Source organism: Xiphophorus maculatus, unplaced genomic scaffold, assembly GCF_002775205.1.
Source record: "Xiphophorus maculatus strain JP 163 A unplaced genomic scaffold, X_maculatus-5.0-male Unplaced_Scaffold_82, whole genome shotgun sequence".
Taxonomy (NCBI): Eukaryota; Metazoa; Chordata; class Actinopteri; order Cyprinodontiformes; family Poeciliidae; genus Xiphophorus; species Xiphophorus maculatus.
In genome coordinates this window covers 35500-107588 of record NW_019369752.1, presented here as the reverse complement: position 1 = coordinate 107588, position 72089 = coordinate 35500, and the positions used below count along the sequence as shown (strand labels likewise).

The 72089-nt window shown below is 38.5% G+C and overlaps 3 protein-coding genes and 1 pseudogene across 3 annotated transcripts; 2 read left to right on the top strand and 2 right to left on the bottom strand.

Moving 5' to 3' along the window:
- Positions 1-4096: 4096 nt before the first annotated feature.
- On the bottom strand, positions 4097-7049 carry LOC111605772 (melanocortin receptor 4-like). The gene has a single exon (XM_023330025.1). It carries the CDS (start codon positions 6502-6504, stop codon positions 5545-5547), a length of 960 nt encoding a protein of 319 aa, XP_023185793.1. The 5' UTR covers positions 6505-7049; the 3' UTR covers positions 4097-5544.
- Positions 7050-38425: 31376 nt separating this feature from the next.
- Positions 38426-40169, top strand: LOC111607820 (butyrophilin subfamily 1 member A1-like). Its single transcript, XM_023330024.1, has 4 exons — positions 38426-38753; positions 38864-39127; positions 39469-39756; positions 39859-40169. The coding sequence occupies exons 1-4, from the start codon at positions 38426-38428 to the stop codon at positions 39981-39983; spliced, it is 1005 nt and encodes a 334-aa protein (XP_023185792.1). The 3' UTR covers positions 39984-40169.
- An 853-nt stretch (positions 40170-41022) lies between these two features.
- On the top strand, positions 41023-57382 carry LOC111607819 (annotated as a pseudogene).
- Positions 57383-59825: 2443 nt separating this feature from the next.
- LOC111607822 (acetylcholine receptor subunit delta-like) lies at positions 59826-70938 on the bottom strand. Its single transcript, XM_023330027.1, has 12 exons — positions 69868-70938; positions 67751-67896; positions 66598-66642; positions 66417-66526; positions 65803-65958; positions 65627-65736; positions 64511-64711; positions 63455-63566; positions 62396-62510; positions 61257-61467; positions 61046-61164; positions 59826-60729 (listed from the first exon to the last, which is right to left on the bottom strand). Exons 1-12 carry the CDS (start codon positions 69923-69925, stop codon positions 60544-60546), a joined length of 1569 nt encoding a protein of 522 aa, XP_023185795.1. The 5' UTR covers positions 69926-70938; the 3' UTR covers positions 59826-60543.
- Positions 70939-72089: the final 1151 nt, after the last annotated feature.

Below are 72089 nucleotides of genomic sequence, written 5' to 3'. Positions count from 1 at the left end.
TGTTCCAAGGGCCACAAATGGCCCCCAGGCCACACTTTGGACACCCCTGTTCTAGACAAATGAACTAGAGTTTGATTAAAGTGAAATAAAAGGACCGGTGTGAAAGACTCACTTATGTAATACAAAGATTTAATCTAATTTAACCAAAAATGGTTAAGATTAAGCCTAATGATTATTACTATTTACGTCTTTAAATATGACACAAAATCATTTTCGGTTGCAGTCTGACAGGTTTGTATCAGGGAATTATCACTTTCTAACAAAGGACACTGCTTGTGCTTTCTTTCAGCAATCCAAATGAAAGCACTAATTGACCTTAACTGAGGCCCTGACTTGGAAATAAATTCCAGCATTATTTGCCGTGGCTGGGGATGCCAGGCGCAGAGTCAACACGGACTAATTTAATGCAAGCAGCTTCGAGTACAAATCCCCAGAAGCGCCGTCTGATAAGAGCCGGAGGCAGCAGAGCACAAAACGATGAAATATCCTAAAAATAATACATTTTTCAGCCTTAAATCAAGCGTAAAGAATAACGCGGAGCCACAACGCGGTGGCGATCGGTGGTCCGATCTGCTGGTTCATTGGCTGTTTGGAAGGCAGTGAGGCGAGGCTCTGACTGATAACGCTGGTTGTGGCGTTTCTCTCCAGCACATCAGGATTCAGCAGGACTCCTGGCTTAAAGATGCTGTTTGATAAGTGACACCCTGAAGAGCCAGAGATGAAGCAGCTCACTGCTTCTGCACAGCTGTGAGAATCTGACCGTTTTTTAGACGGTCTGGTTTGTTTCTCACATCAATTTCATCATTTGCTCAACAGCTAGAGCGTTTCTCATAACAGTTATTTTTTTATTTCTTTATTATTGTTTTTAACAAATCAGTAAAAGCACATAAAAAGCAAAGCTTTACACATAAGAATCAGTCATTTTAGCTACCGTACCTGTCCAAAAAGGAGTGAGGTTACTTTTTTAATTTCAACTCTTTATTACTATTCATTAATATACCTTTGTATCAAAATGTACGAGTATTTTGACACTATCATACATAGAAAACATAATTTATAGACTCATATATTTTATACTATATTTAACTGATTCATCTAAGAATATTCTGTTTTATTTTATTGTTTCTAGAACAACTATGTAGATAAACTGGGGTGTTTTATGCTCAGAATAGAAGATCAGTTCCTCAAAGAAATTGATTGATGTCAACAAAAGTGTCATTTTTAGCCAATTGTAAAATTCTGACACCATATCAATGAACAAGATCCAAACATTTTGTCACATGGGTCAAAAAATATCATCTTTAAAAGCTAAAAGCATCAAAAATGTTTCTTTTTTTTACCTACTCAACAATAAACTAGCATGACAAGCAACCAATTTGCTCATTATTTAGAGTTTGACTGAAAATAAGAACAGGATATTTGTTACTCTTCATTTGAAAACACTTTCAGTATTTAGTCAAGTTTTAATATAATTAAAAGCAGATTTGGATGCACGTAGGTGGACTTTAGAGTACAAGTCCATGTGTAAGTGTGGTCCTAGTAACCATGACAACCACAAAGCTTAGAAAAGATGATCAATTGTACATTTTTGTCACAATCTTGTAAGAAGATTTTACTTTAAAAGTAGTTAGTTTTGTCCTAGATTTTTCAAATTTATTCTAGAATTGTGGTCATGGATGGGGCCAAACAAAATCAGTCCAGGGGCCACAAATGGCCCTCCGTCCCTACTTTGAACACCCTTAATCAAATGGCTTACACACCTTTTTATTACGGCATTTCTCTCTGTTTACTGACCCAAAAAAATGTCTGATCTTGGTAAAAACAGATGGAAAATAAATCTGCACACCTATCGAATAGAAATTACTTGTAAATGTTTTCTTATCACTTACAAAATATTTATTATTTCATCACATATTATTTTGTATTTGTGTAAACTGAAAAAAATACAATTACTAGGCTCCTATAGGATTTTTTTTCTCTCCAACTTTACAGTTAAATGGCACAAATATTTTGACTACATCTATTTTTTATTCAATCTATTTTAAGTAGGAATATAAATGGAGGTGTTGTAATTTAGTCCTAAATTTATTTTAAAAAATCTTTACAGGTACTTTTGTAGTTTAAATTATGCATATTACTTGAACATTTTAGCACACTGTCCAAATGTAGTAAAGAATGAACTCAACTTTAAACAAATTTCCATCTCTTGGTTCCAATAAGTCATAATTTTACCAAATTTTAGCCAAAGTTTTCAGATTTGTGCTCTGAAGAAGTGTTTATTTGTCGTGCTTTAACTTTGATAGTCTTTTGTTGTTCGTGATAGAGGGAACAAGTGAGTAAAGTTAGTAATAGATAAAAAGAATAAAGATGTTTTTCTTTCACCTGATAAAAACAAACATTCAAATCTTCATCCTCACCATAAACCCCGTTGCAGTGGAGGCTTAGGGTTTTGTTTATCCCCCCTGAGGGGCTTCTATGCTTCTGCCCTCCAAGAAATGTTTTTCAGCCTAAATGAGCAAAGTTTTGTATTTTCTTTCAGCTAAGTCTTCCTGATGGATTTGTTTCGTTCTGGGTGACCCAGCAGAGACCCTCAAATGCAAACAGCTTAGCTAACAAAGAAAAGAGAAAACACCTCTCACAAGTAAAAGCTTTCAGACGACTTATCCAGCTATTAAAATATATTAATGTGGATAAAAGCTCTCCTGCTCCAAATCCCCCATATTGTAGATTACTGTGGGGATTTAAACTTAAAATCAAAATGAAGGAGGAATTTACAGGATGTAGAAAATATTTTGATAAATGTAACACTCTTTTAACAAAAGATTTTCAACATAAAATACATCAAAATAGATAATTCAGATGAATCTCACACAAAATAAACTTTATAGTTGTAGTCAAACAATCAGAATAAAATAATATTTTTAACATATTTCTTAAAACTGTCACTATGTTGTGACAGTTTGTTATGAGACAGTTAATCTGTGAAAAGATCGATGTCCTCCACCTCTTCCCTGAGGTATTATTGTCGTCTGGAGAAATGCAACAAAAGCAACCAATCAGAGCCAGGAGGCGGGTCTTAGTGCTTCCAATCAACCTCACATACTCACTCTTAAATGTGATTGTGTCAGAGAAACGACTTAAACTGTTTATTTGCGGTCATTGGTCTACATACTAATAGGACCTAGCATTTATGATAGGTTATGCTGGCAGCTAGAGCAATGACAGACATCCTGGCCCTGATTGGTTGTTTCTAACCAAGCAGTGCTTTTCTGCAGATGGCAGTAGGACCACAGGGATGAGGAAGAGGAGCTAAAGCTGTCATTTGCAGCTTCACCTGCAATAGCACCTTACAAAAGCCTTAAATTCAAGTATCTAAAATTAAGGCCTTAAAATGCCTTAAATCCAGGTAAAAAAATGTAGTTTGGCCTTAAATACAATAATCACAGGTATTAAATTTTTGCCAGAATTGTCTAATCATGCGTAATCTATGGTTTTTCCCTGACATGCCTTTTCTGTCAGGCATAAGTTTGAGTCGTACGCAGACATCTGTATTATGTACTGCTGACTAGCTGAAACATTACCCTCGCTAGCTAGTTAGCATCTATATTATTGCTGAAAAAGAAATATAACAAAGTCAGTTTTCCCGACTTTGTTCTATTAACCTTTTCCAGTTCTGGGTGATTTTTACAATCTCTTTTTCTTGATCTACTAAGATGTTGCATCTGTTGCATTTTTAATTTCCTATCAACCAAAACTAATTTGAAATTGTCTTGACATTGGAAATAATTCAATTTCTTGCTTCTGCCAGAAATCCCTGTAGGTGATGAATAATCACTTCGTCTTCAGGAGGATTTTATATATTGCAGCTATTCAATCTGATAAAGCCAATTATTTGGCTCTCAGTAAAGCCTACTTGTCTTTCTTTACAGCATTGAATGGCACCTGAAAAACCTTCAGTGATGCGTTTAAAGCAGTGGAAGCCATAATTTAATGGTTTGCGATCTGAAGGTTGGATTTCCTCCCAAACTGAAGGAAACGTTGAGTTTTATCTCAGTTTTGTGCAAAATCAGAGTAAAGTTACATACAGATCTGCGGCTCAGGTTGCATTATGATTTATTCAAGTCACAGCAGCAGTGATTCACAGTACGCACTGATGGGAAAAAAAATACAAAACATGTTTTTCAGTTGCATGAGTCACATGTCAGGCGGAGCTGATAAGACACCCTGTTTACATCTGTTCTCTTGTGCGTTTTGTGAGCGATTGAATGCAATTCAAGTTTACAGAGGTGCACATTAAAAAGGCAACACTTAAAACATCAAAACTGTACATAATCTTTTTTTTCTGAGACACTTTCATACAGAATACGGTTTCTTTTTATATCACAGTGCAACACCATTAAGGCAAAGATTTAAAAAAGCAGCAGGTCAGACACACAGAGAAAACCTACATTAATTATACTCCTCCCTTTCATACAAACACACTGAAAAATAGACTTACTTATAACCACATGCTTAAAAGTGCCAGTGTGAATAACTCAAATGTGCAAATTTACACAAATACTTACACAAACTTACAAGAGCGTAGATCAGAAACAAGCAGATTTTTTTTACCCTGTTTGAACCTGTGAATGGTGCCATCAAATATTTCAGATTATTTTTTTAGCTCAACATTGTGCAATGTTGAACTTTCTTTGACAACTTTTAACTTAATGACATTACTTTTTTGCCTGAGGGTTTGAAGTAAACAATTCTTATTTGGTACTGAAAGTCTGCTATAAAAGAAAATAGTTTAATAATAAAGTTTAGCTGATTTGTGCTGGAAAGAGACCAATACTGTTCTTGAAATTTGTGCTGTGATGAAATCAAAGCGGTGGGTATACTTCCGCTAACCTGCTAATGTGCTAATTAGCGCATTACAATTAGCACAATCACATTGCCTCAGAAATCAATGGTATGATTACCTTTTAAGGCATTATTTTTATCCTTGATTACATCATAAGGCAAAGTTATGGTTGCCTCAGAAATCAATGGTGTGATTAATTTAAAGAGAAAAACTCGCCTTATAAGACAGAGTTGTGATTGCAGGATTACCTTATAAGGGTAAGTTATAATTATAATGTAATGATTGCTTTATAATGCAATACTGTGGTTGCCTTATAAGGTATGATCACCTTATAAGTCAATATTATGATTACAGTTAAGAGTAATGTCATTATCACCTTATGTGGCGATGCTATAAAGTCCTACCCCAATGGTTCCATGTTCAAAAACCAATGGAGACATAAAGTAATCACAGTTGTAACAAAGTTAGTCTCTTATCTCATTCTTAGCTGTCTAATGTGCTTTAAAAACATCATATGCTGAAGCATTTTCAATCTGTGCTGCTGCAAAACTGACATTTCAGGCTCTTCATCCTTTTAGATTCACAACATTGTGGACTGCAGACAAATCCTCTGTTAGCCAACCGTCTAATCAACCCCACTTATCCTGCAGACCTGGAGATTTGCACTGCACACAGATTACAGATGAACTACCTGGAGCGTCTCACAGAAAGCTAATACACCAGCAGAAGATCTCCTTAAAGGTCTTCCTCATCTCCTGCCTGCGGAAAGCGTAGATGATGGGGTCGATGATGGAGTTGCACATGATGAGGATGAGGTACATGTTGAAGTGCGACATGAAGCAGGTGCAGTAGGGGTTCCTGGGGCAGGTGATCATCAGGATGAGGTGCAGAAAGAAGGGCGCCCAGCACACCACAAACACCCCCAGCAGGATGGTGAGGGTGATGGCGCCCTTCATGTTGACGCGCTGCTGGATGGGCGCGTTGCCCGGCAGGGCACCGATGCGCTTCATGTGCTGGCACGCCAGCAGGAACATGTGAACGTAGAGCGACACCATGAGGACCAGAATGGTGAAGAACATGGTGATGAGGCAGATGAGCACCATGGTGCTCTCCGAGTAGATGATGAACAGGATGCCAGAGACGGTGCAGCACGTCCAGATGCTGGCGATGACCAGCAACGCCCGCCGGGTGGTGACGATGTTGTGGTACCGCAGGGCGTAGAAGATGGTGATGTAGCGGTCGATGGCGATGGCGAGCAAGCTGCAGATGGAGGCGAGCAGAGAGCTGCAGATCATGGAGTCGAACACGTAGTCCATGCTTTTGATGAACGTGACGGGGATGGTGAAGCTGCCGCCGTTGATCGTCTCCGAGGCGTTGGAGACGCTGACCAGCATGTCAGCGACCGCCAGGCTACAGATGAAGAAGTACATCGGGGAATGGAGGTTCTTGTTCTTGATGATGGCGGCGATCACCAGGATGTTCTCCAGCAGGCTGATGATGCCCAAAGTGAGGATGACCTCGGTGGAAATCAGCAGCTGCTCATAGCAGCCAGCAGAGGAATCCTTCTTCTCTCCGGAAACGTCTTTCTCTGGCAGAGTTCCCAGGCGCAGGCTCCGGTTCAGGTAGCATGGGATCAAGCCTTGCTGAGCCGTGGAGTTCATCTTCACTTCTTCTCTTTGTTACAGCAAGTCCTGAATGGGTTAAGATTTGGATAAGTGTCACCTTTATTTATAACTGATTCTATGATTCTGTTTGGTAAATTTCTGTTGTCCATGTTCTTAGTCCATGATGTATCCTGGCAGCTTCATGCGCATGAAAACTCTGTCCATGAAGAAGCTGAGGAGGAAACTGACGAAGCCGATGAAAAGCAGCAGGAAACGATTCAGTTTGGGAATGTTTGGAGCGGTCCAGGATTATCTCAGCTGTTTCTTTTTCCCATTTTCATCTTTCAGCTCCTCCTCAAGCAGCAAAAACAATCCTGTTGCTCTGGTTTCAGTGAAACGACGTGAGGAAGAAAAGTGGAGGAGAAACGATGAAAAATATTCAGAGCAGCAGAGCGCAGCGGCTGGCTGTGTGACCGATCATCACTTCTCAGCCACTGTGGTCTTATCCTGGTCTCACTTTCTCTCCCTCTGCTTATGTACTACCGCACACACACACACACACACACACACACCCTCAGCCCATCCCACCCTCACAGATAAAGTGGGAGATGTAGGAGGAGCAAAGTTTAGGCTGACGCATTACTCAAGGTTTTGTCATTGAAACGAATTTGTTGCAATGTTTGAAACTTTTCAGGACTGAAGAGAGTAAAACTATTATTTTATTTTATTTGGTTTATGAATGAATAAATAATAATCATTCAGCTGCTGGATGATTATTATAGAAGAAGCTTGTTCGTATTTTCAATTAGTGATGTGCAGAAACCAACACTGCTTTTAATTACTATATCACTTATTATACTTATTATAAAATCGGTTCTAACAGGAGGAATAAACTTGGGTTATGTTCTCTGAATACATCTGAATTATTAATTTAATCTTAGCAAAAAATAGACACTAACATGCATTACTGTATGGCCAATGCAAATTACTTAGCACTCTTGAAATACTAACTTACAAGCAGTGATGGCATAGTTACTTTGAAGAAGTAACTTTAATCAGATTACTGATTACTCCTTGAAAAAGTAACTTAGTTAGATTACTGACTACTAGATTTGGAAAGTAACTAAGTTACATTAAAATGAACTTTTTTAGTTACTTTCAGCAGCTGCTAACAACAACGCTCTGCCTCCTGTGAAAATTACACTGATCTTTGCCAAAACTTAATTGTAAGCTATTTTATAATGGTAACATCAACAATGTGTCTCCACTTATAAGGTTGAACTGAAGAGGAGATTTTTTTAATGGTTACAACAGTAAAAACAAAAAAAAGTAATTTGTGTGGTCCACTGTTGTCTGGAAGAAGGATTTTAAAGCCCCCTTATTTCCCCCCAGCCTCCAGGTTCTGCGTTACGGCCCTGCGTTTGGTGTCAAAGCGCAGCGAACAGAGCTCCTCCTGCAGCTGCACAACTCACATGGCTGCACAGATTTGTGACACTTATCTTAATATTAATAATTATAATGGTGTTAAGTTGCCATTATAATTATTGGCAACTACGGACACGTTTATTCGTGGCTGTTTTCACATTTATTGTTCAAATTAGTCTCGATGTTTGCAGTTTTCTGGAGCGCAAAGCGAAGCTTGACGTCATTCAGAGGTAATATATGAACTTGACATTAACAAAGACACAGCGGGGCGGATCATCCGGGAAATGATGGACAGGGAGAGCCTGACTAAAACTACCTTAATGACGGACAAATTCTGGGATTTATTATGAGTCTCTGCTTATTTCCAAGCCCAAATGAGTAACTTCACGTTCAAAAACGAGCCCAAAAAGGCGCAACCCGCCACTCATTAAATTTGCAAGCAACTTAAAAAAAAGAAAAGCCCAAAGCCGCTTATAATAATCAAACTTGGCAACAGAAACTCAAAATAGTTCCAGTTTTTCCACCTCCATTGTTTACATTTCTGTCGCATAGAGACGTCGGTCACTCGACAAGACGCGTAGAGGAAGTACGATTAAATAACAAAAGAAAATAGTAACGCAAAATGATTTCGATAAGTAACTGTAGTTTGACTACTGGATATGAAATAGCAACGCGTTAGATTACTCATCACAAAATCGACCTTATTCAGGTTTAAAGAGCTAATTAGAACTACGTCCTTCTTTGTGGGGAAACACTTCGTCTTCCACTTGTTACACTGGGAACAATTCACAAATTAAGCGTTTGTGAGTGGTTTTCACAACCTGACACATCAGAGACTAATTTTGGTGGAAACAATTAGCTAGCCAGGTCTTCTTGTCCCACATTAGTGTCTGACCCCACATATGCTTTGTTGGAGGAAGAATCAAGAACTGAGATCAACACAAATTCCTTTTCTTTATTTTATTCTATATTCTGAAAATCCCAACAGCTATAATTTCTCCAGGCAGCCATTTTGTCTGGAGAACAGCAGTAAAAACTGACTCTTGTCAAACTGAGTTACCTGAAAGGTAACAACAGGATCACAGGTTACTCCTTTTACTGAGCTCCTTTACAAGAATAAAATAAAAAATATGAACTATTGATCATTTTGGTGCTTTATTTCCTGACAGCTATCCTCTCCTGACTGCGATTGTTGTGACAGCTAGCTCAAAGCGGATGAACTCCATCAGATCTCATTATGTTTACTGCTGTTTGTATTGAAGATCTGCTCTACAGAGAGCCGTGTTATGATTGTGTGTGTGTTTTAAAAACACTAAAGAAATCTGTTGAATGTTCTCAAGAGATATAGATTGGAGGAGCAATTAGAAACCTGTCAGACTGCAGTGAAAAAGCAACAGGTTTCCTGGAAAGACAAGGCTTTTACTAACAACCTGCCGGATCACGCCAGCCTTTAATGCTCGGAAAATGTCAGCCTTTGTGCAATACAGAATTAAACCAGCTTAAAAAGCTCCAGAGAAAATGAGGTTTTTGGAGGAAGTCATGCCAACAGGTTTCAATAATAAAATCTACCAAATAGTTTCAAAACATCTAAATTGAAGCCTTGAAGCCCAATAACTTTAAATTGATAATCAAATGTCTAAGTTAACATTAAAAATCTTCAATATGAAGCTATATTTTACTCGTCATATTAATAAAATAAATTTTGAGATATATTTTTATTATTATTACTTCATGTAATCAGCGCAATTTTCTTAGTTCTGAATAAAAATAAAATATACTCATTGCTTTCCTAACCACAACCGTCTCTCTCCAACTTAATATACTTTTTTTTTTTTTTTTTAAACTTGTTTTTTTACATCTTCACTGAACAATGACGCACACTGATGACATGTCAGCTTGTTTTCCATCTTCTGGGCATCTCATTTATTTTCTGCCTAAATCAGATCTCTGTGATTCACTACATGTTCCCTAATATATTTAGCTCCCAAAAAATGTGCCTGTTTCTGTGTTACTCATTTTACACAAGGGAACAAATAATAAACTGGATTTTTTTTTTTCTTTGAGTTTAGAAAAATGTCTCGAGTTTATCTTTCCTGCTTAAAATACCTGAAAGTTTTTGTTTATCTTGATGGAAATAAATAGGAAACTGATTGTTTGGTCACAAAAATACAAAACCAAATAGCAAAATATTGCTTTAAGATTGTTGATTATATTTCAAAAAGTAAAAAAAAGAAAGGAAATGAGGGAACAGATGCCCATAAATGTACTTCGAAATCCAACATGGCTGTCTTACACATAAAGACTGTAGTAATTTTTTTTTTCTTCTAGTTCCTTTCAAATTAAACTTGTAATACATAATATCTCATAACCTCTACTTGCATAATGCTCGTGTGCGTAAAATGCAAGAGAGAAACAATATTAGCAAGTGCTGCTAATCATAGCTGGCAACAATGAAACAATTAAAGTCGTTTTCTATGTGTAGAAAACTATACATAGTTCCTACAAGGCTAAATGGCGCCATCTTGGTAGGCAAGGTCAGTGCAAAGTATAGATGAACCATGGCCTCAAGACCAACAAAAAGAAGGTTTATGGGGACACATTGCAACCAATGTGCAAGAAAAAGACATATCAACAAAATGGCTGCTGTTGGTATCGACCCGCATGAGGCAGAGAATGGAAACATGTCAGACGATGTGGACAATCTGCCTCTGATCTCCTGCTATGACATAGTTCACTATTTAATGAACATGAAGAGTGTTTATACCATGGAGGAGCTTCACAGAAATCCATGGATGCAAACGATCAGCATTTAAACGGATTTATAAAGGATGTAACAACAAGGTTCTGGTGACTGGCAGAGTACATGTAGTAACAAACAGGCTACATGTCCGTCTTAGCTAGCAGATAAAAGCTACATTAGCTAAGCTAATTTTGCTACTAAGTACAAATATGACTGATAATTATCTCAGTATTACACAGAGGTGGGTAGAGAACTCACATACTGTAATTGAGTAATAGTTGTTATATTGTACATAAGTTAATAAGAATGAGCCGAGAGCTAGCTCTAAGCTTGTGGCTTATTTATTGTTGTCATAGCAACTGCCATGACAGTTAACTACAAAGTTCCCAGATCTATGTATTTAAATATAAGTATTTGGAAAATGTATTTGCAAATAGCTGGAGATTATAAAATATCCCCATGGATTCGGTTAGCTGGGTGTTGTTCAAAAATATCCATCTAGATAAAAAATACCACCATTGTGTTTAAGTTCTTCTTTGATGACTCTTGTTTGCAGATTTATTTAGAGCAGGATGTCATTTGCATAGCAGAGGAACCGAAGGTTGAAATGGCAAAAGATCAATCAATCAAATTTTATTTGTATAGCACATTTCAGCAGCAAGGCATTTCAACGTGATTTACATCATTACAAACACAGAAACACAATGAAACATGGAATCAATAATCAAAACACGACATTAATTCAAGTTCCATCCATAAATTTGTAATTGATTACGTTTCAAATACAATTCTAAACAGGTGGGTTTTTAGTTGAGATTTAAAAGAAGTCAGTGTTTCAGCTGTTTTACAGTTTTCTGGAAGTTTGTTCCAAATTTGTGGTGCATAGATGCTGAAAGCTGCTTCTCCTCGTTTGGTTCTGGTTCTGGGGATGCAGAGCAGAACCAGAACCAGAACCTGAGAGGTTCTGGAAGGTTGATACAACAACAGCAGATCTTTAATGTATTGTGGTGCTAAGCCGTTCAGTGATTTATAAACTAACAACAGTATTTTAAAGTCTATTCTTTGAGCTACAGGGAGCCAGTGGAGGGACTTTAAAACTGGTGTTATGTGCTCTATCTTCCTGGTTTTAGTGAGAACGCCAGCAGCAGCATTCTGGATCAGCTGCAGCTGTTTGATTGATTTGTTGGACAGACCTGTGAAGACGCTGTTGCAATAATCAATACGACTGAAGATAAACGCATGGATGAGTTTCTCTAGATCTGGCTGAGACATTAGTCCTTTAATCCTGGAAATGTTCTTCAGGTGATAGAAGGCCGACTTTGTGACTGTCTTTATGTGGCTCTGGAGGTTCAGGTCAGAGTCCATCACTACTCCCAGGCTGATCGCTGGTTTTCAGTTGTAATAACTGAAGCTGTGCATTGACTCTAAACCAGTGGTTCTTAACCTGTGTTCGATCGAACCCCAGGGGTTCGATGAGTCGGTCTCAGGGGTTCGGCGGAGCCTCTGCCACGAAGGTAAAGACACACTTGTGTAAAGTCGTGATGACACGCCCCGCTTGGCCATCACTTGCTGCAGAGGATCATGTTACATTGCTCGGCCAATCAGGACTGCGGGGAATTTAGTGCGCGCAGCATCAGCGGCTGTCGTAGTTGTACGTGGCGTGGTTTCTTTCTTAATATTTTAATCCATACTAAATATGTTGAGCAAAAAAAGAAGAAAATGAACAGACTTTGCTCTGAAGATGCACTTGCCAAGGTGAAGCCACGCCTCTCTGAACTGGTCTCCCAAAAACAACAGCAGAAGTCACACTGGTTTGCAGGTATGCCACAAATGGCATACCTGCAAACCAAAAAAAGTATTTTGTGGATTCAAAATGACAAAAAAACTAATTAAATTAAAAATAAAGAAAAATTTAGTTATTAAAATTTTTTTTGTTCTTTGAAAAACTCCAATTATTTTTAATTAGTAAATTAGTAAAAAAAAAATATTTTGGGGGCTGAAATTCTTTTATGGGGCCAAAATATTTTTGGGGGCCAGAATAAAGTAACACTGTAACTTGCTGTGAGTTCATGGTTTTGTTCTTTGAGCAAAGGTAACGTTTATGCATTGCTCATTTTGTGCACCAGCAAAAAAACATCTACCTATGTCTTGAATTTGGAAATAAATTTTCATTTTATTTATCACTAAAAAAGGGTTTGGTGACTGCGCATATGAAGCTGATGGGTTCGGTACCTCATAAAAGGTTAAGAACCACTGATCTAGATTGTTCCTCTTTAGGTCCAAAAATAATAACTTCAGTTTTGTTTCTGTTCAGCTGGAGAAAGTTTTGGCACATCCACACATTTATCTGTTCTAAGCATCTGTTCAGTGATTGGATGGGGTCAAAGGTCACCTGGTGACATCGTAATGTAGAGCTGTGTGTCATCTGCATAGTTATGGTAGCTAATATTATTTCCTGTTATAACCTGAGCTAGTGGGAGCATATAAATATTGAATAAAAGGGGTCCTAGGATTGAACCTTGGGCTACCCCACATGTGACCTTTGACCTCTTTGATGAAAAGTTTCCAATTGAAACAAAGAAATCCCTGTTCTTTATGTAAGATTCAAACCAGTTAAGCACTGGAGCGGAGAGTCCGACCCAACTCTCCAGTCGATTCAGTAATATGTCATCAACAGTGTCAAAAGCTGCACTGAGGTCCAACAGAACCAGCACTGTGGTTCTGCCACAGTCCATATTTTTATGGATGTCATTGAACACTTTTACGAGGGCGGTCTCTGTGCTGTGGTAACCATAGAAACCAGACTGGAAGGAGTCAAAGAGGTTGTTTATAGTTAGGAAGCACACAGCTTTTTCAATAAGTTTGCTGATGAATGGGAGGTTGGAGAACGGCCTGTAATTCTGCATTAGTGATTTGTCCAGACTGTTCTTTTTTATAAGTGGTTTGATTACTGCTGTTTTCAAAGCCTGGGGGAAAACGCCTGATGAGAGCGATGAGTTTACTATTTGGATCAGATCAGCAGCAATAACAGGCAGAACTTTCTTAAAGAAATGTTCTAGAGTTATAGATCTAGGACATCCAGACAGCAGGAACTGGAGTTTAGTTGACTTATAATTTCCTGTAGGGTTTTATAATTAAGTAGTTGAAATTGGGTCATTTTTCCTGTATTTGTTTTGTTTGGGCTCAGCATTGGTACTGACTTTACAGTGCATGTACAGATTAATCCTCTGATTTTTTTTAATTTTCTCAGAAAAGAAGCTGGAAAACTGGTTGCAGGCGGCAATACATTGGAATTCAGGCGGTAACGTCACAGGAGGGTTTGTGATTCTGCCAACTGTTGCAAATAAAGCTGGAGCATTGTTAATGTTTTTGTTTATGACATCTGCAAAGAAAGCCTCTCTTGCATGTTTTAGTGTTAAATGATAGTTACGTAGTCTTTCTTTATAGATGTCACAATGAACGTGGAGTTGAGTTTTACGCCATTTTCGTTCTGCCCTACGGCAGAGTTGTCTTGCAGATCTAACTGTTTGTGCATTTCCCCATGGAGATTTCTTTTTACCAGACACAAGATGAAACCAAGCTGCCCAAGGACTAAGCTCTGAGGAACAGCAGAAGTAAGAGGAGAAGTGGGAACAGAAAGTTTGATAGGAAGTTTCTGAAACACTCAGACAAAGCTGTCTGGCAACAACAACCTTAATACATTTAAAGTAATTTAAATTCTCTTTCTAATTTTGAGTCTTCAGCGGGTCTAGATGCCTGAATACGATAAGTCGCTGCCATAATCAACCATATCTTCCTGTTAAGGTGAAGGTGTTACCATGGAGACAAAACAAGCCTCTGTACGCGCTGCAACTCATATTTCTGTGTAACTGTGTGCTACTGGTACTGTTGGACCTACAGAATGCTACATTCATCAGATAAACCTTAACTCTGACGTTTAGATTGGGCGTTCCCACCATGCTGGACTGAATACCAGCCAGCAGATCATATTGTTCATGACTTCTAACTGAAGATCCATTTGTGATGTGATTTTTCTGACTGGTCAGGCCTGCAGCAGCCGGTGGTGCTCCGGTTTCAGAGCGCTCTCCCTCCACTCTGCAAGACACTCGTGTTGCTGCTCAGAAACAACTCAGATCATCAAAGACGGGAGAAGAGAATAAATGCATCAAAGCAAAACAGCTGCTAAAGCTGCTCAGGCTTTTAGCTGCTGCTGTTTTTCCAAAGAGAGAACAAACCACTTCACAAACTCAAAACATCTGCTGGTTTCTTTATCCTGATCATATTGGGATGTACGTCTTTTAAACTGGAACAAAACAGCATTGTTGTGTTTTCTTTTATGTAGTTTCTCAGTTCCTCCCATTTGAAACACATGAGTGTGTGGCTTTTGGTTTTTTATTATAATTATTTTAAATGTACAAAAAGCAAAGAGGAAGACGAGACTTTCATCCACAGCTACTGATAATCTTCTGCATGGCCGTTACAATAACTACAGTAACTCTTTGTAGAATTTGAATTACTAAGAGTTACAATAACATTTAATTTACATTAAAGTAGTTTAAAGTTAAATTTAATTTGAATTACTGAGTCTGGTCTGTGTTGGTCCATTAACTGCAAAGTTTTGCACATTAAAATTATAAAAATAAATCTGTTTAATGGAAACTACAATGTTTTGCTAAAAAGTTTATACGCTTTTTGGCCGTCTCAAAATATTTTTATTTTGCAAAATTGCAATGAAAACAGTTTTCTCGCATCAGATGAATCACATGATCAACAGCAGGATGTTACTACTGCTGGAAATGCAGAAGAAGACGACAGGAAGTAGTAGGATGATGAATATATGCCATATAACTGTTTACATTCGTCGCTGCCATGATTTTTAATAACTTATCGCGTGAACGACCTTATTCACATGTGATTTAATTTATTTTTCTTATGTAATGGACACTCTACAATTGCAAAATTGTGTTTTTTACGCTAGAATATAGAAAAAGATTTTCACACATTTGGAATGGAAACGCAGTTACTGTGTGGTTTGGCTCATCCATCCTGCTGATTATCAGAACTGACTTTCCCTCCATGTTTTATTTCAATTCTCCTAAAACTTTGTTATTTATACTTAATGTATATAAGCTGCTGAATGTGTACAAAAATGCAATTTATGCACAAAATCCTGGCCAATAATGTTGATTTTGATAAGTGGGATTTATACTGAAAACAACTTTCAAGTTGGTTACCACTACCCTGATTCTCTAAAATCCTCACAAACACCATTTATATCTAAAAGACCCTCAAAGCCTGTTCTGTGGAGACTGAAAAAAACTTTAAAACTTTTAAAAGAAGCTAAAAACTCCAGCACTCTGATTCACTCACAGCTACATTTTACAAAGAAAGAGTTACAGAATTAAAAAAGTCATTTAATCGCTCACTACATACTAAATACTAAGGAACTTTACATTTGGTTGGAGCTCAAACGTTCATCCATTCACAGATTCCCAAACATAGACGATGATTTCTGAAAACAAAAAAGCCAAGCGCCAAACCAAGGCTATTTCTGTTTTAATGCAAGGCCTTTTTAAATCTGTTTCCATGGCAAACCTGCAAAGACATGCAGAAAATAAAACCTTGAATTCATTGTTGACACCTGAATATCAACCTCAGATTGTTGCCTTTTAAACACAGGAATTTGGGATTAAAATATTTGTCACATAGAAAGACTCAAATTTCTACCTTTGCAAGGAAGCAGATATTCCAAACATGATGGCAATAAGCACAGTTGTTTTTGAGAGATATTGTGAGTTAATGCATTAACATTCCTTCAACCAGACAAAACTTCTGTATGAATCTTTAATTTTCATTTGAGCAACCTGCGAGGATCCTGTATTATGTCTTATAAATGCGTCTAATTATGTGAGAAAACCAAAATTTTCTGTTTATTCAGTCAGTATTTAATACAGCTGACAAAAATAATCGAAACATTTAGCAATAGAGAACTCAAGTTTTGTAAGAAAATGGCCACTTAACAATAAGATCTACAAATCAATTAACTTTAGATTAAATAATTAATCGATCATTTTCCATCTCCTCTCTTGTCGATCCTGTTGTGTTAGCAAATATTTCTAAATATACTTATTTGGGATGACTAAAGGAAGATTATTTAGTAAAAACAGTTAATTTATAAACTATATAAATATTTTTTCCAGCTCAAGAGGTTTAGCAGTAAAATATGTCCTGAATAACGAAGCATGCTGACGGATTTTAATTTAGATTTTGAAGAGATTAAGTTTATGAAAGCTGTTAATCTTTGTCTTGCAAAACAGAAGCAGAACAATGAAATGAAGTTAGTGATTTAATCCCTCTGCTTCTTCAAATATCCTCTCTGTGATTTATGAAGGTTTCCAGCAAAATGCAATAAAAAATGAAAAAAAATCCCCAGAAAAAAAAGAAACGATTCCGAGTGGAATTTGATAGGAGAAGCAATTTGAACGTTTGCTAAATGATTACACTTCACTGGAGCTGCAGAGATATGAGGAAACATTCTTGTAGATTCAGGGATGATGTTTTTATTTCCTAATAAAGGAAACATCGTTGACCTTCCCAGGCTGGTGGAGAGAAAGCAGCACTTGGTTTCTGAGTGTCTCCTGATTACAGAGAGCGAAACCTCGCCGACTTCCTCCTGAAAGGTCGGGTCAGAAATCATCGCTACGCTGCCAGCTGCTGATCTACGATCTCAGGAAACAAGCTGAGTGAAACACAAATTGAAACGTCGTTTCTCTGAACTGACAAAGTTAGAGAAACAACATCCGCTGTTTAGACCAGTAAATGGATTCGGAAATAACGAAAACATTCAGAGGAATAGAGGGAAATAAGGGTTTTTTCTACTGATTCTGAAGCAATAAAGTCAAAGCAACCTGTGAAAATGAAATCATTTTATAAGTAAAATGTTCAGGATGAAGAGTTTTGTTAATGTGTAACGCAAAATTACCATTTACTGACTCTTAAAACTGACCTTTGTATTTGTCTTTGATTGTAGCTTGTTTTAAAATCAATACATTTTAGCCAATCGTATTGATTAGCATAGCTACTTGCAGAGTTTTGCAAAAAAAAAATTGCAGTTTTTAAAAATAAAGCTTCAAAACACTTTATTTTTAAAAAGGTTTGTCACAAAAGTAATAATTTAGGTTTTACATTTGAATGAGCAAACCTAATTTTTCTAGACATAAAACAACAAACATGACCAACTAGAAGTTGAAGCAAATTTGATTTTTTTCCTTGTGGAGGAAGATAAAGAGACAGAATCCGGAGTATTTCAGAAAACAGCTGGGAAACGCATTTAGATCAGCTTTTAGAGGCTTTTCTGCTTCCTGCGTTTGAATTGTTCCAGCAGTGTGGTGCCGTCTGAGTGGATCTCGTCCTTCCTGTTTTGTTTTTCCTGCAGCTAAACTCGGCTTTGGCTCAGCAGCAGGACATCAGGTCTCGCTGATGATGATGTTGTTCAAACAGAGACTGCAAAAACAAACCAACCAACGCAAATCGAGTCTGGTCATTTCGACCTCACAAACACACTGCAGAAGAAATTATGTTTCTGAACATCTGCTACCTGGAAACACTGGGCTCATATTGTTCCATTTGTTGAAAACTAAAGCATCTTCCTCTGTAGATATTAAGAGAGGCTGTTACTCAGGGATGTAATTAAACCTTTTGATTTCCAACATGCAGGTGTTCCTGATTGATAGACTGTCATTATTTGTGTGTAGCTGCAGCATCATTAGTATTCTAACAAGGCTAAAACACAATTAGTGCCGAGACAAAGCATCAATAATTACATTTCTAAGTAATTACCTTGGACTCGTTATCAGTTTAGTTTGTGACTCCTCATTTGGAGCTGAGTGACTCAGGAGTTTGCTGGTTTTCCCGTTTGTGAGATGAGTGAGGATGAGGAGCAGAAATTCATCCTGAAATCAGGCGAAAGGCAGGAAGGATTCCCCACTGCGGCAACACAAACAGTCTGCTGCACCGTGTCTCTAAGTCAATATTGTGCTTTTTTATTTCAATTAGGGAAAAAACTAATTTGTGTTCATGTTATGACTATTGTTTTCAGTTTAACCCAATTATGACGATACAATTTTGGATTTTGGTCACATAAAAATAATTCTGGTGTTTGACTTTTGTTCACATTATTCAACAGAAGCTTTAAAATCTGCTGAATTATGTGAAAACTTTTAACTGACTGAACAGATGGATGGATGGATGGATGGATGGATGGATGGATGGATGGATGGATGGATGGATGGATGGATGGATGGATGGATGGATGGATGGATGGATGGATGGATGGATGGATGGATGGATGGATGGATGGATGGATGGATGGATGGATGGATGGATGGATGGATGGATGAACTGATAAATGGATGGATGAACTAATTGATAAATAGGTCATGTTTAATTGAATAGATATAATTTTTATACAACAGAAAAGACGACCAACTCCAGTAACTAAAATATTTTCCCATATCAGATCTTAAAAATAACCAGAAGTCCATATTTTCCAGACATCATGATGAATATTTTCATTAATGATCCAGCAGTTTTAGTCGTTTTAGACGCTAAATAAATATTCATGTAAATATTCTGTATTATTTGTTCCTGCTGCTGGACGTTATTCCGTCTCCCGTTGAGCAGGAAACTCATTTCCTCCAGCAGCCTGTAAACGAGGAGGCGATGCTGCATCTTGTGAGCCGCCAGAGAATAACTCTGAATTGATTATTTGAGAATGAACCAAGCAGCTGTTCATGGACGCTTACAGGCTGCAGAGATCTCCATTATCCCTGGAGCTGCACTCCTTAATCTGCTGCGCTGATCCACTGAAGGACGTGGATGGAAACAATCAGCTCAGAAATTTCATTTACAGGTTCTAGTCTCTGCTGCATCTCCTGATGTTTAACATGTAAATACACCGATAGGTTTGCTAATGTTTTATGACTTTAACAGATTGATGGAGTTTTAAATTACTGGAGAAACATTATTTTTTTAAATTGTCTCACATTAAACTACACTTGCAAAGCTGTTCAAACTCTAAAGAGAAAAAGTTTTAGTACTTTTTGGTATATTTTGTTTCAACAGACCAGAAATAATGAACTGCCTTCATTAATATCCATCTTTATCATTAATTTATTATTAATTTCAAAACACAGACACAGTTTTGATTGCATTTCCGTTAAAAACACAAAATAAAAAGTAAAGACGCACTACAGCTAAGAGTTTAAGCACAAAATCCAAGTGTGGTAACACAAAACAACTTCATCTATAATTCAATTAAAACATTTAATCAGATTAAATACTTTTTACTTTCACTCGAGTAAACAAAGGTTGAAGTAATGCTACTTTTATGTGAGTACAGTTTGAGGTTCAGAAGAATATAGCTGAAGAAATGTCTCCACTTTTAAAGTCTGAATGTGTCTGATTAAAATATTCTGTGGTCAGAGGATAAAACTGATGGCCTCTGACATTTTGCATGAAAAGCACTTTAAAAAGTAATTCAGGTGGAAGGTTAAAGGGTAAATGGATGGGTCTGTTCTTTTGTTCTGGTTCTACTTTCAAAAAATCATCCCACCATCTCTGCTGCTGCCTTAAATTTCATAAAATCACCCAAATTATTCACCGCAGGACCACGTACGGGGAAAGAAAATGGTCCAAAATGAGCTAAAATTATAATTATTGGAGACTTTTCAGTGAAAATTGATCCACGTTTATATTTTTGGTTGATTGATGCCATTACTTTTTTGGAGTGTTATAAATGTGACAGGACCAACTCTGAGGGCTGGTGCTGCTTAAAACTATTGGAACAAAATGATAATCAACACATCTGAGTAACATCAAACACAAACAGTCGGCACTCTGACGAGGGAGAACTTACTGACTTTCAGCTCACAAACAAACTCCAAACATGTCCTGCTTTCCGTGCAGCTTCTGCAAAGTTAATGGCATCTCATCTAGAGATAAAAGCTGCAAATGGCACAGGCAGACGTCAACGCTGCTTCAGCTCCATAATTAGCTTTAATAGAGGCCAATTTCTTTTATTTTTCAGAGGTTATTCTGTGCCATTGTTGCTTTGATTCCCACCGTTAGCAACAGTCCGCCTCAAAGAAATTTGTGCGTGAATCACAGAGCGGGAACGGCAAAAAACACGGCAAGTTATGCAGACACATGTTTAAAGAGCAGAGTTCGTACGGCTGAATTTAAATTAAGTAGCTTGATTTCTGTACAAAGTGCTTAATATTCAACCTGCAAAAGTTTGTAATAAAGTGCAATCAACGGTTTGATTAAAAGTTGGAATGTGGAAAACATTATTTACGACTAAAACCAGGTAAAAGACACAGACACATTTTCTCCTCCTGTCTAAAGTTAAATCACTTTCTGTGTTTTAGGTCAATTAAAATCACCAAAATTATTTCTATTTGCTAAATGCCAGCAAAACACAAAACTAACTTAAAAGTAACTTTCAGTAGAATGTGAGTTTGTTTTAAGTCAATAATTACTTAATATTTATGAAAAAGTTCTAGTTCCAATGGCAGATTATTTATAAGGAAAAAAATCTCGTTATAAGTGAAATAATCTGCCAGAGGAACTTGTACTTTTATATTAATACTAGCAAATTATCCACTTAACACAAACTCCTATTTGTTATAAGTTAGTTTTGTTTTGTTTCTACTGTACAAAGAAATCTGCACTTGAAACTCGTCCAAAATACTTGGCAGGATTTTATGATTTAGCAGTGAGAAAACTTAGCGAGAAATTTTTTATTTTTTGTAACATTTTTGCAAACTGTTTAGCATTTAACAATATTTGTTTGGGTTGATTCAGTATAATTAGGCCCGTGCAGCAAAGCGCTGCGAAGGCCTATTGTATCTGTACTGTTTTATTATTATTCTGCCCCCCTCTTCGGGGGCCGCCGCAAAAATCGCAAAAAAAATGGCTCAACGGCGCCACCTAGCAATTTTCAAAAGACCCATTGCTATTCACTTACTTCATCGTAGAGACTTGAAATTCGGTACAGTTGTAGAGCTCACTAAGACGCTCAGAATTTACAAGTAATGTCATAGTGGAAGTATCGCAGGAAGTCGGCCATGTTGGATTGAAGGTCAATTTTTGACAGTATTTTGGACGTTTACAGCCTTCGTATTTGATCGAACTCCTCCTAGGGATTTTGATTGATCGGCTTCAAACTCGGTCAGTCTGATCATAAGGCATGTTTGATTTAAAGTTATCAAATTGGTGACTGTATGAGCTTGCTGAAGGGGGGTTACCAGGGGTCAAAGTTCACCTACTCGCCATGAAACACGAAACTCTTATATATCCTGCACATAAACTCACAGAGACACCAAACTTTCAGTTATTGATCATCATTAGGTGTCCTAAAATACCCTGTGGTGAAATGATGACATCACTTAGGCCACGCCCCTTGAGAACAGGAAGTGTCATGTTTTACTGTGAACGGTCGCTATCTTAGCCCTTTGACCTAATCAACATGAAACTGTGTCCAGAGACAGAAGACATGTTGGTGTGTTGTGGATCCAAGCCCTGACTGGCTGCGATGAAGCAGGTGGGTGTGGCGGCGTGGCGAAGTGACCTGTAACGCCGATGCCATACGTTTGCTTCTAGATTCCATATGTTTCGACCGAGCTGCACCAAACTTGGCCTGAGTGATGCTGTTGTGATGCCTGACAATGCTATGTCATCATTTTATGACGTCATCTAAGCCCCGCCCCCTCAGAATGAATTAGAGAGATCTTCTGTGTAATTACATAATAAACAGTCCATGTTCGTCATTTGTAGGGCAATGCTGCCCTCTGCTGCCCACTGAAGTAGTTTCATTATTTCAGTAATTCGACACCAGAGGGCAGCATTGCCCCACAAATGACTAAGTTGAATTTTGTAATGAAGAGGAAAAAATTAAAAATTTATAATTCTAACACAAAAACTCACAGAGACACAAAACCTTCAGTTATTGATCATCATCTTGTGTCCAATAATATCCAATGGTTAAATGATGACATCACTTAGGCCACGCCCCCTGACAACAGGAAGTCTCATATTTTACTGTGAACGGTTGATAGCTTCTGCACCAAACTTGGCATTAGTGATCTTGGTGGGATGCCGGACAATTTTACGTCATCATATTATGACGTCATCTAAGCTCCGCCCCCTCACAATAGGAAGTGCCGTTTTTTCTTTGGAAAGCTCTGTTTATGGCTCTCTTGACCTAATCAAGATGATTCGGATGATGAGCTCTGTCAATGCTCGCTGCTGACTGAACCGTGTGGGCGTGGCCAAATGGCGAATATCAGTCCCTCGCCATATTCATACGTTTGGCTCTAATTCACACACGGATCATCCGATTGGCGCCAAACTGGATATGTATGACCTTTGTTCACCTCTAAAGAGCCCAACGAGTTTGAGATGTAATTTGGCTCCACTGCGCCCCCTAAGTTAATACATCGGCTGTGTCTCCTCGATGCATCGACCGATCTGCGCCAGATGTTTTGACAGTCGTCGGGGAGCGCTGCCGAACGCATTCACGCGTGTCGCCCAGTGGACGGGCGGGGAAAATGCACGACAGCTTCTGCGGTGGCTGCGCAGGAAACTACGCCGGAGCTTCTGCGGTGGGGAACGGGCTGCGGCTTTGGAAACCGTGCGAGAGCTTCTGCGGTGGCTGGAACCCCCGCGGTGGCCAATAGGCCGGAGCGGCGCTTGCTGCGAGGGCCGCCCGAGGCTGCTTGCAGCTTTAATTATTATTAGGCCCGAGCAGCAAAGCGCTGCGAAGGCCTATTGTATCTGTACTGTTTATTATTATTATTATTATTATTATTATTCCCACCTCATGTGCCCTACACATGACAAGGGTTCCTTGTCATGTGTAGGGCAATGCTGCACTCTGGTGTCGAATTACTTAAATAATGAAACTATTTCAGTAATTCGACACCAGAGGGCAGCATTGCCCTACAGAATGACAGTTCAATGTTGTAATGAAGAGGAAAAAATGAAAAATTTGTATTTCTAACACAAAAACTCACAGAGACACCAAACTTTCAGTTATTGATCATCATCTTGTGTCCAATAATATGCAATGGTCAAATGATGACATCACTTAGGCCACGCCCCCTGACAACAGAAAGTCTCATATTTTACTGTGAACGGTTGATAGCTTCTGCACCAAACTTGGCATGAGTGATCCTGGTGGGATGCCTGACGATCTTATGTCATCATAGTATGACGTCATCTAAGCCCCACCCCTTCAGAACAGGAAGTGCTGTTCTTTTCCTTGGAAAGCTCCGTTTATGGCTCTCTTGACCTACTGAAGATGATTCGGATGATCAGCTCTGTCAATGCTCGCTGCTGGCTGAACCGTGTGGGCGTGGCCAAATGGCGAATATCAGTCCCTTGCCATATTCATACGTTTGGCTCTAAATCACACATGGATCATCCGATTGGCGCCAAACTGGATATGTATGACCTTTGTTCACCTCTAAAGAGCCCGACGGGTTTGAAATGTAATCTGGCTCCACTGCGCCCCCTATGTTAATACATCGGCTGTGTCTCCTCGATGCATCGACCGATCTGCACCAGATTTTTTGACAGTCGTCGGTGATCGCCGCCGAACACATTCACGCGTATCGCCCAGTGGACGGGCGGGGAAAATGTGCGACAGCTTCTGCGGCGGCTGGCAGGCGGCGGTGCTGGAAACTGCGGCAGAGCTTCTGCGGTGGCTGGAACCCCCGCAGTGGCCAATAGGCCAGAGCGGCGCTTGCTGCGAGGGCCGCCCGAGGTTTGCTTTGGTTATATGATACAATCAGAGACCATGGATATTCACGTTCCCATTTCCTGTCAGTAATCTCCTTCCTGATCCGACATGGTAAAATGCAGTCCTGGTTGAGAACACAGGACATGCTGGTCTCAGAATCTGAAATAATAAAAACAGATGAAAGTTGAGTTGAATGGTGCTGAGGAGGAAACCCAGATCCCTCTGAAGGATCATAGAAAAACCTGCCTGGAAACAAGATCTCAGCAAATAGTCTCCATGATCCAGATTATGTTCACTGAACCAAAAGTTCTGGTTCTGATAGGAAAACAGGGAGGAATCACTCTGATGTAGAAGGAAAATCATTTTTAAAAATCTGGTTTATTTATGTTTCTGCTTAACAGTATAATGTAAAAATATAAACCTCTTATTGATCAGTTTTCTGTTGCTCCTGCTGGTATTGATTATTTATCTTTAGTGATGAAATCCAAACCTCGGAGGCTCTTTGCCATCACCCTAATCTTTATCTCCTTCATTTATCACCTTCTAGTTTGGATTATTGCTGCTCTGCTATAAAATATAAATATTACTGTGAGATAGAAAAAACTTGTTTGTAGAAATAAAATATTAGTTTTAACCTCAATCTATTATTAGTAATTCTGGATTTATCTGTAAAAGCACCAAATAAAAAAGTCTCATTTCTTGAATATGGCAAAAGGAAAAATATATAAAAATGTTTTTGCTAAAATAGATTTCTGTGTTTTAATTTTCTAAATTTTCTCACAAACAACAAAATCATAATTTTCTGATTATTTGTCAGAGGGAGACATGTTGGTGAGTAAATTATCACTAAAATATGAGAGCAGAGATCACAGAGTTACTACTCTAACTTTCAATCAGGTTTAAACATTTATTTATTATTAATATTTTCACTTCATTTCCTGTTTCATCCTCACTTTGAAAGCAATAATCTGTTAACATCTGAATGGTAATAAAATAAAGGCAGCAATAAATGTTTTACTCACCTTCTTTAATATCAGCCCACACAAACGGTAAAAATAATAAAAACAAGAATCTCCTGGTTCTGATCATTTTACTGCTAATTATCAAACATTTGCTGCAAAACTATGAAGAAACAAATGATTGTTAAAACACTGAACTATATATAGATCCTGCTCCTCAGTTTTATTAAAAATGTAAATTATTCTTAGAAAATGTCTTTAATCCAGAATAACTCTGATGACATGTAGCTTCATTAATCTCAGAGTTTCTTCTGGTTGGAAGGAGGAAGTTTGTTCTGATAAATGTACTGATCAGCTTTCATGATAAAACCTCTGGAGGAGGAAGAAATGTTTTAGATTAGTTAGAGATGATGAGGAGTTTTCAACTGTCAGATCATTTCAGTAAATATTCATTAATAATCTGCATTATTTATCCTTCTGCACTGACTTAATCCACAGTTATATAATCTTTCTGATTTCATCTTTTCACCTCCAAATTAAGTTAATACTTTTTCAAACATTTTTATTTCTCTACAAATCTTGAAACTAAGACCTGAAAAACATCCACCCAGTTACCTTTTCCAAATTTACCATAAAATATATTTTAAAACTAGTATAAAATTTGTGTCATGTTAACTACAGGGTCTGTAATTTGTTTATCATATTGAATTGAAAACCATAAATTGGCAAAATAAGCAACATTTTCCATCCAAACCTTCTTGTTGCTAAATCAGTGAATGAATAAACAAAGACATTAAGTAAAAAAATCGCTGAAGTGCTTATTTTAGGGAAAGGCTAATGTTAATGCTAATGCTAATGCGGCGCAAGGCATTGCACTAGTCAGAGGCAGTGCACTGCTAATGTTCACTGCTCCCCAGTGTAATGTCCCCAATGTTAGTGCAAGAATAATGAGGCTTTTATTTTGAAATGTTCAGTAAGCTTCATTTTAAAGGGCCACGCTCATACCATGTGTAACAGTGATTGGGTTAAACCAGTTATATAAAACCCAAAACAGCAAATACCTGCTATGAAAAATGTGGAGGTTTTATTTTGTAGTGTGTGTGTCGCTCTTATTTTGACAGTCCAATGTGATTGTTGGGCTGCACAGTGGAGCAGTTGGTAGAGCTGTTGCCTTGCAGCAAGAAGGTCCTGGGTTCGATTTTTGCATAGAGTTTGCATGTTCTCCCTGTGCATGGTGGGTTAACAATCAGTCCAAAAACATGACTGTTACTTGGTCTCTAAATTCTCCCTAGGTGAGAGTGTGTGTGCGTGTGTGTGTGTGTGTGTGTGTGTGTGTGTGTGTGTGTGTGTGTGTGTGTGTGTGTGTGTGTGTGTGTGTGTGTGTGTGTGTGTGTGTGTGTGTGTGTGTGTGTGTGTGTGTGTGTGTGTGTGTGTGTGTGTGTGTGTGTGTGTCCTGTCTGTCTCTGTGTTGCCCGGCGACAGACTGGCGTCCTGTCCAGAGTGTACAGAAAACCGTCATGTGAGAGAGGCACACAGGGCACGCTGCGGATCAGGCCACAGTAACGGCACCAGGTGCCTTGCAAAGAAGTTTTAACAAACTTTTAAAAGTTAGCAAACTCAAAAAAACCCATCAGCCACTTTTCCTCTTCAGTCACGTTGTCCTCCAGACATAAACATTGAAGCTTTGTCTGTTCTCCATTTTTATGATTCTTTTTCTTTTTCCATGTTTTGTTGGTTGTGACCATCCCCTCCTATCCAGTAGGTGTTTCTAGTCCACTATTTGCTTTCTTTGTTCTTTTCAGGAAGCAGGTAGATGGTCTGTTAATTGAACGCACCGGGTGGCTGATAAATACTGACATCCTGTCAGTCACTGGGTCTGCTTGGTTGGCCTCCGGATCAGACCGGGACAAGCAGCATTGGTCCGCACCTCTCTCGGAATGGCTGAGCAGTTCTCCCAGCCATATTTTGGATAAAATAAATTATTGTGTCTATGGATCCGCTCGTCTGTCTCCCATTTTTGTCAATCCCTATGAGTGGGGCGTGACAAATGGGGGCTCGTCCGGGAGCCCCCACATGGTTGGTTTGTTGACAGTCTGACACATTACTGTCAACAAATAATTACTCCCAGCCTTAGAACGAGGCAAAGGATCAACACAATCAATAATGAGATGTTCAAAGGGTTGCATAATTACCGGAATTGGATACAAGGGAACTGGCTTAATGTTCTGGTTTGGCTTTCCTGCCATCTGACATGTATGGCAGGTTTTGATATACTCAGACACATCCTTTTTTAACCGAGGCCAAAAAAAATAACGCAGGATATAATTATAAGTTTTGTGGACCCCCAAATGTCCTGATTGATTATGGGAAGCCCACAACACTTCACTGCGAAATTTAGAGGGAACAACAGTCTGCCAGAGTGGACCACCAACAAAATCTTCCCCATGTATCAATCATTTCCGTACCAGCAATCCATCCTTCAACACGTACCCACTGGCCACACTCTCTTCCTCAGTAACAACATGATCAAACAGATGATGAAGAGAAGAATCTGCTCTCCGCTCCGCCATCAGGTCACTATGAGAAACAGACAAAAGAGAAACAGGGTTTCTGTTATTGCGCAATAGCCAGTCCCACCCACTCCTCACAACTCCTCTGGGCTGACTACTGACCAGTTCTCTGTCTAACAGGTCCGGAAAATCTCTGAGACCTGGGTATTACCCTAAAAGAGATCTATAAGAGATGATCTGTTCAAACTGGTGGCGAAAGCGATTCGTCTAGCTCTAACTACCTCCGATCCAGAAGTTACAACCCTTTTCAGTTAAGAAACAATCAGCTGAGTAGCCCTCACAGCTGCATAATTCCAATAACCACTCCTGTTAACGGTAGCTCGCTTCCTAAAATATAACTCGCTCTTGGAACCGGCTAGATTAAATTTAGTGACTTAGATATAAGTCCCAGGGTCATTATTTACTCTCACTAAAGGAAATTATGAAGCCACCTAATTTCTAGAATCACGTACATTAGTTTTACCCCAATTAAAAGAACTGAAAAATAATTAAATGACTCAATTAATTCCATTGTCCACCAACCTCATTAGAATTTTATAGTACAAATTTATTAAGCAAGCTTAAGCAGGGATATGTGACATACAAATCAATGATTAATTATATATAATTCAAGAGCAGTATAATAAAATCAACATGTATAACAATAATATCCTGTCTCTCTTCCCTAACCTATGTCGCAAATTCTAAAGTAGACTTTTAGGGAGCAGGTTAAACTCACACCCAGTTGATGTTGGATCTTTGGCAACAGAAATATCCCGAATCTTGGTCAGAGTCTTTGTCCTTGTGTGGGAAAATCCTCCTTAGAATAGATGCAAAACAGAACGGATCCAAATCCTTTGAAAACCCAGCTCTTTATCCCTCAGGGACCTTTGTCTTTCCTCCAAGTCTGTTGCAGTGTTAGAGATCGTTGGGTTGAGGCAGGGTCGACGGTTGAATCAGGAACCAGGGTTGGGGCGGCAGGTTCTTGTCCCTTCTTGGCGGTGCGGAGTCTTGACTTCCCCGTAGTTCCGAGCTGCGGACCTCTGCTTCTCCGTGTTGCATCTTCTCCAACGTCGCGGACTAAGAACAGTTGCTTCCTTATTTCAACCCCCTTTTATGCATCTCTCCACCATATGTGTGTGCGGGCAGTCTGGTCTACGTGACTTCCTGACCAACTGCTGACTCTGGTGGAAAGCCCCGTCGGCCCCCAACCTGTTTGCTGAGTACACTGAAAAGTCCCTTCTTTCCCCAACTTGCAACATATCTTGGCAGCAGGGCCTCACCCATCCTGCTGACTTTAACATTATAACTTCCTCTCTTTTCTATAACTCACTATTAACTGTTACAAATCATTAGACACATTCAACTTGTATTAAAACCTTTTGAATCGATTTCAAATCATCACAACTTTGCTATTCATTAAGAATTAATCATATTTCTTACTTATTATAAATCATCAATGATACAATCAGAGACGATGTTTTAGATAGAAACCATTTCATGTTGGTAATCTCGTTCCTGATCCGACATGGTAAAATGCAGTCCTGGTTGAGAACACAGGACATGCTGGTCTCAGACACTGAAATAATAAAAACAGATGAAAGTTGAGTTGAATGGTGCTGAGGAGGAAACCCAGATCCCTCTGAAGGATCATAGAAAAACCTGCCTGGAAACAAGATCTCAGCAAATAGTCTCCATGATCCAGATTATGTTCACTGAACCAAAAGTTCTGGTTCTGATAGGAAAACAGGGAGGAATCACTCTGATGTAGAAGGAAAATCATTTTTAAAAATCTGGTTTATTTATGTTTCTGCTTAACAGTATAATGTAAAAATACTATATAACATTTCCAATGATTAATGAAAACATATTTCTTGACATTCCATCAATAAAACTCTTATTGATCAGCTTTCTGTTGCTCCTGCTGGTATTGATTATTTATCTTTAGTGATGAAATCCAAACCTCGGAGGCTCTTTGCCATCACCCTAATCTTTAGCTCCTTCATTTATCACCTTCTAGTTTGGATTATTGCTGCTCTGCTATAAAATATAAATATTACTGTGAGATAGAAAAAACTTGTTTGTAGAAATAAAATATTAGTTTTAACCTCAATCTATTATTAGTAATTCTGGATTTATCTGTAAAAGCACCAAATAAAAAAAGTCTCATTTCTTGAATATGGCAAAAGGAAAAATATATAAAAATGTTTTTACTAAAATAGATTTCTGTGTTTTAATTTTCTAAATTTTCTCACAAACAACAAAATCATAATTTTCTGATTATTTGTCAGAGGGAGACATGTTGGTGAGTAAATTATCACTAAAATATGAGAGCAGAGATCACAGAGTTACTACTCTAACTTTCAATCAGGTTTCAACATTTCTTTATTATTAATATTTTCACTTCATTTCCTGTTTCATCCTCACTTTGAAAGCAATAATCTGTTAACATCTGAATGGTAATAAAATAAAGGCAGCAATAAATGTTTTACTCACCTTCTTTAATACCAGCCCACACAAACGGTAAAAATAATAAAAACAAGAATCTCCTGGTTCTGATCATTTTACTGCTAATTATCAAACATTTGCTGCAAAACTATGAAGAAACAAATGATTGTTAAAACACTGAACTATATATAGATCCTGCTCCTCAGTTTTATTAAAAATGTAAATTATTCTTAGAAAATGTCTTTAATCCAGAATAACTCTGATGACATGTAGCTTCATTAATCTCAGAGTTTCTTCTGGTTGGAAGGAGGAAGTTTGTTCTGATAAATGTACTGATCAGCTTTCATGATAAAACCTCTGGAGGAGGAAGAAATGTTTTAGATTAGTTAGAGATGATGAGGAGTTTTCAACTGTCAGATCATTTCAGTAAATATTCATTAATAATCTGCATTATTTATCCTTCTGCACTGACTTAATCCACAGTTATATAATCTTTCTGATTTCATCTTTTCACCTCCAAATTAAGTTAATACTTTTTCAAACATTTTTATTTCTCTACAAATCTTGAAACTAAGACCTGAAAAACATCCACCCAGTTACCTTTTCCAAATTTACCATAAAATATATTTTAAAACTGGTATAAAATTTGTGTCATGTTAACTACAGGGTCTGTAGTTAACATGATGAGTACGCCATGACGGTGTCAGCCTACATCAACAAGTGCACAGAGGACGTCAGCATCACTAAGAACATTATCACCCGGGCCAACCAAAAACCCTGGATGACTAAGGAGGTACGTGAAATGCTAAAAGCACGGAACTCAGCCTTCAAGTCTGGCGACATGGAGGCACTGAGGACAGCGAGAGCCAACTTGAACCGTGCTATCAGGTTAGCAAAGCGAACCCACAGTCGAAAAATACAGGAGTTCTTCCACGACACCAGCAACACCAGAAGTATGTGGCAAGGCATACGGGCGATCACAGATTACAATCCATCCTCCCCCCCAGTGGGTGAAGTTGATGCTGACTTTCTAAATGGACTCAATAACTTCTTTGGGAGGATCGAGGCACTGAACAGTACTCTGGCAAAGAAAACTGTTCCCACCAGGAAGAGGAGGCACTCTGCCTGGACACAGCCGATGTGTTGAAGACTCTGAAAAGAGTCAACCCACGGAAGGCCCCAGGCCCCGACAACATACCTGGGCGGGTGTTCAGGGAATGCGCAGGTCAGCTGGCTGGTGTCCTAACAGACATTTTTAACACCTCACTGGACCAAGCCACAGTGCCAGCCTGTCTCAAACCTGCCTCCATCATTCCGGTGCCAAAGAAACCTCAAGTCACCTCTTTCAACGATTACCGGCCTGTGGCACTGACTCCCATCATGATGAAGTGCTTTGAAAGGCTGGTAAAAGAACACATCGTCTCCAGACTCCCCTCCACATTCGACCCGTTCCAGTTTGCCTACTGCCGAAACCGCTCCACTGAGGACGCCATCTCCTCCACCCTACACCTGAGCCCGGCTCACCTGGAGGAGAAGAACACTCATGTGCGGATGTTGTTCCTGGACTTCAGCTCAGCGTTCAACACAATCATCCCACAGCATCTGGCAGGAAAACTGGGACACTTGGACTTCAGCACCCCCCTGCGAAACTGGCTGCTAGACTTCCTCACCGACAGACCTCAGTCAGTCCGGATCGGACAACACACCTCCGATGTCATCACCCTCAGCACAGGCTCCCCTCAGGGCTGCGTCCTGAGCCCTCTGCTGTTCACTCTGATGACACACGACTGCGTCCCCAGGTTCGCCACCAACCACATGGTGAAGTTCGCGGACGACACAACGGTGGTGGGCCTCATCAGAGACGACAACGACCTGGACTACAGAGAGGAGGTGGAGCAGCTGGTGGACTGGTGCAGAGACAACAGCCTGATCCTGAATGTTGACAAGACGAAGGAGATGATCGTCGACTTCAGGAAGAACCGGCCCAGCCACGCTCCACTGCTCATCAACAGCTCGGCTGTGGAGGTGGTCAGCAGCACCAAATTCCTGGGGGTGCACATCACTAATGACCTCACCTGGACTGTGAACACCACGTCTCTGGCCAAGAGGGCACAGAAACGTTTGTATTTCCTGCGGAGGATGAGAAGAGCACACCTGCCCCCGCCCATCCTCAAGACGTTCTACAGAAGCACCATAGAGAGCATTCTGACCAGCTGCCTCTCTGTGTGGTGTGGAAGCTGCAGCGCCTCCGACTGGAAGAACGTGAGGAGAGTGGTGCGGACAGCAGAAAGGATCATCGGGGCCCCCTTCCCTCCATCCAGGACATTTCATCCCAGCGCTGCGTGTCCCGAGGCCGAAACATCGTCAGTGACCCCTCACACCCCCACCATGGACTGTTCTCCCTGCTGCCCTCTGGAAAGAGGTTCTGCAGCATCCGGTGCAGGTCCACCTGGTTCTGAAACAGCTTTTTCCCACTTGCCATCAGACTGCTGAACTCTTAACTGGACTGCACTCAAAATCTGGTCTCCACTTCATACCTTGCACATGTACAGAGCTAAATAACTTATATTTTTCTGTCAGTCCTGCACTTTATATTTTATATTCATATTTTATACTGTATTTTATTTTATTCTGGAGTAACCTCACAACATTGGAAGCACAAACATTGTCCTGAGCCGTATGCAACGAAATTTCGTTCTGTATTCACCCTGTGCATGCAAAATGACAATAAAGTCAGTCTAAGTCTAAGTCTAAGTAATTTGTTTATCATATTGAATTGAAAACCATAAATTGGCAAAATAAGCAACATTTTCCATCCAAACCTTCTTATTGCTAAATCAGTGAATGAATAAACAAAGACATTAAGTAAAAAAATTGCTGAAGTGCTTATTTTCTGCTCTGCATCCCCAGAACCAGAACCAAACGAGGAGAAGCAGCTTTCAGCATCTATGCACCACGAATCTGGAACAAACTTCCAGAAAACTGTAAAACAGCTGAAACACTGACTTCTTTTAAATCTCAACTGAAAACCCACCTGTTTAGAATTGTATTTGAAATGTAATCAATTACAAATTTATTGATGTAACTTGACTTAATGATTGATTCTATATTGAATTGTGATTCTGTGTTTGTTATGATGTAAAGCACTTTGAAATGCCTTGCTGCTGAAATGTGCTATACAAATAAAATTTGATTGATTGATTGATTGATTGATTATTTTAGGGAAAGGCTAATGCTAATGCTAATGCTAATGCTAATGCGGCGCAAGGCATTGCACTAGTCAGAGGCAGTGCACTGCTAATGTTCACTGCTCCCCAGTGTAATGTCCCCAATGTTAGTGCAAGAATAATGAGGCTTTTATTTTGAAATGTTCAGTAAGCTTCATTTTAAAGGGCCACGCTCATACCATGTGTAACAGTGATTGGGTTAAAGCAGTTATATAAAACCCAAAACAGCAAATACCTGCTATGAAAAATGTGAAGGTTTTATTTTGTAGTGTATGTGTCGCTCTTATTTTGACAGTCCAATGTGATTGTTGGGCTGCACAGTGGAGCAGTTGGTAGAGCTGTTGCCTTGCAGCAAGAAGGTCCTGGGTTCGATTTCTGCATAGAGTTTGCATGTTCTCCCTGTGCATGGTGGGTTAACAATCAGTCCAAAAACATGACTGTTACTTGGTCTCTAAATTCTCCCTAGGTGAGAGTGTGTGTGTGTGTGTGCGTGTGTGTGTGTGTGTGTGTGTGTGTGTGTGTGTGTGTGTGTGTGTGTGTGTGTGTGCGTGTGTGTGTGTGTGTGTGTGTGTGTGTGTGTGTGCGTGCGTGTGTGTGTGTGTGTGTGTGTGTGTGTGTGTGTGTGTGTGTGTGTGTGTGTGTGTGTGTGTGTGTGTGTGTGTGTGTGTGTGTGTGTGTGTGTGGGTGTCCTGTCTGTCTCTGTGTTGCCCGGCGACAGACTGGCATCCTGTCCAGAGTGTACAGAAAACCGTCATGTGAGAGAGGCACACAGTTCACGCTGCGGATCAGGCCACAGTAACGGCACCAGGTGCCTTGCAAAGAAGTTTTAACAAACTTTTAAAAGTTAGCAAACTCAAAAAACCCATCAGCCACTTTTCCTCTTCAGTCACGTTGTCCTCCAGACAGAAACATTGAAGCTTTGTCTGTTCTCCATTTTTATGATTCTTTTTCTTTTTCCATGTTTTGTTGGTGAAAATGTCAAAGCTTCCAACTTCTGTATAAAGATTAAAACATCACTGATAAATAGCTAAACTATTCAGTCTAGAAGTTTCTCTGAGCTTTAAGCTGTTATAAGCAGCTAAATATGTTTTATTAATCAACAATAAACTTTATATAACTGCAGTTTGAGAGGAATGGAGTTGGAGAGCAATAAGTAACTCTATATTTTTATATTTTTTCTCTTGTTAAAGGATAAATTTTAACAACCTGCAGCTCTGACTTCCTGCTGAAACCTCAAAGTTTTACAGATTCAGATCAGAGGAGTTTGGACCGCCTCTAATGACGCTGGTTCTACTGATAAACTGTCCTAACCCACAAATTGAACAGATTAAAGGAGCTTTTAGCTTTATATGAATTTGGTTGATATGAAAGTAAAACTTTCTGGGTAAAAGAAGAAATAAAGTTTCTATTTTTCCTGACATTTTGATGATTCATGTTTTCAGCAGCAGATAAAATCTGACATGAAGTTCTGAGTGTTTCTGATCCGTCTGATGGAGGAGATAAAAACTTTTACTGCTTTATCTGTTTCTTTTCTGAGTTTATTTCTATCTGTTGTTTTTCTCAGTTTATGATGTTTTATTCACATGTTAAAGAAAAAGTTACATTTTCTGTTAGTTTTAGCCAATAAGTTTTCTGTTGATTAAGGTGCAAAACAAATCATGCTGCATTTAGCATGATTTCATTTTTCACATGTTGCTTTTCACTTTAACTGGATCTCAGTAAAAACAAGAAGAAGATGGAGAGCTGCATGTTACTCTGTCAGTTCCTGTTTGACTCTGAATTGATCATCAATGGATCAAAGTTTCAGAAACTCTTCATTCTGAGCTCAGCAGAACCAGAACTTTAAGAACCGAACTGCTCCAGCATCAGGGCCCTTGTGCATAAAGTGTGATACGCACAGATAACATGCAGCGCCGTATTTTACACACAAGCTGACAAGAATAAAAATGAACGTGGCGTCAAAGTTTGTGAACAGGTGTTAACTTTTTACCTGTCGTCAAGATGTGCTGCAGCCACGCAAACATTTTTATGGATATTAACAAACAAACTACAAAGTGCAAAATCTCACCTAAAAGCCCTGAAAGCTGAGTCCATTCAGTCCAATCGAACCAGATGTTTTTCATGATTTTAACCTTTTGTTTAAATGCAAGCGATGAAAATGAATAACATCTATCCTCAGACAATAACATAACACACACAATAAAATAAAAAGATGTGAAAACCTCACTTGTAGGTGAATAGTACATTTCCTGAGTTCTGGCCACATAAAGATGTAACTGTGCATCGGTTTGTGCACCGAAGCTCATGGGATGGATTTATTCTCACTGAAAAATAATCCGGATCAGCAGATTAACTCCAAACAGGTTTGATTATTGATCAGGTGTGGAGACAATCACAGGTTTATCAGTAGCTGCATCAAGGTGAGCTGCTACCTGAGGAGCTTTGGCTCTGATGGAGAACATGGAGCCATTGATCAGAGATCATATTGATCTGAAATGATGATGACGGTTTATTAACGTTTAGATCGCCTGGACTGATCATCATGCAGCTGGATGAATGAGCCTTTCTGAAAAGAAATCACATCCATTCTGTAAATATGTAAACTTATACACATGATTCCTATATTAGAATAAACCTCCACATTCTCACCGTAGAGGATCTGGATCTTTCTTTAAATCCAGACTGAACTCTGCTGATCAAACAAGCATTTGCTCTAAATCTTAGTTTTGTTAACAGACAAAAATGAGAAATTGTCTTTATTGCTAAAACCTGAAGCTAATATATGAGCCACAGTATAAATCATTTTAGATAAATGATGAAAATAAACACATTTTCAATGGAGAGAATTATTCAAAAATGAGGATCATAATGAAATCAGCAGCATAATATTTACTGTCACCCCTAAAAACAGCTCAAAATACATTTAGCTGGAAAATTTTCCACTTGAATTTTACTTTTCTGAGCTAATTAGAAAGTTTATTAAACGTTAAAAGGTTATTGTTGAATTGTTTGCTGACGGAGAAACAACACAGTGTTATTGTAATAACTGACCAGAACTCGGTTTATATCATCACCAATAACTTTTATCAACATAAGTGACAATAATAAAGAACCAGCTAATATTTCCAGCTATACATACATTTAGGAAATGTTGGTTTTAGTCATTTTTGTCATTACTTTAAATCCCCACATTTGGAATTAAATGATGGTTCTTTAAGAATGTCAACATTTCGTGCTCTATGTTGATCAAAATGATAAGTTGTTGAACTTTCATCTGTTTTTATTATTTCAGAGTCTGAGACCAGCAGGTCCTGTGTTCTCAACCAGGACTGCATTTTACCATGTCAGTTCAGGAATCGGGTCACCAACATGACATGGGAAAGTAAAAAATCTCTGATTGTATCATATAACCATCGTGGCTCCAGATACTCTGAGAGCTTCAGATCCAGAGCGTCACTGTTTGAGGATCAGATCTCCAGAGGAAACGGCGACCTGCTGCTGAGAGGAGTGAAGGTTGATGATGAGGGAGGATATGAATGCAATGTATTTTTATTTGTGCAGCAAAGTGATCTGGAAATAGGTCGAGATATAAAAATAGTTACACGTCTCGTCTATTTTGTATTTCCTGTTCACTTTGCAGTAGAAGGTAGGACACCTTTATTTAAAAATTACTCTTAATTTTGGTTAGAAATTAAGAGTTAATAGATGAAATCAGAGCGATTGTTTATCTATACATCTGTGGATTAAGTCAGTGCAGAAGGATAAATAATGCAGATTATTAATGAATATTTACTGAAATGATCTGACAGTTGAAAACTCCTCATCATCTCTAACTAATCTAAAACATTTCTTCCTCCTCCAGAGGTTTTATCATGAAAGCTGATCAGTACATTTATCAGAACAAACTTCCTCCTTCCAACCAGAAGAAACTCTGAGATTAATGAAGCTACATGTCATCAGAGTTATTCTGGATTAAAGACATTTTCTAAGAATAATTTACATTTTTAATAAAACTGAGGAGCAGGATCTATATATAGTTCAGTGTTTTAACAATCATTTGTTTCTTCATAGTTTTAGAGTAAATAAGTGAAAACTAGAACTAAAATGATCAGAACTACGATCTTCTTGTTTTTAGTTCTTTTACCTTTTGTGTGGGCTGGTATTGGAAAAAGTGAGTAGAACATTTATTGTCAACTTTATTTTATTATTATTATTCAGATGCTAACAGTAATAACTCTGTGATTTCTGGTCTCATATTTTGTGATAATTTACTCATCAAAATGTCTCATTCTGAGAAACAAAATCATGAAATTAAAATCTTGTTGTTTGTGAGAAGATTTAGCAAATTTAGAAACAGAAAAAACCTAAAATACGTTTCTGTTGGAAAAAACATAATTTTTATTTTTCTTTCTTTTATCATATTCAAGAAATGAGACTTTTTTATTTGTTGCTTTTACAGATAAATTCAAAATTACTCACAGAACATTGAGGTTAAAACTAATATTTTATTTCAGCAAATGAGTTTTTTTCTTTCTGATAATAAAAAGATTATATAGTATTTTTACATGTTATTATTAAACATAATATAAATAAACCAGGTATGTTTTTTTAATGATTCTCCTTCTACATCAGAGTGATTCCTCCCTGTTTTCCTCTCAGAACCAGAACTTTTGGTTCAGTGAACATAATCTGGATCATGGAGATTATTTGCTGAGATCTTGTTTCCAGGCAGGTTTTTCTATGATCCTTCAGAGGGATCTGGGTTTCCTCCTCAGCACCATTCAACTCAACTTTCATCTGTTTTTATTATTTCAGAGTCTGAGACCAGCATGTCCTGTGTTCTCAACCAGGACTGCATTTTACCATGTCGGATCGATGACAGGATTGATTCAGTACATTGGTCGTATGAAAATCCACCGTCTGAGATTGTACTTTATCACCAGGGTAACATCAGAGACTCTGAGAGCTTCAGATCCAGAGCGTCGCTGTTTGAGGATCAGATCTCCAGAGGAAACGGCGACCTGCTGCTGAGAGGAGTGAAGGTTGATGATGAGGGAAGATATAAATGTATTCCTGTGATACCTAAGCAGCCCAGTGATCTGGAATTAGGTAGACCTTCCTTATCTTATATAATTGTTGTTCACCTTACAGTAGAAGGTAGGACATCTTTATTTAAATACATTTTATTCAAATCATATTTTGAGAGATTTTATTTTTTGGTTCCTTCTTCTGCTTAATAATTCTTCATTTTCTCATATTGTCTGCAGCTCCAGTCTCTGACATCAGAATCCATCAGGATGGAAACAGGATCACCTGCAGCTCAGAGGGGATCTACCCTCAACCTGAACTCACCTGGTCCACTGAGCCTCCATCCAACACGACTCTGCAGAACAGAACCACAGTCCATCAGACTGAGGAGAAGCTTTATGACATCAGCAGCTCTCTGACGGGTCCAGACGGTTCTGATCGGATCTACAGCTGCACCATCAGAACCAGGAGGAACCAGAGGAGAGCAACTTTAAATATTCCAGGTCCAGAAAGTTCTGATACCATTTAATAAACTTAATTTGACTTTTAATTGAAACCTCAACATGAAACATGCAGATTACTGCAATATTTACAAAAAGCTGCTTCAGGAAATCATACTTTAATATCTTTCAATATTATTTATTGATGGAAACATTTTTAAATTGTTCCTGGTTTATATAAAATTAGTAGTTAATGGCTCTGCAGTTGATTTTATTGTTGATGTTTGTGCAACATTTTATTTATTAAAGATTTCGCTGATAATTTCTCTCTAAAAGCTGTTAGAGTTTCAAACTTTAAGTCTAAAATAACTCAGTAACTTTGAGCTTTTTGTTTTCCATTTCAGCCTCTGTTGATTTCTCAGGAGCTGAAGTTACAATCTGCTGCACATCTTCAGATTATTATGGAACCAGTTTGGTCTGGAGGTTCAACCACCATCAGATCATCCTGACCAAGACTGACAGAAACATCTCCAACATCTCAGAGGAGTGGAGGAAACATGTGAGGAATGTTTCAGCGTCCGGCAGCCTCACCTTACAGGATGTGACCTCAGATCAGGAGGGAGTTTACAGCTGTGAGCTCAGTGGTGATGAGGAGACGATTATAACTCACCTCTATCTGAGGAGGACTGGAGGTAACAGGATTCAGGATTTAAGGTTCATTAGATGGTAAAAATCTCATATTCTAAACTACAAATGAGTCTTTAAGCTAAACTCCTGAACTTGTTTGGTTCCAGAGAATCTGGTGGTTCCTGAACTCATCAGACGGACGGTGGTTTGTGTTGTGATTGCAGCAGCAGCAGCTGGATTCATAATGTTCTACAAGAAGAAAATGGAGGAAAGTGAAGCTCTGCAGCTTTAACCCTTTCATTCACATTCAGAGAGTGGTTTTGTTTTAATGCCATTCTCACATTTTACCCGTCAAGATGATTCATGAGCTTTGATGTAGTTTCACAAAATGATCAGCTCTTCATGTTCTTCAGGTGATTCTCATGTTTGGAGACATTTCTGTTTTTATTTTTATGATGATTTCATCTCCTGCCCAGCAGGGGGCGCAACTAAATATATTTTTATATTCTACCAGCTAAACTTTCTCAGAACTTTATCAATAAAATGTTTATTTCTGTAGAAAATGAATTTTTTTATACATCAGTTGCTGACTTATGAGCTTTTATGATTTATATGCTTCATGTAGTTTTACAATATTAGTTCTTCATATTCTTTAGTTATTCATCACATTTGTACATATTTCTGTTTAATCTAAATGTGTAGATTTTACTTTGTTTTCTTCTCCTGCCCAGCAGGGGGCGCAGCTAAATACATTCTTTATATTCTACCAGTTTATCATAAATGTATCAATAAAATGTTTGAAGATGTTTTTCCATTGTTTCTCTTGTTGCATAAATATTTTGTTCTTCAATAAACCAACTAAATATTAAAATGTCTCATTTTTCCAACAGTGTAACTGAAAATGAAATCCTACAAAATGCAGCATGATTTGGTTTGTAATCAACATAAAACGTCTTGGATGAAACTAACAAAATGTAACATTTTCTTTAACATGTGAATAAAACATTATAAACTGAGAAAAACAACAGATGGAAATAAACTCTGAGAAAAGTTATGATTATTATTATTATTATGCTGTTGTAAAAAGTACATTAATGCTTTCAAAGTGAGGATAAAATAGAAAATGATGTGAAAATATTAATAATAAAGAAATTTTGAATAATAATGAAACCAGAGCGTCGGTTCTGGGGGGAGAACGGTTTTATTTTAACGGCTGGTTGGATTGTTTCCACCTGCAGAGCCTCAACCGTCTCCTAGCAACGGTGGTTAATGAAACTCAACACCTTCCTGCTTCTCCTTTCAGTTCATCTCCCTGACCCAACCAGAGAGCGCGCTGCAGGATGATCTGTTTTACTGACTGTTTCTACATGGAGGATCCATCATATCCGAGCTGATGAGGTCAGAGGTTAGATATTATGATCCACCACCACAGTAAGTAAAGTTTACTTATTGATATAATTTAACATTTAAATAAAAGTGACTCAACAGCCCAAAGCTTTTTTTCCCCTCTTGCTCTCTGTGCAGGCAGATGCTTTTTTCCTCATCTCCCTCCTGCCCTGCTTGCTCTGTTTTTGTCTTTTTCTATATTTTTGGAGCCTTTCTTTGCACATCCTCCGAATCAGAAACATTTGATTCACACTGAAACTGCATCGCTATATATATTTATATTGCAGGAGAAAAAAATACTCAAATTTAGAAAACTACATTTCCTGTTCTGTTAGATACCAGTTTAGCACACAAAGGTCCAAATCATCATGACATTTCAAAAAGAGGACAGAAGCAGCTTCCTCCTCCAAACTCACCTGCTTTAACCTGAACCGTCAAACAAATCACAAAAACAAACGTTAAAAACTACTAATTATGGATCTGGTCAACCGGTCTCTCAATGCAATTGATCAAATTTTCTCGACAGGAAGACTGAGCACAGGAGAGCCCTCCTGACCTGATTGTGGATTCCTGGCTTATTGGCAAATTTGTGACGGACTTGGCTGAACTAGCGAACACTCGGACTGCTGGTTGGACAGAAACACAAGTTGGATCTGAGTCTTGCTGAGACTCTCAGCCCAGCTGAGGACTCAAAACTCACTAACAGAATCGATCTTGGAGACATTGCCAGTTTCGGTTCAGTGGAACGACCAAACTAATTTGGATAATGGGGAACTGAGATGGAGAGACTTTAGGGAAGATTGAAATTTATAATCTAACCGACCTAAAACATTCTGGATCTGAATTGGCTTTCACCATGTTGCCTTGGAAGGGCTGAATATTTCCAATCTCCTTGAAGATATGTAAACATAACGCTCCTTCCTTCCTTCTGTTATCCATGCAGCTGTGGAGCTGAGCACTCCCAAGGACATGCCTAGATAACAACATCTTATCTGACTTCTGCCAGGAGGCTGAGCGACGTGGTTTCATGGCCCTGTGATGTCACCGCCTTCACTCAGGCCTTTGCTTTGGCCTTTGTTTTGTCTGAATGTTGCCATTTACCCTAATGTGTCCTTTCCTCTTTTTTATTTTATTTTGTTAGAAACTGTGGAGTACTCACTTTTAACCCAGAACAGGAACTAGAACAAACTTGGAATCCATAAAAAAATCTTCCAGAGCAGGAACTCTTAGTTTTTATTATTTCTCAGAAATAATGGCGCACTCATTACTTTTACAAATTTAGAGCAATTAGAAAGTCCAGAGAATACTAACTTACTTACACTTATTTAGCAACACAGATCAGGGATTAGAACAAACTTAGAATCCAGAAAAACTACCTTAGCAACTACGTTTTCGACTCCTGTTCTTCCAAACCAGAAAGGAATTATAAGTAAGATACTTATACTTATCTACCAACCCTGAACAGGAATATCTAGTTTATATAGTTTATATAGTTTGGATCAACATTATTAGATGACTTTTTAGACTCCTGTTCTTCCAACCCAGAACAGGAATTAGCCCAGATGATACTTAGCAACCCTGAACAGGAGATTCTGGTTTAGATACTTTAGGTCAACATTAGATTATTTTTCTTTTTTTCTTCTTTCCTTTGGTTTCTTATCTTGTTTGTATTTCCTTTTAATTCTTGTAAAGCACTTTGTATTGCCTTGTTGCTGAAAATCTGCTCTATAAATAAAATGACCTTTAAAGCTACAGCTGTGGAGCGTTTAGCATTTCATTAACAAATTTAGAGTGTTGTTCCATGTTTTCTACGTCTCAGGTTGTGAAACTTAACCCAGTTTCTTCTCCAGTTGCAGATTTTCTCTACAGACACACAGAGGATGTCAGGATTTAACTTCTCTCTGTTTTTAACGTTTGTTTTTGTGATTTGTTCGACGGTTCAGGTTAAAGCAGGTGAGTTTGGAGGAGGAAGCTGCTTCTGTCCTCTTTTTGAAATGTCATGATGATTTGGACATTTGTGTGCTAAACTGGTATCTAACAGAACAGGAAATGTAGTTTTCTAAATTTGAATATGTTTTTCTTCTGCATTATAAATATATATAGCGATGCAGTTTCAGTGTGAATTAAATGTTTCTGTTGATCAAGAGGGACTGAAGGTCTGTCGTGTTTCTCTTTGACAACAGCAGCTGCATGACTGAATGAAACAAAAGAACAAAAACTGCTTTCATGGAGCAGCTGTTTTTTTGTTGAATTGATTCAGTTCTCTCCCTCCGTTTGGCCTCTTCTTACTTTCATTTTAGACCAGGGGTGTCAAACTCCAGTCCTCGAGGGCCGCTGTCCTGCAACTTTTAGATGTGCCTCTGCTGCACCACACCTGAATGGGATAATTAGGTCATTAGCAAGGCTCTGGAGAACTGATCTACACAAGGAGGAGGCAATTAAGTAATTTCATTCCAGTGTTTTGTACCTGTGGCACATCTAAACACTGCAGGACAGCGGCCCTTGAGGACTGGAGTTTGACACCCCTGTTTTAGACCATAAATGAACCATTTTGTAACCTTGTCCTTAAAACATTAAAAATCATTTTAATTATCTCAGTACTGAGATTTTTTTATGAATAGTAGAGACGATCATAGAAGATTTTTAGTTTTTAGAGCAAAGCGTAGATCCTCAGTTATGCTCACTTTCAAAAGTATAAGGGAAATAAAACAACCAGTTAACCAGTTACTGGTTCTGATGTGAAACCACAGAACCGACTCAACAGCCTTGAGAAAATGAAAACTTCATTTAAAGTCCCATCCAGGATTTGAACCAGAAACCTTTCCCTATTTTTAACGATCTGCTGCATAAATGCTGCTTGTTTTTAATTTCAACATCACAGCTGTGTTTGAAATTTGAATATCGTTTTGCTTATGCAAATAATCTGTTCCTCCACCAGTCTGCCAGAGGCAGTTTCATTTTATGTTGCACTCAGCAGATTCTTCTCCAGTTAAAGCCACAGCAGACACTGAGAACTGGTTGAACTTCAAATGTTTGCTGTTAAAAATGATCCAGTTTATTTTAATCATCATGGCTTCCAGCTTCCGATAAACCTCTGAAAAACAATCCTCAGAAATGATTTACAACAAAACCAGATTGTCCCTACAGAACCATGGGCCAACTGGAAGCTTTGCATTGTGGAGTATCTGCTCTCAGCTCCTGGTCTGGGCTCCTTTTGCTTGAATTACTGCATTAATGCAGCAGAGCATGGAGGAGACCAGTCCAGGTAGTTTCAATATCTGCCTTCAGGTCTTCATCTTTCATCTTTTTGTCAATTTTCCAGCCAGCTGTTGGTTCCTTTAGCATTGTGAGTCGGTACTGAGTCCAACTGCAAAGTGAAATCAGCAGAAGGAAGCAGGAAGTTCTTCAGAATGTTCTGGTGGATCAATATCTGCTTTGAATGTGAACGTGATAACAGAGCAGAACCTTCAGTTGGAGAGAAAAACTGCTGCAGCTCCGGTTTTTAAATGAAGATGAGAAAGTTCCTGCTACCCTGCTGATCAGGGAACAAAAATAAAAACGAAAGAGAAGTCCGAACCTGTTTCAACTTTCACTGAAATAGAGCAGCAGATGAAATTATTTACAAATCATTTAATGCAAAGTTTCATGAAAATGTGATGAAGTCAAAATAAACATTAAATGATAAAAATGATGAACCTTTTTTCATTACATTAGAAACTCTTAATTATTTGTAGAAGTTATTTTGTTTCATTTTTGCTCATCTTGTTTATTTAGCGTTAGCTTGCTGCCCAGTACAAAAACCAAACAAATAAAAAACAAACACAACACGGGTAACTTCTAAAGCTATCGGACAAAATCTAGAAACACAAATCAAGATTACAAAACTGGAAGCCACTGGAAGTCAGAGCTATTAAACACAAACAGCAGGAAGGAGCCTCCATCAGAACCAGAACCGGGCTCAGCATGTTGGACTAACTCTGATTGTTTTCTATGGGAAACAATAACTACCAAAACCATGCTAATGTCGTTAATAAATCCATCAGATGCTTTCTCTCAAAGATAAACAACAAAACAATAAATGCTCAGCCTGGAGCAAAAAGTTTCAGCGAGTATTTCGAAGCAGCAGCATTCTGCTGACACAGCGCCGCTCAGGTCCGGTCCTGGAGAGCTTTTAGATGCATCTTCACTCCAACAGACCGGGTTCAGCTCTGAACAGGCCTGCTACCGAGCCATTCACCTGATTCAGGTGTGTTGGAGCAGCGAAGCGCCTGGAAGGTGCAGGATGGCAGAAAATGTCTGATCTGTGCAATAAAAACACTAATGAAGCGTCTGAACCAGTTTTTCTGTAAACCCCCAGAGCGAAAACACACATCAACAAAAATAACAACATATAGATCAACAGGATGTGTCTAAATATCTCTACTGTGGTTTGACATCATGCAGCACAACCATATTTAAAGACTTGCTAAATGGCAAGACTTTGTTTGTATGATCTATTTATTAAAATAAAACCTTTCTGCAAAATACTAGAATAACTGGAGCTCAGCAATCATTTTGTTTAATGCAGAAGATAAATCTCCTCTTCCTTTTAGCATGTTAATAATAATAATAACTTTATTTAGAAAGTGGCTTCAAATGAAGTGCTGAAAAATTACAAGGAGATATAAAAACTAAAATAAAGCAATGCAGTGTAAAACCAGATAAAATACCAAGAAACATAATAAGACGGTAGGTATGAAAAAGTACATATGACAAATGTCATTTGTTCAGGCTTTTATTTTATAAAATCCAGCCTAATAAAAGTACAAAATTGAAAAACAGTTGATATTTCTGTGAGATAATCTGAGATATTAATTTTTTCTTTAATATTCCTGCAGAAACTGAGATCTTCTGCATTTTCATGCAGCGCTGCATTTTACCGTGCAGCTTCCAAGGCAGCTCTGATGTGTTCATCCACTGGTTTCAGAAAAAAACTGAATCACTTCATGTCCACTCATACTAAAATAATATGGACCAACTTGGTCTCCAGAACCAGAACTTTAAGAACCGAACATCCCTGTTCCAGGATCAGCTGTCCAAAGGAAACGCCTCCCTGCTGCTGACTGGAGTGAAGGTCGAAGATCAGAACATATACCGCTGTTACTGCAGCACCATCAGCGGAAACAAGGAGACATTTCTTCAGCTCATTGTGGACGGTGAGAACAACTGATGTGTTTCCTGTCTCTGTGTCTGTTACTGTGGTCTGCAGCCACATTCTGACCTTTGCACTGTAAAACATTTGAGCTGCATTTAGTTGGGTCTACTATCTTCTTCTCTTTCAGTAAAAGAAATTCAGCAAGTTTTAGATTTTAAACTTAAATATGTAAGTTTCATTTTTAAGTTAAACCATCTTCAAATGTTTTACGGTGCATGTTTTACTTCCTGTTACTTCTTGTTGTTTTTGTTTGTAGCTCCTTCTTTCATCACATTCCCTCATATTTGGACCTTTTCTTTAAGACAAGCTGTTATATAATAAATTCTGCATTTGCATTTATTACCTTTCCTTCTGCACGTCTGCATTTGAACCACAAAGTGTCTAAATGTGGCTGCATTTTCCAGAAATATAATGTGAATGAATGTTAACTAATTACAATGTTTCTCCTGCAGCTCCAGTCTCTGACATCAGAATCCATCAGGATGGAAACAGGATCACCTGCAGCTCAGAGGGGATCTACCCTCAACCTGAACTCACCTGGTCCACTGAGCCTCCATCCAACACGACTCTGCAGAACAGAACCACAGTCCATCAGACTGAGGAGAAGCTTTATGACATCAGCAGCTCTCTGACGGTTCCAGACGGTTCTGATCGGATCTACAGCTGCACCATCAGAACCAGGAGGAACCAGAGGAGAGCAATACTGAGACAGAAAAGTAAGTAATTCAATCAAACTGCAACAACAAAATGTAAATAATTTTAAACTAGTAAAAGTGAATAACTAAAGTAATCTAGTTGATATGTTTTCAAAAGAAAGAAAACTTCACACAAAGGATCAGCAGCGCTGAAGAAAAGTGAAAACAACAATAAAACACATTTTAATTTAGAAATGAACATTTCACACGTAGCTCCAGTTTATTCTGGTTCATCGAAAGTCAAAGCTGATTTTAGCAGGAAACTAAAAATGCTGAACCACAGAATTTGATACAACTCTCATCTAATACTGTTCCGTTAAATCTGTTGTTTTGATTTTGTGTTCTTGCATATGTGGGCGAAGTAAATTTACTGGGATCAGCATTCTTACTGGTTCACCTTTAGATGTTTTCCAGCTGTGTAAATTTCCTTTAATAATCCCTGTTCAAATAGTTTGTAGATGTTCTTATTACTAATCACAGAGCGACAGGAAGCAGCTGCTGCTTCTTTAAGCTCATTGCTGATGTTTTTCATCCTGGTGTTTTGACGCCTCAGCCGTCTGATCCAAACTAAGAAACAGTTAAAACCCTGAACGTTGACGAGGAAGGGATTTAAATCTACAAAAGTAGGATTGGGAGGTTTTTATTAAATAAATGTTATTAGTTTTTATCAACTATAAAACCTCCTGTGATGTAATTCCAGGTGTGATCGTCTCCAGCAGACAGACGTCTCTCTCCTGCTCCGCCTCAAACGGTTCAGCATCAAAGCTTCTCTGGAGGTTTAACCACAGTCAGGTCATCGTGAGCCGCAGCAGTCAGAGCAGAGCCACGGTCACAGAGGAGTGGAAACTTCATGTGAAGAGCGTCTCAGAGTCCGGCGGCCTCAGTCTGCAGGATTTATCTCCACAGCAGGGAGGGATTTACACCTGTGAGCTCAGCAACGAGGAAGAAACCTTGGTAACCAGCACCTTCCTGAAGGTGGAGGACCGAGGTGAAAAAGAAAAGAAATGTTTTACTTTCAAATTAAAGTCAGGAGAATGTAACGTCTCAGTTCATCTGTTTTTACCCAGGAGGAACAAAACGCCATCCAGGCGTTTCCATGGTTGTTGTAGCAGCAGCAGCAGTAATCCTTTGTGTGGTTCTGATCCGCCGCTCCAGGAACCAAAAAGGTCAAAACACTTTTCTTATTGATTCAAAGCTAAACTTTTTTAACCAGCTGTGTATTATGATTTTTATGACACAGATATTTCTCTACCTTACAGGATTGCAGCTATATGAGGAGGCTACACGTTAGCATGCTAATTAGCAATGCACCTTCAGCCTCCCAACCTGCATTTTATATCAGTTATTTTAGAAAAACTCTGAAAAAAAAACACAAATAGGCAAAATTTACATAAACAGTTTGGAATCTGCTCAGCTGATTTAATAACTTTATGCTTCACTGACCTCAGCATGCAGGATGCTTGATCCTGAGGGTGAAACTCCACTGTTTAATTCAGCTAATAGTTATAGTGATTATACAGTAATAATGATTACATCATAATATTTCTGAGTAAAACTATCTGTGAGCTCCTCATCCTCCATCCTGGTTTTCATGAACTATTCAGAACATATTTCAGACAAAATGAAACTCCTGCTCCAGAAAACCTTCATCTGCTCACATTTAATCCATGAAGCTCTTAGTTTCCAACAGATTGGAAACCAGCTGGTGAACCGCTGCAGCTAATGCACAGGAGTCTAACTCCAGTCCTGCAACTTTTAGATGAGCCTCTGCTGCACCTGAATAGAATAATGAGGTCATTAAGGCTCTGGAGAACCGATCTACACCAGGAGGAGGTGATGAAGCCGTTTCATTCCAGTGGTTTGTGGCTCATCTAAAAACTGCAGGACAGCGACTGGAGGCCTGGAGTTTGAGGCCCCTGAGCTAATGGATCACTGCGTTACTTCTTCAGGCTAAATCAGTTACTGTTCAAGTTTTTGTCAATATTTATTAATATGAGACTTGTTTTATTGGCTGCCTTATCAATTTTATGAGTATTTTTTATTTTAAAATGTTTTTTTTTTTAGCTGCAGATTAGCGTTAGCATGCTGCATTAAACGGCTCAGTTTTAAAGAGATGATTGAACCCATTTGTTCAGTTTGGCTTTTAATTGTTTTTTTTATTCTTTTAGCTGATTTATTTATTTTATCATCTGTATTTTTTAGATCTGTAAAGCTCTGATATTTTAAACGTTGCTGTATAAATAAAGTTTGCTTACTTTAAAGGAAACCAATCTATTTCAAAAACAAGCATTATGACATAATAAATACTGGTATAGATTATCTGTGTCATGCATTAATATAGTTGCAGTTTTAGTAAATCCTGCAGTACAACCAGCTTTACCTCAACATTTATATGTGATTCAATAAACAATATTATCTTGTATATTTAATTATTGTACTTTTTATCTTCTTATGTGTTTGGAATAAAGAGAAGATGATGATGATGATGATGATGATGATGATGATGATGATGATGATGATGATGATTGCTTTTGCTGGTGTGACTATGCAGAACACTGTGGTGAGTCGGTCAGAACTCCAAAGAACTCAGAGTCGTACTCCAGGTGATTCAACTCGTACTTGCGGTTTATTTAGGTAATTGTGTGGTTCCTGAAATTAAACAACAATACAGCGTCAGTGTCTGAATAAACTGACTGAAGTAGCATCACACATACTGAATAACTGCACATTTCTACATAAATACACGACACAAACAAAATCCACCGTGTATAACTCTTAAGTGTGCACGTGAACAGAGCATTCTATTAATTAAGGGTAAAACTAAAATACTCTGCTAAATAAACAATATTATTAATATGCAACATCACTTACTTGTATTTCCACGCACACACATCAAGGTGTAACAATAAACGGCAAACAGCAAGTTAAAAACAAAATGCGAACATAAACTATTCTCCCTTTCCATTCTACTCTTTTTTCTCTTTCTTCGTCTGCATGCTGCAGCTGCTCTAAGCCCCGCCCCTTAAAGGCTCAGCATGGCAGTTTGTTATTCAGCCTTTTCCACAGCCGCCCCCGTATTTACCTGTGAATACGAATATCAAGAAAAAGGCTGAATAAAAGGAGGTGATTAATCATCATTAGGCAGGACAGGTGGGCTGACAAGCCTTGCCACGGGTCGAATGTAGGTTCGTCCCTTTACAGTCACTTCAGCAGATCTGATCCGGGTGTCTGGTCCAGGAAAAACCTGAGACTTTACCCACAGGCCAGATGGCTCGCGGAAGCTGGTTGTCCACGATCATGACCACATCTCCTACTTGTAGATTTGCTGAGTCAGTCTGCCACTGGCGGGCTTGGAGTCCTGGCAGGTAGTACTTCAGAAAGTTCTGCCAGAAATGGTCGGCTAGAATCTGGCTGTGCCTCCATCTTCTCCGCCCAAGAATCTCCGGGCTGTCGTAGATGACTTGCGGCAGCGAAGCATCCCGCCGTCCCACGAGGAGATAGTTAGGGGTCACTGGGTCAGGATCTGCTACTTCAGATGAGACGTAACCTAAGGGTTTTCAGGTAAGCATCCCCTCGATTTCAGTCAGAACGGTGTGCAGCACCTCTTCAGTGACGATTTGGGCTCCAATGGATGATGATGATGATGATGATGATGATGATGATGATGATGATGATGATGATGATGATGATGATGATGATGATGATGAAATAATACAGTTTAACTGTATTTAATTTGTTTTTCCCACTTTTTGAATTAACACTTTATTATCTGCATATTTACTGAACCACAAAATATAACAGTGACATTATATTTAATTTTTACCTAAATAAATATTAAATAAATATTGGCCATAATAATCCAAATGGTTAAAGCTTTTTTTTGTTTTTTTGTTTGTTTGTTTTTTTTTGCTCTGTCCTGTTCCAATAAAAAAATTGTAACAACTTTGGTTTGATCTTTTTCTGTTTTTTAAACATTGTTCATTTTCTGCATCAGTTGCCCAGACTTTACTGTTCTCTATGTTTCTACAGAGTTTACTAGATCAGATAACTTCTGTTCTTCTGAATAGTTGACAAATAATAAGAACCTTTTATTAAACATATTGATAACCTCAGCCAGGGGCTGATGTATGAGAGGAACAACCTGGGGCCCAGGACTGAGCCCTGAGGAACTAGGGGGTCATTTAGGACATTTTCTTATTAGCAAATAATAAATTAGCATCTTAGAAAAACCCTCTGCAGGGTTTCTGTGTTTCTCTGAGCCGTTTTGTTTTGCTGAAAAGAAGGACAAGAGATCGCAATGAGAGATTTTGGATCTTTATTTTTCTGTATTTGCGTTTTTTCTGATTTCTTAGTTAAATTCTCGGTTTTTAAATCGTTTTCCAGTTTTCTGAGAGTCCTTCAAGAATTACAAAGATACTGAATCTGCTGCCATAAAATGTGAGTTTCACTTTCTGAAATGAGAGACAAAAATTTTTTACTTTTTCACCATTTTATTTGTTTTGTCTGTATCTGTATTACTGATTTCTAAACAATAATAGATGGAGGCTGCTGCCCTCTAGTGGACGGATTTCACTATACAATCCATGAATCTTTTCTTTTCATATGGAAAAATATTAAAAACCTAAAACTGAATTTCTTTCTGAAGGTAATTTTAATAATTATATCGTTCATGTTGGGTGAAATAAATGGGATTTTTTTTCTCACCGCTGCGTCATTTCAACATTTAAAACAAAAAGATCCAGTCGGTTCCGTTCCGTTATGACCCAGCCACACCCCTTTTCTCTTTACTTCCGGTTCGGTTTCTCATGAACCGAACCGGACTGATGAAACGGGGATACAACCGAAACCAGGATGGTGGATTAATCGGAACCGGAGATGAGAATCTTCTGGACTTTTCTGCTGGTTTTCCTGAGATCCGTGGCTGCAGATGTTCAGGGTGAGTTCACATCCAGTGGATCTGTTTGGACCAGAACAGAAACAAACCACGAAAACATTCAAATGATCCAGAATATCAGCTGGTCATCCTGAAATAAAACAGAGAGATTTAGGTGAAGAACGCCGAGTCATTTGGACTCAGACTCTTATTGCTGCAGTTTTTCTTCCTTTCTTTCTTTTTGTTTGTTTGTTGTTGTTTTGTACGTGTTTGTTTGTTTTGTTGTGTTTTTGTTGCTATTTCTTGTTGCTAGGGGTAAATACAGAGAAAAGCCCCGAGTTTCCGTCCTGGATTTAATCCTTTAGTCAAACTAACAGTTTCACTGATTCACCAAACAAAGGAACCACTGATCTGATCTGCAGGGTGGGAACTAAACCACTGGAGAACAGCAGCAAGAATTTAGAAGAACGAGAGATTTTGTTACACATTTGTAGATTTTTCATAGATATAATAGAAATGTACCAAACAGGATGGAGATAAAGATGCTGAATTAACTGATTCCATTGAACTCATCATCAGATGAGCTTCATGTTCGTTCCTATAAAGTGAATCCTGTTGCCTAGCAACCCTGTTGACAGCAGCTCATTCAGGTGTTTGAATAAAGGAAAACAAACATCTTTTACCTTCACTGATTATTATTTAGTCTTTGGTTTAATAAACTCTGGGGGATTTTAACTTATTTTTTATGTCCATCCATCCATTTTCTGTTCACCTTTGTCCCTAAAGGGGTCGGGAGGGTTGCCGGTGCCAATCTCCAGCTACGTTCCTGGCGAGAGGCGGGGTCACCCTGGACAGGTCGCCAGTCTGTCGCAGGGCAACACAGAGACATACAGGACAACCATTCACACACACACACACACACACACACACACCCAGGGAGAATTTAGAGAGAGAAACCAATTAACCTGACAGTCATGTTTTTGGACTGTGGGAGGAAGCCGGAGTACCCGGAGAGAACCCACCATGCACAGGGAGAACATGGAAACTCCATGCAGAAAGACCCCGGGCCGGGAATCAAACCCAGGACTTTGTTGCTGCAAGGCAACAATGCTACCAACTGCACCACTGTGCAGCTCCTATTTAAATGTAAAATATTAAAATGTTCTCTTTGTGTGTCTAAAAAACTGATTTAAGATTTCCACAGCTATAGAAAACTCTCTCAGTGATTTATTTTGCATCGTGGCGCCCCCAGGCCATGCCGCCCTGGGCAGGAGGCCAACAGGACTGACACCAACATGTGTTTCTGCTTGCCAGAAGTTTCCTGCGTCTTCCTGCGGCGCTGCGTCTTACCCTGCAGCTTCCAGAGCCACGGCGATGATGTCATCCACTGGTTTCACCGCAGCGGAGCAGAACTCAGAGTTCACTCTTATTACGACAACCAGGACCAGCTGGGTCACCAGGACCAGAACTTCAGAGGCAGGACTTCTCTGTTTCAGGATCAGATCTCCAGAGGAAACGCCTCGCTGCTGCTGACAGGGGTCAAAGTTCAGGATGAAGGAATCTACAAGTGCTACACCAGCACCGTCCATCAGAACAGGGAAACCTTCGTGAGCCTTTCAGTAAACGGTACGAACAGAGAAACCAAAGTTCTTCCTTTATTCTGAGAGCATTTTAAATTATTTTTCTGTGTTTTCAGCTCCAGTTTCTACAATCAGAATCCATCAGGATGGAAACAGGATCACCTGCAGCTCAGAGGGGATCTACCCTCAACCTGAACTCACCTGGTCCACTGAGCCTCCATCCAACACGACTCTGCAGAACAGAACCACAATCCATCAGACTGAGGAGAAGCTTTATGACATCAGCAGCTCTCTGACGGTTCCAGACAATGAGACTGATTGGATCTACAGCTGCACCATCAGAACCAGGAGGAACCAGAGGAGAGCAACGTTCAGGAAACTATGTGAGGAAAATTCACTGCAAAAACACAAAATATTACCAAGTATTTATGAAATATCTAAAAAAAAAACTAACATGCAAGTAACTTTTCAGCGAGATTTATAGGTTCCTGTTTTAACTCAATAATTCCTTAATGTTGCTAAAAAAGTATTAGATCAACTGGAAGATTATTTTAGTTTCTCCAATGTTATCAATCAAGTTTATTGGTGTGAGCAGCCAGATGGTTCAAGGTGTTTATATCATAAAAACACAAATTACAAAGTTTTACAGTCAACAATTGAATAAACATCACATTTAGATGAGTTTTATACTCATCTAATCTGCTGGTCAATGTTTCATTTATTATTAAATATTAAGCAGCTCCAACCAGGTGGATTTTAGTCCTGATTTAAAGGAACTCCATGTTTGTTTGTTCCAGATTGTGTTGCATAGAAGCTGAATGGTAAGTGAAATAATTTGCCAATCAATCAAGTTTATTTTTGTAGCACATTTGAACAAGGAAGTTCAAAATGCTTTAAATCATTAAAACACCAAAATAAAACATCAGTCACTGATTGAGAAACGTTACATTTAGTTGAGTAAAAGCTTCTTTAACTTTTCATCAAAATGTAATAATTGTTGACTTTAAACAAGCTCTGATATCCTGTTGAATTGTTAATTGTAATTTAGTTTTGTCTTATTTAAAGTTTGCTAAAATATTTACAGTAGAAACTAAAATACTTGGTAAGATTTAGTGGTTTTTATTTCTGTTTCCTCTGATTTCCAGCTTCTCTTCAGCGTAACTAAAACCGTTTATCTTTAAAGCAGAGACAGAGATTGGAGAGCTCCACTTTCCCACAATGCATCATTGATAAAAACATCAATGCGAGCCTGAAGCCTACGTTTGCTGAGCCAGTCGGGTTTTAGTTCTGCTGTGTGTGTCGGGTCTGAACTGCTGGGCTTTTCTGGCTGCAGCAGCAAAGAATGAGCATTTAGTTTTTCCTGATTCTGCCTCTGCAAAGCGACGCCGGGGAAACGGCGGCGGGATTTTCTGGATGAGCAGAAAGCGACGGAACCACTGCTGACTTCGCTGAGCCGGCAGCCATGATGGGCTTGGCTGACTGACTGCAGAATATTTGCTGTTCTACGTTCTTTGCACTTTAGATTCATCAGGATGGCATTCTGTACAAAGAATCAATTGAAGCTGTAACAAGAGACATAAATCAATGAGAATTTCACCTGAAGAAGAAGAAGATGGTTGGATAAACATTCCTCTACCTTCTGATTCTGCAGCAGGACCTGAAATTAGATTTCCATACAGTTTCTCTCCAATCAGAGTGAATTTCAGCTGTTCTACTAAGAGGACTGAGCAGAAACATGTAAATCTGCTAGAGGTGGTTCTATAAAATATTTATTCAATGAGGCTGAACATAAATGCACGCCACACTTTTCAGATATTCCCAGTATGTTTTTCCTGTCTGACTCCAGCTGTCAGTGTTTCGGGCGGCGTTTCAACGATCCCCTGCTGGGCTCCAGTCTCTTCCCTCCAGAACTTCTCTCTCACCTGGAGGTTCAACCACAGCCAGGCCGTCGCCACCCTGGCAGCCGGCTCCGCCTTCACAGCTTCAGACGGGTGGAGGAAGCGGGTGGAGGGCGTCTCCGAGTCCGGCAGCCTCACGCTGAGCGGCTTGTCCTCCAGTCAGGACGGAGTTTACAGCTGTGAGCTCAGCGATGAAGAGCAGACGCTCATCACCGACGTCCTGCTGACGACGCGCGAAGGTCAGATCAAATTCTCTCCATAAACCATAAAATTATTCGGTTTTTGAAGATTAAAGTGGAGAAAAACATGAATCAGCTTCATTTTTCTGTTTTTGTTCGAGACGCTCTGACTCAAACTGAATCTGGAGTCCAAACCTTCTGGGACAAAATCACCAACATAATTAAAAATGATCAATCATTTTTAAATTGATCATTTTGTGATTTAATCCTGGAATATTTTCATGAAGCAAATTGGAGAATAATAATTTATTGCAGGTTTTGAAAACTGATGTTTCCTTTATCAGAAGAAAAGTTTCCAACTTTTTTCAGTCGAATGTTTTCTATTTTAGAAAATGTTTTTAAACTCAACAACAAAACTGAACTTTCTTCTAAAACTCTTTCTGTTTTTAGCCAAATGTAACAACTAGGAGCCAAAAATCTGTTGAGTAAAAAATGGCTGAATGTTTGTGGCCTGACTTCAGTGAAATTAAAGTCACAGAAAAAATACTTTGTGTTTTAACAAACATTTTTCATTTAATCCTAAAACATTAAAAATCAGCTTCATCATCATTTGCATCATTCATAGACTGCAGTCAGGGCCACATGAAATTACCCCGAGGGCCACACGTGGCCCCTGAGCCACACTTTGGACACCCCTGTCCTGAACTGTGAAGGAAGAAAACCAATTTAAACATTTTCTATCATTTTCATCTCATTTGTTGTATGAATCATTTTATTTTGACTGCAGTTTCTGACGCACTGATGTCTAAAACAGGTCAGACGTGGAAAACAGACTTTGTGTCTCACACAGATTTACCTGAACAGGTGAAGGTGAGTAAAAAAACGGTGAGGGTTTCTGCTGCTGCTGCAAACACCTCTGGGCTCTACTGCGGTGGAGGAAAGTTCTCTGGAAGGACGAATCATGCCTCTGGGTCTGGTGATCTGATGGAGGAGTCTGGGTTGGATGGGTGTCAAAGTGGAAAGTTAGGTGGAGGGAAGATCTTTTTGGCGCTGTTCTGTAGCAGCTGTTCCACATTTTGAATAAATTCACTCTGAACTCAGCTGAGACGCCATGGAAACGGCTCCTTCCTGTTCCAGACTTGGGCTACGTTCATGTAGCAGGAGGATGCGACAGAAATCCAACCTTTTCGCCGCTTCCATATGTGGAGCTAAATCTGTTAGTTTCAAACCGTCTGCAGTCTGAACCATCATATCACATTTTCTCAGACTTTTACATCGTTAGAGTGAGACATGGGTCATGAATCAGGATGTAAACAATATGTGAAAACTATAATTATGAAATAATGAAGCAGTCAGTGAACGCATCACCACCACTCTTATTTCTGACTCCACCTCCAATCAGACTTCTCTACAGAAGCTGCAGCTAATGCTCTGCTAAAGGCCGTCGCTGTTAGCTGGACTTTCCTCTTATCTGCTTCCTGCTTCTTTGTTTGATCTGTTGATGAATAAACTTTAAAAATGATCCATAAACGTCTCCTTACACAAACAGAGCGCCGCTGTGTGGCTTTGAACTGATCATCACCTGCTGTCTGAACGTGGCCATAAATCAGTTTGTTACCTGATCTGACTGCGGACCTCGCTTGGCCTTCTCATCCAACATCAGTGTCTGACCTCAAGAATGGTTAACTATTCCCATAAGTATCCTCCTAATCCCAGTTTTCCCAGAGGAGTTAGAGTGATGGGAAGAGTTTTAATGATACTGAAGGTTTGTTTTGACTGTTTGTGTTTCAGGAGGTCACAGCAGAGTCGCAGTAATCGTCTTCTGTGTGCTGACAATCATCATATTAGCTGCGCTGCTCATAGCCTCCCTGATGGTCTATAAGAAGGTGAGAAACATTCACAATTCAGCTGCTGGTTGGAGTCGCTGCTTCCTGTTCTGACCCACATGTGTCTGATCCAGAAACAACGAGAACCTGGAGAACGTCCAGAACCTGGAGAACGCCCAGAATCTGGAGAGCATCCAGAACCTCCAGAACCTGGAGAACGTCCAGAACCTGGAGAGCATCCAGAACCTCCAGACTGAGATAGAGACGCTGCGACCCGCCTGCAGGTGGGGTGAGGTCAGAGTTCAACCTTCTGGTCTGTTTTAGTCTCACAGTTTCACCAAAAATCTGCAGCTTGCAGCCAATTTGTGGAAAATTTAAAACCTTTAACGAATATTTGATCACACAGAAACGTGTCGGGATATTTCTGCTGCTCTAACCTGAAACATCTTGTTGTGTTTTACTCTGAAAGGCTCACGCCGCAGTTTAAAAGCAAAGTGTCTCCATCTGCAGACTGAACATCACGACCTCCACCAAGAAGAAGCTTCTCTGCAGAACTGCTTCGTTAAACTGAACTAAACCGCCTTAAACAAGAGAGCTGCAACTAAAAAATGAGCAACACAAGAAAACGTTTCCCTGACCCAAAGGTCACCAGGATTTTTATTAAAGCTCATAATTTTGACTAAATTACAATAAGATCCACAAAGTATTTCAGTTATGTAGAAAAGACAAGAACATCCCACTTACAGGATCATCAGTCCGGATTCTGGACCAAATACTAAACCTTCAAATTAACCCTTTCATGCATGGTGGTCACTACAGTGGACAGCTTTCTAAAAGCCATTTTCTTGGGCTTCCTGTGGATTTTTATGTTATAAATACACACAGACCACTGAAGTGGACACTAATGCATCATAAAATATACCATCAACTACTGGCCATCAGCTGCAAATGCAAGAAATTATTTTTGTTAAATACAATATGGCCGACAGACAAAAAAGCATGAGAACCGACCCGGTCCCTCCTTCTACTGTAGACGACTCTTGCAAGGAAAAAAAATATTGTGACATCAGATAACCCATAAAGAACCATACTACTGATGTATTTTTCAAATAACAACTTTGTATTTGGACAAAATTACAATTGATCACAAAAATAAAAAAATATAAAAAGAGGATTAGTGCCACTGTAAAAAAAAATGTATTTTTTTTTTGTCCAGTGGCTCTAATCTTCTTTATTATTATTTTTTCATAATTAAAAGTGACTTTAGATTTAAAACTTCTGAGTTTTTTGGCAGAAACGTTTTTTCTTCTATCTACAGTGACCTTAGATAAAGGTCACTTTGTGTTTCTCCAGCTTTTCTAAAGGTTTTCTTAGGCTCAGACTTAGACTTGTACTGTATTGATCCTTTGGGAAGACTCCCTCAGGAAATTGAATTGCACTAACTCAATGTTACCATGAAACTAAACCTTTGTGGTGTTAAACTATGATGTCACGTAGGAACATTATTAACGATAACGTTTGTATATGAACATTTGTTCAGCCTTAATCTTTTTCTAGATGTGAACAGAAATATGTTCCATGTTCTTCATGAGCTTTTGTAGTTTTACAAAATATATTTTTACTCATTTTGTTTGCTGACGTTTCCTGAGAATAACACCAGCTGCTCAAATGTTGCCAAACCAGAAGTTGTCTGTCGGTTTTAAAGGATTGTATGGCTGTTTGATACATTTCACATTTTGTATGACTTTTTAACATCAAGCTAATATGCCTGTAGATGGAAATGTTCATTAATACTCGTTAAATGGGACAATAGAGAAGGTCTTTGGTATTTTTTCTTTCTTTTTTTTAGTTCCTTTAGAACAAGATGGCTTCTTTTTTATAATCATTAAACTTCCAAACATCTGGATAAAACAGAATATTGTTTTCATATGTGGAATTAAATACAGCCAGAAAAGTCCGGAATAATTAATCTGATATGACATGGCGTCCACGGCAGATGGCGCTGTTTCCTCCTGATTTATAGTCTTTTCTTTGTAGTAAATAAGAAGCTGAACTCATACATGAATATATCACTACAGTTATTCTGCTTTAAGATGTGGAATTAGACGCTTTAGCCGTTTAACTAACTAACTAACTAACTAACTAACTAACTAACTAACTAATTTAGGCCTGAAACTGTTGGACCTTCAATTCTCGTTTTATGTGAAAATGTTTTCTTTTCTCAGCCTTAATATAAAAAAAAACCTTAAAAACTTATAATTCTAACTTTTCAATCAGAACAATAAAAGAAAAATCCATTAAAAATGTTTCAATCTGTTTTTATTGATCTACAAAATTATATTACAGGCTCCAATTAACTTTATTATGCATTTAAAAGCAAAAATATCCAGTAGTTTTATTTTTCTGTGGAAGTATTCTGATTATTATTAATAACCAATCAAAGCAATTGAATAAAAATCAGTTTAGAAAATAAAAAACAAGAAAATAAACAATGGCTTCATGTTTTTATTTGGTTTTATTGCTCTTTACAAAATAAAGGATAAATTAGAATATTAGACACTTAAAGCAACAAACATGCAGTAATTTTATTCCCCTGTGGTTTTATTGTGAATGATTATTATTAATAACCATCTGATTCCCTGAACCGTCACATTTATGAATCTGTGTTGAAAGAAATTGAAGAACATCTGAAGTCATATTAAGTATTTTTGGTGATAATTACATTTTTGTTTTTCATTTAATTTTTCATGTCATTTTTAAAGCAAACAGAGAAAATCAGCATCACGTTTTTTGATCAGTTGCCATTTTTTGAAGACTTTTGAAGTTTTTGTTTTTTTTATTGAAAACATAAAATAAAGTTCATTTATTAAAGCTGGCAAAATGAAAATTCAGAAAAAATCATACAATTTTATCAGAAGCCATTTTTTGGCAGCCAAAAAAATAATTCTCAATTTTCTAAAATAATTTTTTAAATAAATAATAAAATGACATTTATATTGTTATGTTTGGTGAATGCAGAAGTAAATGATGGCATTCATTAAAAAATAAAACTTGTCTCGCTGTGCAATACTTCTAGGTAATTTAAATCAAACTGATGTTTTGGAGACACAAAGTAAAGAAAACCAGAACCAAAATATTCACTTCAACCTCAGAAAACTCAGACGATTCAAACATGAAGTGGATAAATGAGTAGAACCGGAACCGGGCTGCCGGTTCCGGTTCTACTCCAGCAGGCGCAGGTTGTCCTCGCTGTAGTCGTGCGGGTCTCCCTGGAAGGGCAGGCGGGGGGGGTGGTTACAGATCCCCATGAGGAAGATGATGACGGTGCCGAAGGTCATCACCGGGGTGATGAGGAAGAGGCAGAGCCGGTCCACCGTTCGGGCGATGCCGCTCCAGTTGTCCTTCTCCTGCGAACACAGAACATCTGGATCTAGACTCTACTGCTGCGGCGGGCATAGATCTATGATCCTAGATCACATCAGCTCCTGCAGCAGCAGCAGGAGAAAGAAACATAATTAAACTGAAATTAAAAGAAATTAAACTTCTGCTGCAGCTAAACTCATTTTTAGTATTTTTCATAACTTTGAAAATTTTATTTTAATCATTTTTCCAGATAAATGCTAAAACTCTAGTTTACTCAGCTGTTTGGTAACTTCCAGTTGAATAAAGATGTTGGAGTTTTGCTGATTTGGTTTCTGTCTCCTGGTGTTCGTCTCCTCTCACCTCGTTGTAGTCGTTCTTGTCTCTCATGTGTTGGACGATGTAGTTCGCTCCGTCCACCGCCGGCTTCATCTCCCCGTACAGCTGATCCATCGCTCCGTCGCTTTCCACCGGCTTCAACACTGAACACACACAGCCTGTCAGTGCCCCTGCTGACCCACCTCCCGGTTCTGCCTGGTTCTGTTCGGTTCTGTCTGGTTCTGTCTGGACGTACCTGAGGCCGGCGTGGGCCGTTTGGACAGTCCGTGTCTCTCTGACTGCCTCTCAAACATCAGCTCGCTGCGGGACTTGATGCTGTAATATTCCTCGGCTGCAGCGATGTATCCCACCGAGCTGGATCGCCGTGGCAACGCTCCGTCCCACGCCGGCTCGTCGTCCGCTGGCTGGGCCATGTGGAGGATCCGGGGCAACCGCTCCAGGAAAAACTGGGCAAAAAGTTGATTAATATTCATTTAATGTTAGAATCCAAATGAAGAGACTTTAAAATCCTGCAGTTAGTTTCTAATCACTGGACTTAAAGAACCAGAACCAAACATGGAGACGCATTCAGCTTCTATGCACCATAAATCTGGAACAAACTCCGGTCCAGTTTGTTCATCCTAAACTTTTAGGATTATTGTAGCACAAAAATAATCATATATTTTTAAAATATGTAATGAAGCTTAAATAAATGTGCAGGTTGTCATGGTTATGCAGGTCAAACAAGCTGTACACTGCAAAAACACAAAATCATTTTTAGTGAAAATAACTTAGTTTAAAAGTAACTTTTCAGCAAGATATAGAGGTTTGTTTTAAGTCAATAATTCTTTAATAATAATGAAATCCACTAGCAGATTATTTCACTTATGCATCACAAACCTGGAAGAAACTGAAAATCAGCCGAAACACTGATCTCCTTTAAATCAAGGCTGAAAAACTGGTTGAGTTACTTTAGAACCGTAATAAATGAAACATTTATCAACATTTATTGATGATTTTGATGACGACAATCATCAAAATGTAATGTTTGTTTCTGACTCTGATGTTTTTATGACGTTTTATTTTTGTGTTTTTACCAATTAAAGCTGAAACACAAATAAACTGATAGACAACAAGACATTTTATACGTTAAATAATCAACCAGCAGAACTAGGAGTTTAGTTTTTTCATTAAATCAAATGAACTTTATTGATTTAGTTTTTGGTTTCCTGACTTCTTGTCCTCCATTTATTCTCCGACTACTTTTCTCTGGTGAACTTCTCTATTCTGTTCTTTCTTTTTCTCTTTCCTGCATTCAGCTCCAGTTTGTCCGTCAGTGTGTGTGAAATGAGAACCATCAAATCTATTAAATGTTGTGATTTTTCCGCTCTTCACCTTCTTGGTCCATTCAGACATGACGTGTGTGCTGGGCGTCCTGAAGTGCAGGTTGAGAACGACGACACAGTTCAACACGACGATGGTAACGAGAACCATGATGAACATCAAATATCTGAGGAAAAACAGCAAAACTGAGAAAAGTAAAGGCTGAAACACAGAAGAACATCAGTAAACGTATAAAAGCTGCTCCATCAAACGTTCAGCCTTACCAAGTATTTCTGTCTCGTTTCTACTGCAAATATCAGAACAGCTGAAATAAAACAAAACTGACTTACAGTTGACTTTTCAGCAACATATACAAGTTTGTTTTAAGTAAATATTTCCTTAATATTGATAAAAAAACAAAAGTTATAGTTCCACTGCTAAATTATTTCACTTATAAGATGGAAAATGTTTTGTTATCCATCAACAAGGCAGTTCAAAGAGCTTTACTTCATTAAAAACATTTTTAAAATCCATAAAAACATCATTCAGTCACTAATTAAGAAAGAAATGTTACATATTGATGTAATGTTTGATCAAAACCATCAACACTCATTAAATATGTTGGTTAATGTTTCATTTTTTACGGTTCTAAAGTAACTCAGCCAGTTTTTCAGCCTTGATTTAAAGGAGATCAGTGTTTCGGCTGATTTTCAGTTTCTTCCAGGTTTGTGATGCAGAAGAGAAATAACCTGCTAGTGAATTTCATTATTATTAAAGACTTAATTATTACTAATGACTTAAAACAAACCTCTACATCTTGCTGAAAAGTTACTTTTAAGTTAGTTTCAGTCATTTTTTGCAGTAAAATCTAAACCAAAAATACTTGGTAAAATTTTGTGTTTTTGCAGTGAAATACAAATTTATTTCTAGGTCCAATTTAATCTTTGTTACAACTTTTATTTAAATGATTTTAAATAAACAAAAACACTTTCAGCTCATCCTGAAAGCTTAGGAAGTCCTGGACTGAAAGTAAGTTAAAAATATGTTTTTTAAAAATTATTTAAGGACAATCAGGAACTCTAAAGTGTTTGTTCTTGTAGGTATTGAAAAATAAAATGACTTTTTTCCTACTTGACTATGAGGGGGACGGACATGGACGTCTCCGGCAGCCGCTGGGAAATCAGCAGCAGGAAGACAGACTGAGCCAGCAGGACGGAGATGGACAGCGTCATCTTCTCCCCACCTGAAGAAAAATCACAAAACTTCATCCTCACCTAAACACCAAAACACTAAACTTCAGATCTGCAGCTCTGAGTTTAACCAGATGAAACCAAAACCGTTTACAAGTTTGACAAGTCCTAACACTTTATCACGAAGGGGTTTAAATGAAGACTAGCATAATCCTGTTAACACATGAAGGAGACGTCATGAATGTTTCCAGCTGTTTTCATGGACGGCATTCAGTAAATAATGACATTTTAATGCAAAGTTGTGTTGAAAGTTGCCTTAAAATCCACTAAGTGTCAACTATAATAATATTTTGATGCAAAGTTGCATTAAAAGTGAATTTAAAACTCATTAAAAGTGTCAACTTTGCTTTATTTGGTAAATAATGACATTTAATTTCAAAGTTGTATTAAAACTTGCATTAAAGGTGCATCAAAAGTGTCAATTATAATAATATTTTCATGCAAAATGAATTAAAAGTTAAATTAAAATCCATTAAAACTATCGACTTTGCTTTATATGGTAAATAATCTTATTTTAATGCAATGTTAAGTGAAAACTTCCATTTAAAAAGTATCAGTGTTGCTTTATTCAGCAAATAAAGACATTTAATTCAAAACTTCCATTAAAATCCATTAATGTGTCAACTTTGTATTAAAAGTATTATTATTTACCAAATAATGCAAAGTTGATGCTTTTAATGCAGGTTTTAAAGCAACTTTGCATTAAAATGTAATTTTTTTATTGACTGAAGCTCCATGACAGTCAACACTTCCTGTTCCTGACAGGAAGTCATGTCCGTCTACGTACAGACCTTCAGAATAAAGTTTAATCTAGCTACTAACAACAGATCTTCTGCAAATCTTCCAGCTTTGCAGAAGAGTCTTTCCTCTGAGTGACCTCTGAGTGACCTCTGAGTGACCTTCAGAGTTTGTAAAGCAGCTGCGGTTCAGTACTGACTGTCGGCAGGCAGGTAGTAGACCAGCGAGGCCAGGAAGGAGATGAGCACACAGGGGATGATGATGTTGACGATGTAGAAGAGCGGCTTGCGTTTGATGACCAGGTAGAAGGTGATGTCCTGGTGCTTGTTGCTCTCCATGGGAATGTGCTTGTAGCTGTTTCTCTTGGCCGGCCGGTGGATGATCTCCCACTCGCCGTTTTCTGCAGGCACAAACTTTACGTCATCAGCTCCTAATTTACACATTATTCTCAATCTAATCTCCATTTTAATGAATCTAAGGATTTTAATTACATTTTGATCGTTTAAAAGCAAAAATATGACTTTGTTTGCCTTTCTCTGTGACAGAATATTTCTAATTTAACCGATATCAGGTTAAAGAAAAAGCTCTGGATGTAAATGGGAAGATATTTTGGTTTTTGTGTCAGATAAGATTTTCAAATGTTTAGCAGAGAAATTTGTGTTCTAGAATGTGAGTTTCTTCAGAGACAAACTGTTGCATCCTCAGTGCACTAAGGAGCGTTATCACAGATCCTTCCTCTGCCACTCAATATGTTCATGTTTTCATTACCAAGTTTTACCAAAGAGCCAAACCAAGTTTATCCAGAAACTTTTACTGAAAAGTCGACTTTGTAGCAACCAAATCCGCTCTTACTCTTTCTTAAACTTGGCTAAATGTAGCAGATGCTTTGAAACAAAGTCGCCCAGATCCTGTTCTTATAACAGAAAATAAATGTATTCAATAGAGACCAAAACAAACTGAAAACTAGAAACATTTATTTTAATACAACATGCAGAATTAAAGCAGTTGTACGTAATAAATTTATGCCAAAAACCTTTGAAATTTTCTACAAAAAGTGTAGAAAATTTTCTTTTGAATTTTTTTCTGGAAGATTTCTGAGATTAATCACAAAATTTCTGAGTTTTTGGTGGAAATTTTCTTTTCTTCTTTCTGTGAAAGCCTTGAAACACCGTCGTAAAAATCACTTTCAAGTTTTGGATCTACAATAAATATCGGGCCTGATTTGGGTTGGGGGGGTTTGGCCTGCGTTTACGGTTGAGTCTAAAATTTTGACGGTCAGGGCAGAAAGTTTGGGTTGAAAGGATAAAACAGTTGCCTGTGAAGCTGGCCGGGTCGATGATGATCCACTCCACGGTGTGCGTGTGAGTTTCGTTCCCGTCTTTCTTCAGCAGCATCTTGATCTCTTTGGCGTTGTAGGTCAGGGAGCTGCAGAAACACACAGAGCGTTTACCCCTCCCGACCTGCAGGAGGCGCCGTTTCATGGCCACCTACGTGAACTTGAGCGTGCAGTTCTGCCAGTCGAAGGGGAAGTAGTTGACGTTGATGGAGCAGGAGGAGCGGAAGATGGCGGGAGGCAGCCAGTAGCAGAGACCAGACGGATCCACCAGGACGTTGCTGTAGTAGGCAACCTGGAACTGGGCGTCGTTACTAAACACAGGGAACGATGACGTCACGATGACATCACTGCCATCAGATAAACTACTCATACTCCGTCCCACAACACGCACTATTAAAAATATGTACTATTTATTTATTCAACGAGTTTTGGCACTTATGAAACATACAGAACATCTTGACAATAATTAACCTTCAGGGTATAAAATGAAAAATAAAATAAAATTTTACTTGTCTAAACTCAAGTGAACTAGAAACTTGACAAAAATAATGTTCATCTATACTAATATTCTATAGTAAAACTAGTTTGTCAAACAAAATGGCCGCCCTGCTTGTGCTGACGTCACTCTGAGAGTGCGTTGGGGGAAAAAATAACAATTATTATTATTATAATTAATTATTATTAACAATTCAAATTATTAACAATCTTCAAACAACAAAACTTTGTTTAATGGGTTTATTTGACCTGATTTGTATAAATAAAGTTTTACTTGTTTTCCAGGACGATCTCCGGCAGCCACACCATGCTGGGCGGCAGGCGCAGCATCTCGATGCCGTCGAACTCGCTGGCGTTCCACGACAGCCGGTAGTCGGTCCATGTCTGCGTCAGAGAAACGCAGATCAGAGCGGAGGTTTGGTTCAATTAAAAAATAAAAAAACATTCTGACGTACGTGATCGATCCACACGTTGGTCAGCAGCGTCTCGTCTACTTCTTTCTAGAGAGGAAGAGACAAAAACTACATCATATAAGAAACACGGTAGTGGCAGCATCATGCTGCAGCTGTAGGAGGGAGAGAACAGATGCATGCCACACTTTTCAGATAGGGCTGCAACTAATGGTTCCTTTAGTAATTGATTATTTTGATGATTAATTGATTAATCGGATTAAAAAAATCAGCCTGTTTTACACATTTTTTGTTTAACCGCTTAAACTTTTTTATCCAGTATTAAAAATGCATTAAAAGATTTAAATAAACAAATAATTCAATTTCTTTTTGCAATAACAGAATTCCTTTAGTGCCATTATGTGTCAAACTCAAGGCGCGGGGGCCAAATCTGGCCCTCAGCAGTTTTTTATGTGGCCCTCTAGACTCTCCAGTTTTTCACAAAAAATGAACAGATCTCTGCATTTTTTACACTAATTCATAACTTGGAATTTATTGCAAATTTTCTGGAAAATGGTCAAAACCTTTGGATTTAAGTGACTGCTACCTCCTGCCTGCAGGTGGCAGTGTTTCTTACTTTTACCACCTTCTGCCTCGGCCTTATTGGACATCAGACATGATCGACACGCCGAGTAACAAGAAGTTATATTTATACATCAACACAAACAATGTAAAATTCCTAGCAAATATTTTTGAATCTGTGATTTTAATTGCAAAAAAGAATCAGAAAAACAATCTTTAAATCCTGATATGTGTTTTTAAGAATGTAGCTATTTATTGATAGGTGAACAGTTTGTTAATGGTTTTATCACTTTATCTTCCTGGCCCACAAAGATATTCATGATCTTATTACGGCTGAAAATGAAAATGAGTTTGAATCTGAACCAGGTGAAGATAAATCTGCTGCTTGAGGGATTCTGGGTAAAACCTTACAGATAAAGGCATTTTAATTTAAAAGGCTAATTGTATATATATATATTGTACAGCTTTGGCTTAATTGCTGCCCTGAGGGTGTTATTTTCTCAGCCATTTATAAAGTCTGCATGCTCCAGTAAACGATGAACCAAATCTGAATCAATAACTGGTTCATCAGGATTCATCGACTTTCAGATAAATGTGATTTTTGCCTAAAGAATCCAGGAAGTGGCAGGTTTTCTACCAGAGAGATGAGGTTGGAGAGCGTCAGCGCCAGGTAAACGTCCACCACCTCCTGCTGCTTCTTCACGGGTCGCAGCTCCTTGTTGTATCCTTTCTCCACGAACAGGTGGTTGATCAGACGCTCCTCCTCGTTGCGGCACAAACACTCTGACACAGAAACAGATTCAAGGCGAAAACGTTAGCATCATAAAGCTAACTGTGCAGAAACACTTGAGGGAAACTCTTAAGACTTTATTTCTTTTTAAAAGTTATTCATGAACCTTTGACCTTAATGACCTTCACTAACAGAAAGGAGAAATATTGAAAGAGTTCTGCACTGTGATGCTGCTTGGCGACTAATGATCAACAAATCATCCTAACCAGAGGAGAACTAGCAGCTGTGCTCTGGTTACAGTAAAGATACTTCAACATGTTTTTACTCAAGTAAAAGTCAAAAGTATTTGGTAAAAAGTTTACTGGACCGAGTAACGGGTCGAATTGTTAATCATTTAATATTTAAACATTATAAAAGCTTATAAAACTTTAATAAAACCTGCAGTGTGTTTCTGTCTGCTGGACTTTTGGTTAAAACATAAAGGAACCGTTTGGAGCGTCGGTCCGTCACAGCAGGAGGGAAACGGGTCCGGTTTCAGCGGCTGGAGGCCAAAGCTGAGACAGCAGGGATCAATACCAGCAGAACCGACCGGAACCACCAGACCTAACAGAACCAGCCAGGAATGAACAGAACCAACAAAACCAAACAGAACCGACTGGAACCAGCAGAACTAACAGAACCAGCAGAACCAACCAGAACCAACCAGGAATGAACGGAACCAACAAAACCAAACAGAACCAACTGGAACCACCGGACCCAACAGAACCAACCAGGAAAGAACAGAACCAACAAAACCAAACCAAACTGACCGGAACCAGTAGAACCATCAGAACCAACCAGGAATGAACAGAACCAACAAAATCAAATGGAACCAGCAGGAACTAACTGAACCAACCGGAACCAGCAGAACCAACCAGGAATGAACAGAACCAACAAAATCGAATGGAACCAGCAGGAACTAACAGAACCAGCAGGAACCGACCGGTATCAACAGAACCAAAAATACCAACATTTCCACTGAACTTCATGTTTTGCTCCGTCTGATGATGTAATCTGTACATTTTAAATGATTAATAATCTGATCAGTACTTCAGTACTTCAGTACTTCAGTACTTCAGTACTTTTTATCAAATACTTTTTTCCTCCTGAGTATTTTCTTGGATGAAACTTTTTTCTTTTTACTTCAGTAAAATATATCAAAGTCGTTTTACTCTTAGTTCAGGGATTTTTTGGATATTCTTTCCTCCTCAGTTACAACAAACATCATCATTTGCTGGTATTTTAGTATTTTATTCTGTTCATTCCTGGTTGGTTCTGATGGTTCCTGCTGGTTCCGGTTGGTTCTGTTTGTTCTGCTGGTTCCGGTTGGTTCTGTTTGTTCTGCTGGTTCCGGTTGGTTCTGTTTGTTCTGCTGGTTCCGGTTGGTTCTGGTTTTGTGATCATTTGCTGGTATTTCAGTTTAGGAACATTTAGTTTTCATCAGTTTTTCTGCTGTTTACGTTTCAGTTTTATTGAAAACATCTGAAAACTAATAGATTTTTTTTTCTATGAAAAAGCAAAAATATTTTTGCTTATTTTTGTGGCCAATTTTTTCTGCTAATATCCTATTAAGTTTATAAATAAAAGCTCCTTAAAATGTGAAACTTTTGTTTTCTCTTAGTTTTTTTAACAGAAGAAAATGTTTGGGTGGAAATGTGCAGAACACTGCAAAAACACAAAATCTTACTAAGTATTTTTGGTTTAGTTTCTGGTGCAAATTTCTTATTACAGCTGAAATAAAACAAAACTAAATTACAAGTAACTTTTCAGCAACACATAGCTTGTTGTAAGTCAATATTTCCTTAATATTGATTTTAAAAACGTTCTAGTTCCATTGGCAGATTGTTTCTCTTATAACTCGGTAAGATTTTGTGTTTTTCCAGTGAAAAGTTTTCATTTCTTTAGAAGCAACACTGAGCCATTTTGGAACTGAAGCAGAAATAAATCTTTGATAGAAAGCAGATCGCAGCTGGAGATGAACTGACCTGAGGAGAAGAGCGTCAGCAGCAGCAGGGCGACCAGCGCAGCTCGCTGCAGCTCCATGGCGGACCGCCTGACTGGACCAGAACCCGCTCTGCCCGCCGACCTTCACGCAGGAAACTCCGTGAGTGACAAGCAGCAGCTGCAGAAACACAGAGGGCAGAAAATAGAAAAGCGACAACAGGCTGCCGGACCAGCACCGCTTCTCCTTACGGGAAGCAGAACGAGACGAGTCGGAAACACGCAGAACATTCCCAGGATTTATTTATCCTGCAGAACTTGGGTGTTGAAACAAATATGACTGCACTGTGTTTACAACACTGCTGAAATTGATTATATTTACATTTAATCTGATTTATTGCGACAAAACTGGAGTATTGATTCTCTAAAAAGGCAGCTGCTGAAAGAGCAACAGCTGCAGGATCGCTGCCGGCTAGTCTGAAGGAGCTGAATGAAACATTTACCAACATGTTTCACGTTGACGCTCCATAAAATGTCATGTTTGCCAGATTTCTCAATTTGTGTTAAACTGTGTGGTGTCTCTTGTATTTTTGTGTTTTTAGGACATAAATCACGTTGAACTGCCTTGTTGTTGAAATGTGCGACACAAATAAACTGGATCCTCTGTGAGGAAACACAGTGCTGCGTCTGCAAGGCGACTCCAGAACCAGACGGTCCGCAGGCCTTCTCAAACTGAACTGCAGTGCTAAGCTAATTATTTTCCTCTGAGTTATGCACACACACGTTTTCTCATGAGAGGATTACATTTTGTCACGATTCAAAGAAATACATGTTAAAGAATTTGGTCAGAAGTTTGGACTTTGTGTTAAACTGCAGCGTTTTACTTCCAACTCACAGCCGTTACTTCATAACACAGATCTGTTTGTACCGAGATATTTCATTTTCAACCCTCTAACGTCTGGTTTTCCTTCGTTGGGGCCATAACAATGCATAAGCACATGGTGCAAGTCCATGTTGCATGGACTTGCACCATGTTGCAAGTCCATGTTGGTAAACATTCTTGTCAATCTTCTCATGCTATTGATTACATTGCAGCTTTCTTTAGCATTGATGCTAATTTCTAGCATCAGAACCCTGGGTCCAAACCGACTGGCACACTTTGGCAGACCCCGGTTAAATTTCTTCAGGAATTTTCTAGTTAGTGTTTATTATCTATTTGCTGAAACTGTCTAATAAACCGTTGATTGAGTTCTGCTGATGAAGCGTCTGGACTCACGAACTGAAAGAACCGCAGTCAGACTTTATTGCGGAGCGTCTCTCCAGTTCCCCTTTCATGAGTTCCTCTTTCTCTAAGATAAAATTAATGGTTTAGTCTTCAAAGAAATGATGAGGATGAGAGGAGATGTGTGAAAAACTGAAAAATAGCAGGATATATGGTTATGTCCATATAATCTACATTTGCTAGACCTGCCACAATAAACAATAAATCAATTAATCACGTGATGAATTAAAATTAGATCAATAATTTCCATTTGCATGATTTATTGTTTTTCTCTTTCTACCAAAGTCTGGATGATAAAAGTCTTTGTGCTGTTTTGGTCTCAACTAGTTTCTTTTTTCTGAAGTTGACTGTGTTTCGTTCACAGGTTTCAGGATCCATTTTATTTGTTGTTTCTGTTGTTTTGTTTGTTTATTGAGGATATTTAAAATGTCTTCCAGTTCCAGTGGTAAATGTTGATTAGAATTTAAAGTTTATTGATCTCTGAGAACGTGTTCTTGCATTATTATGTGATTGTTTCTATTATATTCCTTGAAAATGGTCTCAAAACAGCAACATTGTGGTTTATCTCAGCTGTAACGTCTCGTACTGACACAACCATCTGCTGCATGACCTTGAAGATCTTCAAGTTTTTAATCTGCAAACTGTATTGAAGTGTTTGCTGGTCCAATTCTGCAAGCAGCAAATGTCACATGTAAAACATTTTTTAAATGTCCATCTATTATCATGTCTATTGTGACAAAAGTATAAAAAATACATTATTTGTTTTTTTTCTATACAAACTATGTCTAAGAGAAGAAACTTTCATTGATTCATTAAAATCAACCTGATAATTCATGTTTTGTTTTATTAAATCAGAATAAATTTAAAACACACCAGCAAGTCCAGCTCCGACTGACAGAAAAACAGGAAGAAGACTTTCTCAGACTTGTGGTCTAGTCAAAGTCTGGCATGTATTGAGTCTACAGGCGGTTCAAAACAGGAAAA

Bases quoted from the DNA above. Each gene is read 5' to 3' on its own strand.
- LOC111605772 (XM_023330025.1), bottom strand. From the start codon at position 6,504: ATGAACTCCACGGCTCAGCAAGGCTTGATCCCATGCTACCTGAACCGG.
- LOC111607820 (XM_023330024.1), top strand. From the start codon at position 38,426: ATGTCCTGTGTTCTCAACCAGGACTGCATTTTACCATGTCGGATCGAT. The intron at 38,754-38,863 runs GTAGGACATCTT...TATTGTCTGCAG, and splicing joins TGTTCACCTTACAGTAGAAG to CTCCAGTCTCTGACATCAGA. The intron at 39,757-39,858 runs GTAACAGGATTC...GTTTGGTTCCAG, and splicing joins CTATCTGAGGAGGACTGGAG to AGAATCTGGTGGTTCCTGAA.
- LOC111607822 (XM_023330027.1), bottom strand. From the start codon at position 69,925: ATGGAGCTGCAGCGAGCTGCGCTGGTCGCCCTGCTGCTGCTGACGCTC. The intron at 66,643-67,750 runs GTAGAAAACCTG...CTTCCTCTCTAG, and splicing joins TCTCCAACCTCATCTCTCTG to AAAGAAGTAGACGAGACGCT. The intron at 61,468-62,395 runs GTGAAGAGCGGA...CTTTTTGCCCAG, and splicing joins TGTCTGAATGGACCAAGAAG to TTTTTCCTGGAGCGGTTGCC.